Source organism: Sorex araneus, chromosome 8, assembly GCF_027595985.1.
Source record: "Sorex araneus isolate mSorAra2 chromosome 8, mSorAra2.pri, whole genome shotgun sequence".
In the NCBI taxonomy this organism is placed as follows: domain Eukaryota; kingdom Metazoa; phylum Chordata; class Mammalia; order Eulipotyphla; family Soricidae; genus Sorex; species Sorex araneus.
This window is the reverse complement of record NC_073309.1, coordinates 46,934,904-47,005,132: the sequence shown is the minus strand read 5'-3', so window position 1 is coordinate 47,005,132 and position 70,229 is coordinate 46,934,904. Positions and strand designations below refer to the sequence as shown.

The 70,229-nt window shown below is 47.9% G+C and overlaps 3 protein-coding genes and 1 long non-coding RNA gene across 10 annotated transcripts in view; 1 reads left to right on the top strand and 3 right to left on the bottom strand.

Moving 5' to 3' along the window:
* Nucleotides 1-4,782, bottom strand: part of LOC101556500 (zinc finger protein 234-like) — a 7,576-nt gene extending 2,794 nt beyond the window's left edge. The window contains exons 1-3 of one of the 3 annotated variants that reach the window (XM_055146029.1): nucleotides 4,692-4,782; nucleotides 2,777-2,865; nucleotides 967-1,093 (exon numbers count right to left, since the gene is read on the bottom strand). In XM_055146029.1, coding sequence (XP_055002004.1) covers nucleotides 967-1,093; nucleotides 2,777-2,791 — 142 coding nt within the window. In that variant the 5' untranslated portion in view covers nucleotides 2,792-2,865; nucleotides 4,692-4,782. Of the gene's footprint in view, nucleotides 1-966; nucleotides 1,094-2,776; nucleotides 2,866-4,069; nucleotides 4,421-4,469; nucleotides 4,625-4,691 lie in introns of those variants that run through there. The other 2 variants (XM_055146031.1, XM_055146030.1) reach the window with 2 other exon arrangements.
* A 7,092-nt stretch (nucleotides 4,783-11,874) lies between these two features.
* On the bottom strand, nucleotides 11,875-26,744 carry LOC101556226 (zinc finger protein 45). Of its 4 annotated transcripts, XM_055145279.1 has the most exons (7): nucleotides 26,646-26,744; nucleotides 21,516-21,922; nucleotides 19,747-19,827; nucleotides 19,065-19,108; nucleotides 16,999-17,125; nucleotides 15,908-16,003; nucleotides 11,875-14,464 (listed from the first exon to the last, which is right to left on the bottom strand). In XM_055145279.1, exons 4-7 carry the CDS (start codon nucleotides 19,077-19,079, stop codon nucleotides 12,669-12,671), a joined length of 2,034 nt encoding a protein of 677 aa, XP_055001254.1. In that variant the 5' UTR covers nucleotides 19,080-19,108; nucleotides 19,747-19,827; nucleotides 21,516-21,922; nucleotides 26,646-26,744; the 3' UTR covers nucleotides 11,875-12,668. The 4 variants fall into 4 exon arrangements, with proteins under 4 accessions (XP_055001254.1, XP_055001255.1, XP_055001256.1 ...); XM_055145280.1 differs by lacking the exon at nucleotides 19,747-19,827; XM_055145281.1 differs by lacking the exon at nucleotides 21,516-21,922 and having other exon boundaries at nucleotides 26,646-26,663.
* A 226-nt stretch (nucleotides 26,745-26,970) lies between these two features.
* Nucleotides 26,971-65,526, top strand: LYPD5 (LY6/PLAUR domain containing 5). Of its 2 annotated transcripts, XM_055145284.1 has the most exons (5): nucleotides 26,971-27,246; nucleotides 60,797-60,916; nucleotides 61,929-62,105; nucleotides 62,301-62,447; nucleotides 63,456-65,526. In XM_055145284.1, the coding sequence occupies exons 2-5, from the start codon at nucleotides 60,853-60,855 to the stop codon at nucleotides 63,713-63,715; spliced, it is 648 nt and encodes a 215-aa protein (XP_055001259.1). In that variant the 5' UTR covers nucleotides 26,971-27,246; nucleotides 60,797-60,852; the 3' UTR covers nucleotides 63,716-65,526. The 2 variants fall into 2 exon arrangements, with proteins under 2 accessions (XP_055001259.1, XP_004621474.2); XM_004621417.2 differs by lacking the exon at nucleotides 26,971-27,246 and having other exon boundaries at nucleotides 60,358-60,916.
* LOC105943448 (uncharacterized) lies at nucleotides 47,707-51,529 on the bottom strand. The gene is made up of 3 exons (XR_008631223.1): nucleotides 51,407-51,529; nucleotides 49,675-49,761; nucleotides 47,707-47,838 (listed from the first exon to the last, which is right to left on the bottom strand). It is a non-coding gene; the product is annotated as an uncharacterized LOC105943448 (long non-coding RNA).
* Nucleotides 65,527-70,229: the final 4,703 nt, after the last annotated feature.

Here is a 70,229-nt window from a genome sequence, read left to right as displayed (position 1 = left end):
TGAGATGCTGCATAATGTGAAGCTGTTATTTCTAGTGTACTTTAAAATCAGTGTGAACTCTTGGACGGGTGGTTAGGCCATCAACTCTGTCACATGAAATAGGACTCAACAACACACTCAAAACCAACGTAATCAGGTACCAGAGAAATAGTACAGTGGTAGGGTGTTTGCCTTGCATGAGGCCGACTGGGTTAAATGCCCAGCATCCCATGTGGTCCCCCAAGCACCACCAGGAGTAACTCCTGAGTGCAGAGCTAGGAGTAACCTCTAAGCATCATTGGGTGTGATCCAAAAAGGAAAAAAAAAAAAAAAGGAAAACAGAAAGCAGAAAATCCTTATTTCATTTTTCCTTGTCCTGTTTCATGGCCACCCCAGTGATACATGGAGGATAAACCCCCTCACCTGGCTCTGAGCTGAGGGGTCCCTCCTGGGGGTGGTCCTTGGAGAAGGGTGTGGTGCTGGGAATTGAACCTGAGGTTTCTGCACACAAAGTAAGTGCTCCAGCCCATTGAGCCATCTCTCTAGCCCCAGAATCCTTTATTTTGTTTTGTTTTGGGGGGGAGCCACATCTGGCCATGCTCAGGGCTTACTCCTGGCTCTGCGCTCAGGGATCACTCCTGACAGTGCTTGAGGGACCATATGTGGTGCTGGTGATCAAACCCAGGTCAGTGCCCAACCCACTACACTATTGCTCCGGCCTGAGATTCCTCATTTTAAACACTATGTGTGATGCAGTGTACCATCCACTGATGGGACTTCAACAAAACACAAATTTGCCTATCGACAAATCCAAATGCTTCTCTTGTGTCTTTGGGTGGGATCAGATCCCTGAACTCAGGGAAGAGCCCCAAAGGCTAGAATTCCTGAGGATACAAACCTACCCCTGGGGTTGCAGGAATCAAGTGTGTGTGTGTGTGTGTGTGTGTGTGTGTGTGTGTGTTGGGGAGGGGTATGATCGTTCCTTACCCACGGACAGCAAGTTCCGGAAGTTCTCCAGCATCACTTCCCGGTACAGTTTCCGCTGGGTGGGCTCAAGCAGCCCCAGCTCCTCCTCTGTGAAGACTACTACCACATCCTTGAAAGTCACCGCTTCCTGCAACATCAAACACAGGACACTTTCTCCTTACAGTCCCCCTCTGCTAAGAGAGGAGCCCTCGCTTGCAGATCTGTGATGACTGACTGTGACTTTTGGGCAGTCTCGGTTGCTGACACCCTGGCCCTTGTACCTCCTGTCCTGTGTGGTTACATGAAACCTGACACCCCGCCCTTCAGCGGTTCAACAGAATCAGTGTAGAGACAGGGGAGGGGGGGAAATCTGGCCAACAGAGCTTGAGCCTTGAAACAAAGGCTTGGGCCAAATGATAGCACAGTGGGAAGGGCATTTGCCTTGCATGCAGCCTACCCAGGTTTGATTCCCCAGCATTACAAATGGTCCCCCAAGCACGGCCAGGAGTGATTCCTGAGTGCCAAGTCAGGAATAGTCCCTGAGCACTGCCAGGTGTGAAACAAAAAGAAAATGGGGGAAAAAAAAGAAAAAGAAGAAAACAAAAGCTCTGTAGATATCTAAGTTTATAACTGGAAGTTTACAACCAGAAGTCCTTCAGTTGGTAGATGGTAGACTATCACTGTCATCCCATTGCTCATCCATTTGCTCGAGCGGGCACCAGTAATGTCTCCATTGTGAGACTTGTTACTGTTTTTGTCATATCGAATATGCCACGGGTAGCTTGCCAGGCTCTCCTGTGCAGGCAGGATACTCTTGGTAGCTTACCGGTCTCTCCTAGAGTGGCGGAGGAATTGAACCCAGGTCGGCTGCATGCAAGGCAACACCCTACCCGCTGCAAGAGTAATAGCACAGCGGGTAGGCCATTTGCCTTGCACGCAGCCGACCCGGGTTCGATTCCTCCGTCCCTCTCCGAGGTGTATTCGATATGCCAAAAACAGTAACAACAAGTCTCACAATGGAGACGTTACTGGTACCTGCTCGAGCAAATCGATGAGCAACGGGTGACAGTGATGATGACAATGATGAGCAGGTGGATAACACACTGGCAAAAACTGACAGGAGGGTACAATTGATTGACTGATTGACTTGTTTTGGGACCATATCCAAAAGGGCTCAGGCACCATAGTAAAGGAGCCGAGCCGTAGTAAAGCCGGCAGGGCACTTACCTTGCACATGGCTGATGCAGATACAGTACTCGGCACCCCAGAGAGTCCCCAAACCCCAGGAGTGATCCCTAGCACAGAGCCATGTAAGCTCTATGCACCACAAAAACAAATGAATGTGACCCCAAAACAAAAAGAAACAAAAAAGTGCTCAGGAGCTATTCCTGGCTCTGTGCTCAGGAGCGAGCCCTGGCGGTGGTCCTGTGGGGGGAATCACATATGGAGCCATAGTCAGCTGCATACAAGGCAGGTGCCTTGCCCCGTGCGCTCTCTCTGCAGCCCCAGGAGAGAATAATGGAATGTTAAAAAGCCACGATGTGGGGCCAAAGAGACAGTAAGACGGCGATGCTCAGGACTTTGCACATGGCCAACTCGGATTCAATCCCCAGCACCCCATATGGTCCCCCAAGCACCACCAGGAGTAATTCCTGAATACAGATAGAGCCAAGAGTAAGTACTGCCAGGTATGACCAGAGAAAGAAAGAACTGAATGAGGGGCTGGGTAATACAGCAAATAAGGTGCTTGCCTTGCATGCAGCCAACCCTAGTTCAATCTCTGATACCACATATGGTACTTCAAACCCCACCAGGAGTGATCCCCACGCACCTTAAATGCAGTCATTATTCTGTCCTGCTCCTGGAGAAATGGACTCCTGAGGGCTGGTGTGTCCAGAAGCTGATTGGGCCCCACACTGTCTGAAAGACCAGAAAAAGGACACAGGTAGGTGACCAATGAATTGTCTTCCTGTCCCAGGGCGGCTGCCACTGTGTACAGTGGAAAATCAGCCAAATTGTGGCATAAGCTGTTACTGAGTGCAGCATGTACATGCACATACACACACATACGCATGCACACAGATGCACGCACTCACATGCACGCATACACATACATGCATACATGCACACATGGCCAATGGGGTTCGATCCCTGGCACCCCATATGGTTCCCTGAAGTGATGGTGCATGAGGAGTGATCCCTGAGTGCAGAGCCAGTAGGAAGTTCTGAGCATCGCTGGATGGCATCCAAAACCAAAAATAAGGCAAAAAAAAAAAAGAGATATTGGTTTAGTTTGGTTTTGGTTTTAGAGCCACACCCAGCAGTGCTGAAGGCTTAATCCTGCTGCAGTGCTCAGGGATCACTCCTGGCAGTGCTCAGGAGCATTGAGGTGGTGTGGGGAAGTAAAATCAAAGAAAGTGGCCTTAGCCCTGTACTCTCTCTCCAACCCTGAAAATGTTCTAAATGTTCCCCGTAGGTAAATTTTGTTATTAAAAGGAAAAGCATCTTTTTGGTGGAGAATAAAATAAGCGTCTTCTAGCAGGTGAAGAAAACTGGTGTCACCAGAATCAAACCCAGATTTGAGGTGTAAGGGAGCCCTCTCCACATCTGTGGGATCTCCACTAACCATGGAGGTCTGAACTGAACTCTGACCCCTTCCAGGAGAACCTCCTAGGATGGACCTTCTCCAGATCAACTTGCCCAACTTTCTCCTCTTCCTTTTTCTGGGAGAGAGAGAGAAGATCCTGACCAGCGGAGTTTTCCCTCCAAAGGAGTAACTCCTGCTCCGTTTTCAGCTTCTTTCCGTGTTTGCTTCCCCGCCCCCCAACGCCTCAATGTTGTCTCAACGTTGCTAGGAGCCAAAAGGGATAGAACAGAGTTTAAGGTACTACTGCTGTTGCACTCAGCTGAGACCAGGTGCTGCACATGGACCCCTAAGCAACGCAGAGCCAGGAAGAAGGCCCCCCACTACCAAAAATACAAGTATCGGGGGGCAAAGAGGTACAATGCAGAATCTCAAAGTCCTGGGGTTGGAGGAAGTTAAATGGGGGTGGGGATGCTGATAGCTGGCAGCAAATTGGTCCTGGCATTTTCAACAAAGTCATTGCAAGAACAGGTTTTAGACCTAAACATGAGGAACAGCGGTGCACTGCGGCGAGGTGTTCCTTTCGAAGAAGGAAAGGCTGAAGGAAGGACGCAGGGTCTGAACCGCGACCAGTTCTGTCCCGAGAAATCAGGATGAGGTTCTGTCGTCTCTCTGTCCCCCAGACAGAAGGTGGCCTGGGAAAGAGTCCAGCCGGGATCAAAGGGGAGCACCCAGCGGAGGCCCTTCAGCTGCGGCTTGATGGTTTTGGGGGAAGCGAGTCCCCAGTAAAGCTAAACCTCAGCTGGCAGGAGGCCCCCATCCCCTGCGCGGCAGAACTGCCCTTAAGAGAACTGTTCTCCAATTCTCCACCCCACTGCATCAGGCAGGCACGAGGGTCGCCCCGATCTGTCATGGAAAAACAGAAATGTAAGGAATTCACCCGGACGTGTGCGCCAGGCTGGGGGAGTCGGGGGGCACTGGAAGCCCAGGAGATGCCAGACCCGAGCGTTCCAAACGTGAATGGGGCGACAAGGCTCCGCCGAGGGTCCCCCCCAGCTCTCCTGACCCCGCTTCGGCAGCAACGCCCCCCAGAACACAAGCCCTTTTGGGAACTGAGCCCGAGGCTAGTTCAGAAAGGTCGGGAAACTCAGAATCCACTCACCACCGGCAAGGAGCGAGGTAACCGGATCACCTGGAGCAGTTACACCCCCTCCCGAGAACAGCTTCCCAGAACCCCGGCTGCACCGGGAATACACTTCCCACAATCCCTTGCGCCGGTGTTTGTGGGGAAGTGTCGCTAAGGCCCCTGTGGACTACATTTCCCAGAATTCCAGAGAACACAGCCCCGAGCGGAAGCGCCTGTGACGCCTAGATACTGTGGGACTACATTTCCCACAATGCTTCTGGGGGAGCCGTTTTTTTATTGGCGGAGTTCCTGAATTTGGAGAGGGAAGTATTTCCTAGGCACCAATCGCTTAAGTGTATAGGTCTGCAATTGTTACAGTATTGGAAAGTTGAACTGCGAGTTTTAAGAGGAAAAAAAGTTAGGATGAATGAAGTGTAAATGTTCCATGTAGGGGTGAAGGGGAATTGAAAGGAGGAGGGGAAATGTGTTGAGTAATCTATAAGAGAATTAACGGTGACTTTCAAGAATGAGAGGGATGGAATGGTTTTGTGGTGGAAAAGGTGTGCAAAGAAGTTGTTAGCCTCGACTCCTGCTCTAAGGTAGTACAATCAAGACTCGTGCGAAATTACCACATGCAAGTAGTTATAAAGGAGATACAGATGGAGTTAGTAAAAGAAATCACCATATTCTAACACGTAAGAGTTGAACCTGGAAAAGTGGAAATAACAGCAAAATACCAATACTTTCGAGCAGCTCTTGGTAATACATTAATTCAACAAGTATGTATCAATTTTAAAAGGATCTAACTAAAACTAAGTATTTTCATAACCCTTTGATTAAATTCGTACATAAATCCCCCAAGTTAGTATAACTGATAGCCAAAGAAATATTCCAGAATACTCATACCAGTACAATTAAGACCCCAGATTAAGCGAATTGTTTTTTCCTTACTGGGTTTTTTATTGTTGATACGGAGCTGTGAGAGCAGCTCTTGCCCACATGCCTGGCTGTCTTCCCCGGGGGCCCCTCAGAGGGGATGGGCTCCAGCTTCCCTCCCCGCCCCAAGCAGAGCTCCTGGCAGCTGAAGACCACCGGAACCTAGCTACAGCCATGCTCGAGGCCCCTCTCCACACGTTCGGACAGGCCTCACGCATATATTGTAGCCTGCTTCTCCCTCTGGGAGAAATTGGCAAGCTTCTGAGAGTTTCCTGCCCACATGGGAAAGCCTTGCAAGCTTCCCATGGTGTATTCATAACCTAAATCCAGTAACAATCTGTATCTCATTCCCCTGACCCTGAAAGAGCCTCCAGTGCGACATTGCTGGGAAGGCTGAGTCTAGAGAGACTTCTAAGATCTCAGGGAAAGGACGAATGAGAGGTTACCGAGCCCGCTTGAGAAATCGACGATTAATAGGATTTCGTGATTCGTGATGGAAGCTGTACCCATTATGCTTCAGGGATCAGCCCTGGTGGTAGTGGGGGACCATATGCCAGGAATTTAATCCTGCAAAAAAAGTGCTCTACTCATTGAACTGCCTCTCCCAACCCTGTGTTGCCTTGCCTTTATAAGAATTCACTAATTATTGTTTGCATAATGGGCCATGGCCCAACGTCATAGTTTATCATTGTTGTTTTTTCCACATCCAGCAATGCTCAGGAGTTACTCCTGGCTCTGTACTCAGGAATCACTTTTGGTGGTGCTCAAGGGACCATATGGAATGCCAAGAATTGAACCCAAGTTGGCTGTGTACAAAGCAAGTAGCTTATTCCTGTACTATGTCTCTTAGGTAACCTAACTGATCATCATAGGTCTTGCCCACCTCACCTGACCTGACCCAAACCTTCCCCTTCCAATAGAACCACTGGTGTTAACCAAGTTCTATCCCAGGGGGCAAATCACCCATTTCTCATGGCCCACTAATTGTCTCACTTTGGGACATCCTACCAATGTACCAGCATAGATCTTTTTGCTTTATTTGGATGACAGCTGGCTTTGTCCTCAGGGGTCATGGCTGGCAGCACTCAGGGAACCATATGTGGTCCCAGGATTCAAGTCAGTGTCACACCCGCAGCTACAACATTCTAAGCAAGTGCCTTAATCTTTTGTACTATTTCCCCAGCCTCACAGATCCTTTGCCCTCACAGTAACTGACACTTCACAGATCTACTCTTGGCTCCTCTTTCCTGACATGTGATTGTCAATGGCACCTTCATAGGCCTCACAAAAACCTGAATGGTTTCTCCTGGGTACCCAAGTATCATTGACTCTGCCCAACATACATATTCATCAGGCGTTTTTGTTTTGTTTTAGGGTTATACCCAGCAGTGCTCATGTACTATTCTCAGAGTAGTGCTCAGAGGGTAACAGGGGTCACACCAGGCCTTCCACACATATAGCACAATCTTATTCTTTGGGTGATCTCTCTGGATTCCAGTTCAGACCACTTAAGAAAGGACCATTTGGAACTTTTTGTTTCTGTCAACAAAAGAGAGGAAAGTTGTGATCTACTGAGGGTGTGCTAAATCATAAACTAAATAAATGGCATTCCGCACTGCATTAGCCCACTGCATTAGCACTCAACATTTAGCATCCAACTCCATTAATACTCAACATTTAGGGTCCAAGACACCCTGCCAAAATGCAGTTAGAGGGTTTGAACCAACTTTTTGTTTTAGGAACGAACACACCTGGTGATGCTTAGAGCTTATTCCTTAGAGCTTATTCAAGGTATACTCCTGATGGGGCTGAAGGGACCGTATGGGGTGATGAATATTGAATTTGTGCTGGCTGTGTGCAAGTAAATGCAGTGATAACCCACTGTGCAATTGCTCTGGCCCCTTGAGCCCTCCTCTTCCTGATCTATAATAACCAGACAACTTCCTTACCCATTTAACAACATATCCCTAAGTTTTCTATTTTTTCTTCCAGTTCTGGCATAATATGTCGACTGGTACCCAGTCGTAGGTATGATAATAAAACGGGATCCTCTGAGAACTGTGGGCCCATTGTTGTGGAAAAAATCTACACAAATGTTCTGCCAAACCTGCTTCCATTGGAAAGGTTGGCTGATTGGGGCCTAGTCCCACATCTGTCATTGGATACATCTTCCAAAAGGGAAAGACCTTAAGTTGGTTCCCAGCATCTACATTCTCAACAATGGTTCTTCATCACCACGCAGCTTCTAATTTGCCTCACTTTGCCAGATATACTTAGCTCAACTTAAGCAATGACATCACCCAAGAGAAGATTCCAGTGTTGGCTTGTTTGGGAGTCATGCCTTCCCAGTGCTCAGAAGTCACATCTGTCTCGGTGTTCAGGGGATCATACAGCAGCAGGGTCAACCCTGGGACCACAGAATCCAAAGCCTGGGCTCCAAGGACTGGAGAAATGATATAGTGGGTAAGGTATTTGCCTCACATGTGACTGACCTGAGTTCGATCCCCAGCATCCTGTATGTCCCCTGAGCCCACCGTGAGTGATGCCCGAGTTCAGAGCCAGGAGGAACCCCTGAGCATCACTGGGTATGGCCCCAAAACAAACAAAAATACCTGGGCTCCAGCCCCTGGAACTATTTCCCCAACACAAACACAAACTCCATGCTGTGCACTCATCATATATTATCTTTTAGGAACTACACGAGACTTGCTGACTGAAGTAGTTTGAGGTCAGACTTTGCAAGTGGGATCTCTCAAATCTGAGTTCATTTACAAGAGATCCTGGAGGTTGCTGCCTTAGCCAAAGATTGATGGACACAGGGAACTTGAAGGTGTAAGTTAATGCCAGCAAGGGCTGAGCCTTGTCTCTTGCCTGGCCCTGGGGCCACCTTCAAAGGCATGAACCATCTGCACTGCATGGTGCAATACTCTCTCCTTGCCTCATTTGTGTAGGCAGGATTCCCATAAAATGCCTCAAGGGGTCGGGGCAAAGACATAGTATAGCAGGTACAGTATTTGCCTTGCATACAGCCAGCTCAGGTTTAATCCTCAATATCCCATAGGGTCCCCCAAACCCTGAACATGGAGCCAAGAGTAATTCCTGAGCATTGCCAGGTTTGGATCAACCTCTGAACACCCCCCCCCTCCAAAAGCCTTAGTGCTCTTAGGGACCATCCTCTTGATGGCCATTCCTGCCACCAGTTGGACATACCAAAGGGGGACTGTCCAGAGTGGCCACCCAAACCTCACCTCTGGCAGAGAGCTTGGAGTGGGGCTTCTGGTCATGTTACAGAAGAGTTGCTGTGACACTGGCTACCATTGGTAGGAAAAATAAAACTTTTTGTTTGTTTTGGTTTTGGGGCCACACCCAGCAGTGCTCAGGGATTACTCCTATTTCTGCACTCAGAAATTACTTCTGGCAGTGCTCAGGGGACCATATGAGATTGAACCCAGGTCATCCATGTGCAAGGCAAACACCCTCCCTGCTATACTATCACTCTGTTGCCCCTCGCCCACCCTCCCCCTGTCCCGCCCTGCCCAAAGAAAACAAAAATTTGAGACTGGAGCAATAATACAGGGGAATGGTGCTTGCCCTGCATACAGCTGATCTGAATTCAACCCCCAGCACCCAAAGGTTCCCCAAGATGTGCAAGGAGTGATCATTGAGCATCCCCAATGTACACCCACACCCACATTCAAAACAAAACAAAACAAAACAGTGACCTTAAATAAAACAATTCTTGCACACAAAGCATATGTACATCCACTAAATCCTGGCCCAAAACACAGTACCTATGTACGGAACCAAAACAAACTCATGGATGACAAGTGAAATGCATCCAAAATTTAAGCTTCTGCAATACCAAAGTTATTGAAATAAAAACACAAACCAACCACACAGCAGGAATGAAAGAGATACAAAATACGGAACTGATGAGCACATGTATCCACAACAAATAAACTAAAAACCAGCACAATCAACCAGTTCACCCAGAAAATGGTGTATGCAGTCACATACATAAAGATGCTCCATGACACTTGGAAGAAATGCAAATTGAAACAAAGATACCACTATAACCTTTCTGAAGTCTCAAAAATGGGAAGAAAAACAAATGTGCAATGATAATGGAAATGCAAACAGGGTATCCTTTTCTTTTTTGGGGTCACACCCAGAGATGCTTAGGGGTTATTCCTGGCTCTGCATTCAGCAATTATTCCTGGCAGTGCTCAGGGGTCCTATGGGATGCCAGGGATAGAACCTGGTTGGTGACACGCAAGACAAGCGCCCTCCCCACTCTATTGCTCTGGCCCAGGATACCCATTTTAGAAACTGGTCAGATTTGCATAAAGTCTTTTCATATAACCTAACAATCCTATTCCTACATATTCATAAAACAATAAATCCTTACACTGACACATACCCCCATATGCCAACGTTTTACAGCTGCTTTTTTCTTTTGGGAGGGGAGGAATTTTGAAGTCAGACCTGTACAATGCTTGGGCTTTCTCCTCTCTGCACTCAGGGATCATTCCCGATGGGTCTCAGGAGAACCTATCAGGTGCCAGGGATTGAATCTGGGTATATCGTGTGCAATGCCTTCCTGTGTGGAAGCACCCTACCCACAGTACTATCGCTCTGGCCCCTAGCAGCTTCTTTTATGATCACTAAAAGCTGGAAATTCAAATTCCCTTAGAGTAGATACGGGGGAAATGCTATAGAGTAATACACAGCAATGAAAGGAACAACTACCAACATAAATATTAACAGATGAATCCAGGAGTCAGTGAAAGAAGCCAGGTGCTCTGGTGGATAATGTGGGATTCTGTGTATAGGACATTCTGGAAACTACATAGAGATGAAACAGGTCAAGGATGCCGGCCGGGGTGGCTAGGATGCGAGGAGGCTGACTTTGAAAGTGTTACAAAGAAATGTGGGTAGGTTTGGGTAGAACTGTTAAGTGTGATTGATTACAGAGGTAGCAATATGACAGTATTTGCCAAAACAAAAGCCTGAGGGGCCAGGGATGACACTCAAAAGGTGGGGCCCCACATGTAAGAAGCCCCAAGTTGGATCTCCACACTATATGCCCCAAATGTAGTCTTGGAGGCCCTCAAGCTGGGCTGCGGGTACCCCTAATTAAATACCTAAACCAGAACAGAAAATGATACTTAATGAAGAAAATGATACTTAAGTGTCAGGCTTGAGCAGGGCGCTTGCCTGGTTTAATCGCAGGTACTCAATACCCTGAGCACTGCAGGAGTAATCCCTGAGCAGAGAGTAAGCCCTGTCACCGCCAGGTGTTAACACCCAACCCTCCCCTCTCCAGCAAAAATTAAAAAAGCTGATGTCACTGCATATATTCCTTTAAAAAAAGCTTTGAAGGGGCCGGAGCAATAGCACAGCAGGTAGGGCGTTTGCCTTGCACGTGGCCAACCCGGGTTCGATCCCTGGCATCCCATATGGTCCCCCAAGCACTGCCAGGAGCAATTCCTGAGCGCAAAGCCAAGAGTAACCCCTGAACATCGCTGGGTGTGACTGAAAAAGCAAAAAAAAAAAAAAAAAAAAAAAAGCTTTGAAGATTTCCTATAGATGCTTTTTATCTAATTTTTGGGGAGTGGGAGCCTTGGATCACACCCAGGGGTGCTCACGGTTTATTCTTGGCTATGTTCAGGGATCACTCCTGGTAGCGTTCGGGGAACCATCTGTGATGCTGGGGATGCATGCATCGGATGCATACAAGGCCAGAGGCTCTGCACTATCTCTCTGGCCCCTGAAGAATTTGTTTTCGAGCCACATATGGCAGTGTTCAGGGATCACTCCTGGAAAGTTTGGGCACCATATGGGATGCTAGGGATAGAACCTGGGTCAGCCACATGCAAGGTAAGCACCCCACCCACTGTACTATCACTTCAGCCACTGGAAAAAAAGAACTTTTTAAATGTAGGTATTGTATTTTTGTAAGTATTTTTGTCAAGTACTTTCTCTGAATCTGCAGAAATGACCATCTGTATGAGTCTAAAAGTTGGACATGAGCATATATCAAATCACAGGGGAAGAGTGAGCCCACGTGAAGCTCAAGAACAGTCAACCAGGCTGGAGCAATAGCACAGCGGGTACGGCATTTGCCTTGTACGTGGCCAACCCAGGTTCAATCCCCGGCATCCCATATGGTCCCCCAACCACTGCCAGGAGTTAACTCTTGAGTGCAGAGTCAGGAATAACCCCTGAGCATTGCTGGATGTGATCCAAAAAGCAATAAAAAGAATAGACAACCACTCTGCTGTCTAGGAACCAGGTTTGTTGTCACTCAGGTGGGGACTGACAGGAAATATGTATAAAGAAACCATCTGGCTTAACAGAAACCTTGTGTACATTGTCCGGGGGGGGGGGGGTGGCGGGGGGGAGGTGACAGCAAGTGCAAACAGTTGTCAAAATTCATGACGCTGTAAACAAACAGATTTATGCATACTCCTGATGCCTCACATGGCACCGCCGCATCTAAAGTGCAGGTCACAGCCAGGTGAAACGCTCTCTGGACCCTCTAGTGAGCTGCCCCCTGCAGTGGGAGAAACACTAGTTCACAGGAGCGGCAGGGTTGGGGGAAAGGAACTTGCGTCCAATCCACATATCTTCCAAATCTTGCAGAATTCCTTTTGGAAGCACGATGGCAGAGGGTGGTCTGCCCTTTTATTCAACAAAACCTTGAAAGGTAACAAGACACCAGGTGCTGGAAAGGCAGAGCAGATGAGTCAAAACTGTCCCCCCTCACCTTACTTCATGTGTTCTTGTGGAGATTATGGGGTTTTGCTCTTTGTAGGTTTGATTCTCTGCAGGGAGGTCTCCTCCGCCCTAAGTCTCTCCTGTCATGTACCTGCTCGGGGTTATGTTTCTGAACCAAGTCCTGCTGTCTCCATGCTCAGGAGACTTCTCTGCTATGTGGTCCCCATGGCCCACTCTGGCTGAAGCCCTTTCTGACCAAGCCAGTGCTGTCAGGTGTGTGATGAAGAAAACGATGAAGAGGAAGACAGTCCTGATGATCAGACGCATCCGGGCTCTAGCTGAGGTTTGGAAAGCATCTCACTGCGCTTCCTGCCAAAAGGCATTCTCTGAAGGGGCTGCGACTCTGCCACCCTCGTCACTGGCGTGGACGCGCTGATGGATGACGAGGCTCGAGCTCCAACTGAAGCCCTTGCCGCACTCGGCGCACTTGTAGGGCTTCTCCCCTGTGTGGACGCGCTGATGGGCCTGCAGGTACGAGCTCCAACTGAAGCCCTTGCCGCACTCGGGGCACTTGTATGGCTTCTCCCCTGTGTGGACCCTCTGGTGCGCCTGCAGGTAGGACCTCTGTCTGAAGCGCTTGCTGCACACCTCACAGCGGTAGGGTTTCTCGCCCGTGTGCACGCCACGGTGGGCCAGGAAGTTGGAGGCTCGGCAGAAACCCTTCCCGCACTCCTCGCACTGGTACGGCTTCTCGCCTGTGTGGCACCGCTGGTGGGCTTGGAGCTGCGAGCCCACGCTGAAGCCCTTGCCGCACTCGGCGCACTGGTACGGCTTCTCGCCCGTGTGGACCCGCTGGTGTACCTGGAGGCTAGAGAACTGGCTGAAGGCCTTCCCGCACTTCTCGCAGCGGTAGGGCTTCTCCCCGGTGTGGATCCGGCAGTGGACGTTCAGATCCGAGCTCCGGCTGAAGCCCTTCCCGCACGTGTCGCACTTGTAAGGCTTCTCGCCCGTGTGGCCCCGCTGGTGGGCCAGCAGGTTGGACGCCTGGCTGAAGCCCTTCCCGCACTCCTGGCACTGGTAGGGCTTCTCGCCCGTGTGCACGCGGCAGTGGATGTGGAAATCCGAGCTCCGGCTGAAGCCCTTCCCGCACGCGTCGCACTGGTAGGGCTTCTCGCCCGTGTGGCCCCGCTGGTGGTCCAGGAGGTTGGAGGCCCGGCAGAAGCCCTTGCCGCACTCGGCGCACTTGTAGGGCTTCTCGCCCGTGTGGCTCGTCTGGTGGGCCTGCAGGTGGGAGCCCACGCTGAAGCCCCGGCCGCACTCCTCACACTTGTAGGGCTTCTCCCCAGTGTGGACGCGGCAGTGGATGTTGAGGTGGGAGCTGTAGCTGAAGCCCTTGCCGCACACCTGGCATTTGTAGGGCTTCTCGCCCGTGTGGGTGCGCTGGTGTGCCTGCAGCCGGGACAGCCAGCTGAAGCCCTTGCCGCACTCGTCACAGCGGTACGGTTTGCTGCTGCCCCGGCGGGGCCACAGGGGTGTGCCCTGATCGAGTCCACACTCCTGAGCCCAAGGGGGTCTCACGGGGCCGGGCAAGCTTCCCTCCATGTTCCTCCCACATTGCGCGGATCTGTGGGGATGCTCTTCGGGGACAACGTGCTGGTGAGGAGGCGGGCACCACTGAGAGACAATCTGGCACCACATGTCGCCCCTGGGTGACTTCTCCCTGCTGTGGGTTCTGTGATGGGCTTGGAGACTTGACAGCCGACGGAAGGAGCTGGCACATTTCTCACACTTATAGGGTTTCTCGCCCACCGGGGGCGGCTGGTTCTCTTGGCGAGGCGTGCTGGGAACTGGACTGTCCTCCCCGTCCTCCCCCATGGGGGGTCTCTCTGCACGGTGGACTCTGTGGTGCATCTGCAGACAGATATTCGGACGGAAGCCTTTGCCACGTTCCCCATTTTCCAAGAGGGTGCCGCCCTGCTTTTCCAACTGAGAGGCGCCCATGTGAACACGCACTACAGATTCCTGACACTTGGCTAACTCCTTCGCAACCTGGAGCCAGATCTGTGAGCAGGAAAGTTCCCCACGGGGCAGGGACTTTGATGCCTCTTCCTGGAGAGCCTCCAGCTCATTCAGATTCTTGTCTCCTGAAAGAACTAAGAGAATAAAGAGAAGGCATGTGAAGGTTTTGTCATAGGCTAAAACAAAGGCACACACCTCAGGCTTTACTTATTCAGAAAATTTCTTTTGACTACATCACCACATATTGCACCCTCTGATTTACCTGCCTCCAGGAGGCAAGAGGTGGTCTGCCATGCTCCATTCACTGTGTATTAATGAAACCCACTTAGAATCATACTATTTATTTTTTTTGGGGGGGAATGGGGGGAAGGCAGAGGGTGAGCCACATCCAGTAATGTTCAGGGGTTGTTTCTGGCTCTGGGCTCTGGATGGGCTCTTTTCAAGATCTTCTGAGAATTTCTTTTTCCCAATCAAAAGCAGTATTTTCTTAGGAAACTTGCCTACAAAGTGGCTCTCGGGGCCGGAGATAAGGCACAGAGACTAAGGGGCTTGCCCTGTATCTTGCCAAGAGTGACCCTTGGTGGTGCTCAGGGGATCATATACGGTGCTGGGGATCAAACCAGGGTTGGCTGCATGCAAGGCAAGTGCTTTAACCCCTGTACTATCTCTCTAGTCCTAGAATATTACATTTCATAAGCAAGCCAGAAGTTAGAAAGTTCGTGGTCACTTGAATGAAAAAACAAACAAGCAAAACTCCTCAAGTATCTGTGCAAAGATGAAACCACAGGATTCAAGTATTAGCTCCAGGGGCGAATTTGCATGTGCATCGTGCAGCTGGCCCAAGTATGATCCCCACACACTGGAGCAATAGCACAGCAGGTAGGGCATTTGCCTTGCACGCGGCCGACCCGGGTTCGAATCCCAGCGTCCCATATGGTCCCCCGAACACAGCCAGGAGTAATTCCTGAGTGTAGAGCCAGGAGTAACCCCTGTGCATCGCTGGGTGTGACCTCCAAAACAAAAAACAAAAAAAAAAACCAAGTATGATCCCCAATGCCATGTGGTCCTTCAACACCACCAGGAGTCATTCCTGAGTGCAGAGCCAGGAATAAGCCCTGAGTATCACTGGGCATGACCCAAAATGAATAAATAAACAAACAACAAACAAACAAAAAAAAACCTAACTTGGAAATTATCTTTTCAAGATCTTCTGAGAATTTCTTTTTCCCAATCAAGAGCAGATATTTTCTTAGGAAACTTGCCTACAAAGTGGCTCTTAGGGCCAGAGATAACTGACAGTGATTAAGGGGCTTGCCTTGTATCCTGCCAGAGTTCAAATCCTGGAGCACCGCCAGGGGTCACTCCTGAGCACTGAGCCAGGAACAGCCCCTGAGCATGGCTGGGTATATCCCAATCCCACCTCTCCCCTAAAACGGGGGTCAAGTAACAGTGAAAGTGCAACCAAGACAGCTGCAGTAATCTCTGGCCTGGTCCAGTCCGGGCCCAGTCTTGAACCAACAGTAGAGCTGGGGAGATGACCAGGGCACAGGACGTACGCAGAGTCCCAAGGATCTTACCCGAGCTGCCGCCACTATAGGTAACTGTCCTCAGCACCCAGCGCTTTTCTTCTCTCCCCAGCTGGGACAGATCATCTGGTGTGAAGGACTGATGCCCTGAGGAAAGGCAAGGACCAGCAATCCGTTAAAGGGCCAAAGGACTGTGATGCTACTGCGCAGTTCTCAAGACAGCAGCTGCTGAACTTTCAAATATGCATTTAATCCATCGGAGGGCATAAACCCAGGGGGTGTAGTCTTAAATATAAATTAAGGCAGGGGAAAAAATGGCTCTTTTCATCATACCCTATGATAGGTGTGTGGTCTCACCCTGAGACACAAAGGTGGGGTTTTTAAGTTTTCTCTCTCACATTGTTCTTGGCGACAGACCATACGGCTTTTGCCATGATGTGCAATTACTGCCATATGCTCTTGAGCTGCTAATTGGAGATGACCTCAATTTGACGAAGGCCAAAACGCACGGTCAGGCTGCCAGTTTACAGTCCATTCACAAAACACACTCTAGCCAGGGGGAAAGTCTAGAAGGGACCCCTGGACGGCTCAGGGGTAGAATGCCTGCCTTGCAAGTATAAGGCATCAAGTCCCATCCCTGGCACCACCCACACGCTGAGTGCCAACCTGGAGGTAACCCGGGATCACAACCAATTGTGCAATCTCCAGAGTAGTCAACCAAGTGAGTGAAAGAACTGAGACCAAAGCGTGTAAGCGTCACAGCAAGTGAGGACAGCAACCACCCAAATGCATGGAAGAACCCAGTCAAGAGTACCACCCAGGAGTTAGGAGAGCTGGGGCAAAGGTTAGAGCCCCGGCTTTTTATGTGGCCAATCTAAGTTCAATCCCCATAGGGTTCCCTAAGTACCACCAGGAGTGATCTCCCTGAGCATAGAGCCAGGAGTAGCCCTCCCCCCCCCCCCCCCCCCGCAAAGAAAACAAAACAAAAAGAATCTACAAAAGAAAGACAGAATTTAATAGTCCATCTTTGTCTCAGAAGGACTAGAAAATTGAAGTTGGTACAGGAGCTCCAAAGCTGGATTCATTCAAGGCCACCCCCCATACCGGGAGGTGAAGTTCAGTCCCTCAGGGAATGTCCTCACCCAGGGACAGCAGGTTCCAGAAGTTCTCCAGCATCACTTCCCGGTACAGTTTCCACTGGTCTGGCTCCAGCAGCCCCAGCTCCTCCTCTGAGAAGACCACAGCCACATCCTGGAATGTCACCACCTCCTGCAACCCCAAACAAAGGGCATCTCAATTTCCCAACAAAGAACCCTTTGGAAGAAGGGAAACAACTAGGCAGAGCGGAAGGCTGTGCCAGACCAGAATCACCTTGAGGACAACATAAACATTCCAAACAGTAACAAATCAGGTTGCAGATTAAGTGCAGAGGAAAACAACTGTTTCCAATGGATGCTGATTCCCCATGGAATCTTCTCTTAGGATCAGACCCAAGCAGGGCCCCCCTCCCCCCCCCCCCCCCCCCCCCCCCCCCCCGGCAGCATCCAGGATTCTGAAGCTTCAAAGCTAGTATGTAAGAGCAGGCTCTTTTTTTTTTTTTTTTTTTTTTTGCTTTTTGGGTCACACCTGGCTCTGCACAGGGGTTACTCCTGGCTCTGCACTCAGGAATTATCCCTGGCGGTGCTCAGGGGACCATATGGGATGCTGGGAATCGAACCCGGGTCGGTCGCGTGCAAGGCAAACGCCCTACCCGCTGTGCTATCGCTCCAGCCCCAAGAGCAGGCTCTTTTCTCATGACTTCCCTCATTGGTGCATCCCCGAGTAGGAACACATGTGATCCACCTGGCCAGCCAGTGAGGACAATCGTTCTTTTATTTTTTATTTTTTTTTTTTTTGCTTTTTGGGTCACACCTGGCGATGCACAGGGGTTACTCCTGGCTCTGCACTCAGGAATTACCCCTGGCCGTGCTCAGGGGACCATATGGGATGCTGGGATTTGAACCCGGGTCGGCCGCATGCAAGGCAAACGCCCTACCCGCTGTGAATCGTTCTTTTTTATTAGGTGTTTTGTTTTGGTTTTTAGTCAAATGCAGTGATGCTCAGGAATTACTCCTGGCTCTGCACTCAGGAATCACACCTGGAAGCACTCAGTGGACCATATGGGATACCAGGGATCGAACCCAGGTCAGCTGTGTGCAAGGTAAGAGCCCTATCTGCTACACTATCACTCCAGCCCATACTTAGTTTGTTGGGGGTCACACCCAGCAACGCTCAGGGTTTACTTGGGGCTCTGCATTCAGGGAATCACACCTGGCAGGGCTTGGAGGACCTTATGGATATCAGGGAACACGGGGTGCTGGGAATCAAATCTGGGTCACTCAGGTGCAAGTCAAGTGTCCCCCCTGCTATATTACCACTCTAGCCCCAATCCCCAGAAATCTGGCCAGTGGGGGGAAAAAAAACTGATTCTGGTTATGTGTACTTACTGGGTCTCCTATTCGCTTATCATATTTCCATATATGGACTGGTTTCCTCTACTTTTTGGGTTACACCCAGCGATGCTCAGGGGTTACTCCTGGCTCTGAGCTCAGGAATTACTCCTGGTGGTGCTCGGGGGACCATATGGGATGCCAGAGAATGAACTTGGGTCAGCCACATGAAAGGCAAACGCCCTCCCCTCAGAGCTATCGCTCTAGCCCCGGGTTATCTTTTGGTTCTGTAAAATTTCTACTAAGAGCTTTTAGCTTTTGATTTTTGAGCAGATATAAATATTTTCCTCCTTTTCTTTGGTGCTTGGGGGATCCATGTGCTGGGAATCAAGCCAAGGCTCCTCATAAACCCCGGATACTTGTGCTATCTCCCAGGGCCCCCTATTCCTCTTTTATTTTTCTTTTTTTCCCAGACCTGTGCACTCCTGGAGAGATTTGGGAACTCTCAGGGGTGACAGCAATCAAACCCAGGTAAGCCGTATACAAGGCAAGAGCCTTAACCTGCTGTAGTATCTCTCCGACCCTGCCTGCTATTGATTTTTGGCACTGCCTATCAAGTTAGAAAAGGTGACTCCACTGAATGCAAAAGCAGAGCAGCACCTCGTCTTGGGTATGGTTGAGGGGCTCAAGTCACATTGCTCAAGTCCTTCAAAGAGAAACAAGTCACATCAAATTGAGGAGACGACACTTTTAAATTCAGAAAGACAAGACCGACTAACCTTGAATTTGGTCATTTTGTCCTCCTTCTCTGGAAAGGCTGGGTCTGAGGAAGGCACAAGGGGACAGGGAGAAAACAGCCATCAGAATCTTGCCAACACTGTCACGAACTCTGGCTGCTGGACGCGACATAGCCATAGCCTGGGTGCTCCTTCAGCACAGTGGCATGAGTGCAGCATCTATCCTGCCTATCTATGGGAGAGCTGGAGGAATGAAACAGGAGGCAGGAAGCTCTGAGGACGCTGTGAGGGAGCATCATCCCAGAGCAGCAATGCAGCAGCAAAGCAGGTGATACACAGCCTCATCAACAGTCTTTAGGAGTTGTCACCAAGAGCTGATATTCTCTGCTTTCTTTTTGTATATGGGGCCACAACTGGAGGTGCTCAGGGCCTCCTCCTGGCTCTATGCTCAGGGATCACTCCTAGCAATGCTCAGGGAACCATATATAGTGCAAAGGATCAAACGGGACAGCCAGGAGCAAGATAAGTGTCTAAGCCTGGTCAGCCACGGTCAAGGCAAGTATGCAAGCCAGGAGTAACTCCTGATATACTTGCTTTTTGGCCCCTTGTCTTGTATTTTCACACCCGGCAGTGCTCAAGAGTGACCCCCTACAGGTGCTCAGGGGACCATTATACCGTGGTGGGGAATCGAATCAGGGTGGGCCACATGCAAAAGTGCACATACCTGTGTGGAAACTATGGGATGAGTCATGGAACTCTGACTCAGGTCATCAAAACCCTGAGCCTCGTTGTAGGAGGTGAGAACCTACAACGAGATAAAAAAAAAAAAATAAGGACTGTCCTAGGATTACTGTGAGAAATAAATGAGACAATAAGGGGCCGGAGAGATAATTCAGTGGGGAGGGTGTTTGCTTTCATGCAGATAACCCGAGTTCTAACCCCAGCATCCCATATGGTCCCCCAAGTCTGCCAGGAATGATTCCTGAGTGCAGAGTCAGGAATAACTCCTAAGCATCACTGGGCATGAACCAAATACTGGGGAAAAAATAATAAATGAGTCACTTAGGCAATGTCCTGACACTTGAGGAAGCTCTCAATAAATGCTGATTAGAACTGTTTGCTCCCCTTTTACAAAGGAGAAAACTGAGGCTTGGCCGGGAGGCAGAGAACACCTGGTGGCAGTTCTCTACCAGAGCTGGCCTTCTCTATCTTCCTCTCCGGTGCTTCTACCAGTAACGGCAGATGGGAATGCGAGTCTCACAGGAGAGAATAGAGAACTGGAGAACTCGGCAGGAAGGGAACCCAGGGAGACAGTGCAAAACAAGGGGAGCACATGATTCACATGCTGGAGCCCCAGGTCTGATCCCCAGGACCCATGTCCCTGGGCACGGCTTAGAACCACCCCTGAACACTTTGATGGGAGTATTTCCTGCGCAATGCCAGGTGTGATTCCCTCCACCTGCTCTCTGCAAAAAATAAAAAGGATGGTCAAGGAAATAATACAGTGGTGGGTTAGGCACTTGTCCTGCACATGGCCAACCCAAGTTCAATTCCTGGAACCCTATAGCATCCTCTGAGCACTGCCAGAAACGATCCCTGAGTAAAGAGCCAGGAGTAAGTCGTGAGCACTGCCTGGTATGTATACCCCCCACCCCAAAAACAAACAAACAAAACCCAGACAGGACTATAAAGCCAAAGGGTCTGTTTCAGGGAACAGAGAAGAGAGTTATGAAGGGCTGAAGGGTGCAGGCCCTCTGATGTAAGCAGGGATATGTAATCTGGGCATCTCTGACTTGCTAGTACTTTGTTCGTCTTTGTGTCTCAGTGACTGATCTAGAAAGCAGAGAATAATGGCAACAATAACAGCACAGAAATGTCTGGCAGCTTGAATGTCCCCCCAAGAAGTTCTCTCAAGTGGTTGCTGTTCATGGATGAGCAACAGTGTGCCTCTCTCTCAGGGTGGCATGAGGAGCTGATGTGGGGCAAGAATCCAGAGACTATGCAGCCCTGCAGTGAGCACACTTGTGCAGTACATAACCTGCCCAACCTTACAAGGCAGCCTCAATAACAACACTTGGGTAGCTCTTAAATGATACTTATTCCAGAGTGTGTGTGGAAAGTCAGGGAAAACTGCATTGGCTGGGGGTGGGGGTGGGGGGACCCAAGGACACTCCTTGCCCAGCTAGGTGAGTTGGTGGTGCCAGGTACCAAAATCAGGGCCTCAGCCCCTGCACACAAGGCATGTGTTCCAGCCCTGGCCCTAATTGCTTATTAATAATATTATTCATTCCACCTCAAATTAAAAACCCGAGCATGGAAAAACTTTCCAGTCTTATAAGTAATACCCTTTCAGAATTTGTGGTTCCCTCTGTTCCAACTCTCCGCTTATTCACTCTGTTCAGTGAAATATTTTGCAGGGTGATCTTTCCATCAGCTCTATAGGAGAGCCAATAATGGATGGGTAAGTGAGCTGGTGAGGGGAATGGAACTTACTCAGTTTTCTATCTCCAGCACTCGGGCCAATGCCTGTCACACAGGAACTGCTCGGTAGACATTTGGCCAGTCCCAGCAGGTGGCAGCCAGGCAGAAGCGTGAAAGATTAACAGAAGCAGCGTTCTCAAGTTGCCTCAAGTGAGCCATTCCAAGGCCGATCGCAGATGGAAGGATCTGGAGAGGCTGATGGGTTGTTATTCGCATGTTTCCCTTCTTGGTCTTTCAGAGGTTGTCCATGGGCAAGACTGGGGTCATCTTGGCCAGGAAGAGAGGCTCCGGACTTTTAAAAATATCTTCTTAGGAAGGTATGTTCTACTCTTCAAAGTCAGCGTCTATGGGCCAGTGATGGAGTTCAGCGGGGGAGCACTTGCCTTGCACATGTGAGGCCATAGGTTCAATCCTGGGCACTGCCAAAAAAAACCCAAAAAACCCCACAAAGTCACATGTGTACATGGCCTCTTGCTATAAAAATATATGGCAAGTATCCACTGGAATATTCAAAATGACTCATCGTCTGCCTGATGGACACCAGGTTAGTTTATTAATTCCTCCTTAAATATATCAGTGAAGGAATTCAATGATTGCCCAGGCTCAGTTTCAACTGCCCAAAGTCCAAGAATAAGGAAACTGCTAATTACACCATGTATGGCTAAGTAGCAGAGCCAGACAGAAGGGCCTTGGGAAACATGGGGTGAGCCCGGGAGGGGACTCAATAAATTCAGCTTCATGAAGCCCTGGAGGCTGACTGAGAAAGGAACTCAGGAAAAACGGAAAATGGTGAAAAGAGCAGTGAGGATGAATCAGAGGCAAAGGGATAGACAGGGAGGCAGGACTCAAACCAGGACAGGGAGGACAACAATCTACTGCAAAGGCTCAAGGAAGGGAGGGTAAAAAGCTACCTTTGGTAGTAGGAGCAGACTCAGGTTCCAACGGAACAATCTGAGAGGGAAGAAAGAGGCTTGGACAAGCTTCGGCAGCCTGCTGTGTGTCTCATTTCTAGGAAGCGGGAAGTATTAAAAACCTTCTTTCCTGGTGGCCCTTATCACCCCAGATTGCCCCTGAATCACTTTTAAATATTTAGATTCTAAGCAATTCAACCTGGCAGGTTGAGTAACTTAAGTCTCGTGGCCCAAGGCTGTCCAACAGAAACCCAACACAGCTGAGTTACCGTTTGGGCTTTTTCACTTGGGGGTGGGGGTTGGGGCTTTGGGTCACACACGGTAGGGCTTGGGGGCGACTCCTGGCTGTGGGCTTGGGAGGCACTGCGGGTGGTGCTCAAGGGATCCAGTGACATCAGGGCTTAAAGCCAGGCCTCCTATTCTGCAAAGCCCGTGCTCCGACCCCCTTGCACTATCTCCCTGGCCCCATTTCCTCATATTTCAAAGAGAATAATAGCATGATAATGAAAAGATTAAGAGTTGGTGCATGTGCTGTTTACAATAGCCAGAATCTGGAAAAAACCCGAATGCCCTAGAACGGATGACTGGTTGAGGAAACTTTGGTACATCTATACAATGGAATACTCTGCAGCTGTTAGAAAAAAGGAAATCATGAATTTTGCATATAAGTGGATCGGCATGGAAAGTTTCATGCTGAGTGAAATGAGTCAGAAAGAGAGAGACAGACATAGAAAGATTGCACTCATCTGTGGTATATAGAATAACAGAGTGGGAGACTAACACCCAAGAATTGTAGAAATAAGTACCAGGAGGTTGACTCCATGGTTTGGAGGCTGGCCTCACATTCTGGGGAAAGGGCAACTCAGAGAAGGGATCACTAACTATAATGTAGTCGAAGGCCATGCGGGGGGAAGGGTGTTGCAGGCTGAATGAGGGCTAGAGACTGAGCACAGTGGCCACTCAACACCTTTATTCCAAACCACAACAGCTAATTAAAGAGAGAGAGAACAGAAGGGAATGCCCTGCCACAGTGGCAGGGTGGGGGGAGATGGGATTGGGGAGGGTGGGAGGGATGCTGGGTTTACTGGTGGTGGAGAATGGGCACTGGTGAAGGGATGGGTTCCCGAACTTTGTATGAGGGAAGCATGAGCATAAAAGTGTATAAATCTGTAACTGTACCCTCACGGTGATTCACTAATTAAAAATAAATAAATTTAAAAAAAAGAGTTGGTGCATGTAAAGCAGGGGAAATTATTTTTTCATTTAATTTTGCTGCTGGTGAGGTTACAACAGCATTAATGCTTCTGCTTCTGATGTAGAGAGTTACTGCCTCACAGCCACCATCAAAGTACCGAAAACCACCTACCAGGGTCCCTTCCAGTGGCCCCGGACCTCCCGCTTGGCAACCTCAGTTCTGTTATCTAGTCCACGATTTCTTCTCAATGGATACTGACCATCCCCTTCCTTTGTGAGCAGTAGAAATTCTGAACCCCAAGGTGTCCACCAAATGTTAGCTCTTCTCAGACCCGATATACACACAAAAATCCCCATGCAAGAAACAAAAGAGCCAGTAGTCACAATGTTTCAAAGCGAAGTTGCTCTCAACTGTGACAAAAAGGAGCAGAACTGGGCAGGCTTTTCAATGATATGAAGAGGTCAGTGGATTCTGCGGCCTATCAGAAGTGAGAGGGAACAGAGGACTACGGAGAGAAGCGATCTTTCTCCTCTGGCCCGTGGCTGCCGGCATCACACTCGCTGAGTTACTCCTCTCTGCTGACCTCATGGCAGGCACTCTGACAACAGGATGTGAAGCAGAAGTTCCCACAGCCCATGAGGAAAGATAGGAAGCCAAAAGTTGGCTCAGAGAAATAGTATGGGGGTTAAGACACTTGCCTTGTATGGGGCCTGCCCAGATTCAGTGAGCTCCCAAGGGGGACTGCGCAGATATCTCTCTCTCTCTCTGTCTCTCTGTCTGTCTCTGTCTCTGTCTCTCCTCTCTCTCTCTCTCTCTCTCTCTCTCTCTCTCTCTCTCATACAGGAGGTCTGGGTTCAATCCCTGGCACAGCATGGACAGCCAACAATGGGACCGCAAACCAAAACAAAATAAAGCGAAACGCCTCGGCCAAAGTCAAGACTACCCAGGACACATATGACCTAGACTCAAATCCTAGAGATAGACCCGAGGATTTCACACATGCGCGGAAGGTACTCTAGCACTGCGAGCCACAAACCCCAGTGCTCTTCAGAAACACATCCCCTATTTCCACTATTTTTGCTGCAAAACAGGCGGTGAATGCAGTGCTTACCACACAGGCCTCTGGCAGTGCAGCACTTTATTTTTATAAAGCTTTCTGCAACTTAAAATTACTTTTCTTTGTGGGGCCACACCTGGTGGTGCTCAGGACTCTGCTCTGTACTTGTTCTACGTGTTTCCCCAATTATTTAAGCAACAACCAAACACTTCTGTGGCAGAAAACAGGCCTGTGGGGTGGTGGTGGGGGGTGTACCACTGCCAGGAGTCCTGGATTTGTCCCCTCCTTTCTGCAGCCCTTCAATCCCAGAAGGGATGGAAGCTGGAAGAAACAGCTCTTGTGCATGTGCTTGAAAAAACCTCTAAGGGAGAGTGTGTTTGAGTGTGTGTGTGTGTGTGTGTGTGTGTGTGTGTGTGTGAGAAAGAGAGAGAGAGAGACAGAGAGAGAGAGAGAGAGAGAGAGAGAAAAGAAAAGTGCCTGCCATAGAGGCAGGCGATGGGGTGATGGGAGAGAAACTGGGGACACTGGTGCTGGGAAGTGTACACTGGTGGAAGAATGGGTGTTGGAATACTATATGGCTGAAATCTAATCATGAACAACTTTGTAAAAGTCTCTCTCACAGTGACTCAACAAAAAAGTGAAAAAAAAGAAGAAGAAAAAGCCTCTAAGGGTAGAAAAGGCGCAGTGCTGTTTCTCTAAATACTGGTCAGTAAATGTGAGCACAGCCTGCTTTCCTTATTTTTTCTTGGGGGTGGGGGTGGGGGGCTTGGTTTACATCTAGTGGTGTTGGGGAGAGCATGGAGGGGAGGGCATGGGGGGAATCCCCGCTCTGTGCTCATGGGAGCACGTGGTGAAGGAATCAAACTGGGGTCAGCTGCATGCAATGCAAGTACCTTAATACCTAAGCCTACTCTCAGACCCCGAGGGGATAAGAATTAACTAGTTGAAACAGAGGGACAGAAAGGGGGGGCGGGCTAAGGCCTTGGATGCAACTGACTGCAGTCTAATCTCTGGCACCGCATATGGTCCCCTGAGCAATGCAGAGTGAAGAACAACCAACCCCCTAAATAAATAAATAAACAAATAAATAAATAAATAAATAAAACAAGGGCAGCATGTAGTGTACAGGGCCCTTGCCTTGCACGCAGCCAACCGAGATTTAATCCCCAACACTCTATATGGTCCCCTAAACACCGTCAGGAGTGATTCCTAAACACAGACTCAGGAGTAAATGCTGATCACCGCTGGGTGTGCCTCCAACGAAAGCCAAACAAAGAACCCTCTCCCACACAGACAAAAAATGGTGAACAGAGAAATATCTTTGTTTTTGTTTTTTTGGGAGGCTACACCAGGCTATGCTCAGGGTTTGTTTCTGGCTCTGTGCTCAGAGACCACCACTCCTGGGGGGGCCCTGGGATCATATGGAATGCTGAGGATCGAATTCGGGCCACCTGCAAGGCACCCTATCTGCTATTACTGTTCGTACTATTACTCCGGCCCTGAAATACACCTTTCTGATGCATATACTAGCAATAATGTGTACAAGCTAGCTTCTAGCTTGTCACACGCCTAAACGCTTCCACTTTAAAAAGGAGGTTAAAAAAAAAAAATGTACCTTGTCATTAATTCTCAAAAGAAACACGCCAGGGAAACACTCATAGGATCTCCTTTCACTGAAAGGGAAACTGAAACAGGAAGACTTGCCCAGCATCACGCCGGGAGGCAGTGATCAAGGAAGGATGGAGGAGCGGGGGAGCCAGGTTAGCCCACAAACCCTGAGGGTTCCCGTCTGGACCCCCAGCACTCCCCAGCGCCTCCCACGCCAGAGGTTCCGCTGCAGGGACTGTAGAGGAGGTTAGGAAAGCGGCCGCCCGCTGCTTCTGGAGTGCCTTTTCTCCCGGGTCCCAAGGGGCGGCCGGCAGGTCCCACGACCAGGTGGGAAATGTTAAGAGGTCGTCGAGGTCCGCGGCTCAACTCACCTCCGGAGAGAAGCTCAGGCCCCGATTGCAGCACCCTGGAGCGGAAGTTCCACCGTAGGCGCCGCACTCCGAACTTCACCTCCCAGGGGCCCCTCCCGATTTCCGGACTCCACTTCCCAGAAGCGCCCCCGACTTCCGGACTCCACTTCCCAGGAGCGCCTCCCGACTTCCGGACTCGATTTCCCAGGGGCGCCTCCCGACTTCCGGACTCGATTTCCCAGGGGCGCCTCCCGACTTCCGGACTCCACTTCCCAGGGGCGCCTCCCGACTTCCGGACTCCACTTCCCAGAGCCACCCGTCTAACTTCCGGACTCCATTCCCAGGGGCGTCGTGGAACGAGGCGCGCCCCGCCCCACGCGGCACCCGTGCAGGCGCCAGTGCCGCTACACCCTGACCCCCGAATCATCGGAGAGCTGCCGCCCCCTCGTTTTTGTCCTCGCGGATGGAGAGCCCTTGGTGACACCCCCTGGTTCACCCGCGGAGCAGGGCACACGCCCCAGCCCCCCCGGAATCAGCGCACCCCAGTCGCGTCGGGACCCTCCGTAAGGCCCGGCCGCCCCCAGTCGGCAGTTTTCCTTTTGAAAGAGCTGCAAGGAATCTGGTATTTGAGGTTTCCGGCGCTTGTAGAATTCACTTTGCTTTTTTTTTTTTCCTCGTTGTTTACTTTTACAGTTGGCAGAGATTGAAAATGTAAAAAATAAGTGGAAAATGTAAAGGGATGCTCGTGTGAACTAAAGTTAGCGCCGTGAAAGTAAATGTTGAGCTTCCCTGGCCAGGCTGTCACAATTACCGTGGTCTGAACCCACCCTTGACCAAATAACCATTTAAAAAGGAGGTGGGGGTGCTGGAACGATAGTACAGCGGGTAAGGTGCTTGCCTTGCACACAGCAGACCAGGGTTCAATCACCGGCATCCTATATGGTCCCCCAAGCACTGCCAGGAGGAACCCTGAGCATCATCGGGTATGGCCCCTAAATCAAAATAAAAAGGAGCTGGGGGACTGTACAGATAGTATAGGGGTTAAGACGCTTGCCTTGAGGGTGGGTGGGGGTAGAAGGCAACCCGGGTTGAACACTGGCACTACATATGGTCCCCCGAGTCCTACCTGAGCACTGCCCGGTGTGGCTCAGAAAATAAAACATTATTGAAGAACATACTACAAATCTAATTTACATACATCTAATAAATAGGTTCAAGTATTTAAGAATACAAGAATTACAAAAAAATTTTTTTTAAAGTGCAAATTTTAATGTACCAGGAACAAAGCAGAACAGAAACTTTTTCTGGGACTATGGATCAAACTCTGACTCAAACATATAAAGCACACACTTTACCACTGGGCGCCATACTAAAAATACAGAAATTTAGAACTTTATGGTCAGAACAGAATAATGCACCCAATAACTGCTGAGCTGGGGTAGGGGGGGTCCATGTGGTGTGGGGATGGTATGGGAGGCTCCCATAGGCCAAGCATGCACTCCAGCTCTTTAAACCATCTCTCCGCCAGAATATACATCTTTTTTTTTAAAAAAAAAGTTGTGCCACAGAGATAGTACAGGAATTAAGGCACTGCCATGCATGCTGACACCAGTTCAGAGCCGTGGTACCAGGGGGCCAGAGCGATAGTAGAGTTGGTGGGTGCTTGTCTTGTAAACAGCTGAAATGAGCTAGTTCAATCCCCAACACCCTATATGGTCCTCCAAGTCCTGCCAAGAGTCAGGAGTAAACCCTGGCACAGCCTGGTGTGCCTGCCCCCCCACCAAAAAAAATATCCAAACAAAAAATCCCTGGTATAGGTTCCCCAGTACACCAAAGATTACTCCTGAACAGAAGCCCTGAGCATTACTAGGTGTGGTTCCAAGCTCTGGAGGCCAGAGAAATAGTACAGCAGAGAGAGAGAGTACTTGCTTTGCATAGAGACTACTAGGGTCAATCCCTGGCAGACCATAAGGTCCTCTGAGACCCTCCAGGAATGATCTTTGAATACAGAGCCAGGAGTAAGTCCTGAGCATCGCTAGGTGTGACTATACACACACACACACACACACACACACACACACACACAGAGAGAGAGAATAGTGAACGATATTTTTATTAGGTTGGCTTTTGGGAAACGCCATACTCAGCAATGCTCAGGGCTTCCTCATGGCTGGATTTGGGGGACCCTCTGTGGTGCTGGAGATTTGAAGCAGTTTGGCTATCTACAAAGCAAGCACCCTACCCACTGTACTATCTCTGCAGATCCTTTTTTATTCTATTAACATTCTCAGTTCATAGATTTGCATGCTAAACAAGATAACCTTCCTTCCTTTCCCCTTCCTTTTTCCCTTTATTTCCCTCCCCACCTTTTCCTTTCTTCCTTCGCTATGGACTGTTCCTCCTCTTCAGTTTTTGCAAGGGTTTGAGAACTGAGTTTTGTGCAAGGAGGTTTTTATTATAGATTTCATCTTGATTCAGTATTTGTCTAGACTTTCTACTTCCTAATAGTAATGTGAGATTTGTTTCTTGGAATTGATTCACTTCTTCTAGATTCATTATTTTACATAAAAATTTTTCATCAGGGGCTGGAGAGATAGCACAGCAGGTAGGGCGTTTGCCTTGCACGCGGCCGACCCGGGTTCAAATCCCAGCATCCCATATGGTCCCCTGAGCACGGCCAGGGGTAATTCCTGAGTGCAGAGCCAGGAGTAACCCCTGTGCATCGCCAGGTGTGACCCCAAAAGCAAAAAAAAAAAAAAATTCATCAGTTACATAATGATCCCACGTAGTTTAGTGGTATCAGTTGTAATGTCTCATCTTCCACTTTCTATTTTTTAAATTGATTTATTTTGGCTTTTGGGCCACACCTGGCAGTGCTCAAGTTACTTCTGGCTCTGTGCTCAGAATTATTCCTGGTGGGGCTTTGGGGACTAAATGAAGTGCTGGGTAACTAATCTAGGTTGGTTGCATGCAAGGTAAGCACCCTCCCTGCAGTTCTCTCTCTCTCTCTAGCCCCTCCTTGTTCCTTTCTTCTCTTGCTGCCTTGCACTGAAAACTATTGATTTTATGTAGTGGTATGCTCTGATTTCCTTCTTTTATGTCTTGTGAATATACTATAGGTTTTGTCTTGTGGTTGCCACAAAGCTTATTTATAGATTGCAGCAGTTGCTTAACTGCTACCAAGGTTTCCACTACAGAATCAAGAAAAATGTTCCCTCCAGCTTTCTGCCTGTCTGATTGTGGCAGACAAGATTAAATGATTAACTGGAAGAATACAGAATGTGGGAAGACTCTCAACTTACATATAGAGGCTCTCAACTTACACAAAATCACAGAATTCACACTGGCAAGGGCCACATGAATGCAAAGATGTATTCTTCCATTTAATCATTTAATTTTGCATATGTAGAGGGTAGGAGTGATAGTACATTCAGCTGACCCAGATTCAATTCTATCCCTGACACCATCCCTGACACCATATATGATCCCCTGGGCCCCACCAAGGGTGATCCCTGAGTGCAAAGCCATGATTAGGCCCTGAGAACGACCAGGTATGCCCAAAACACACACATACAACTGATAATTGATATAATTGATCGATTGATCGTATGAATGCAAAGATGGTGAGAAAACTTTAAAGCTGCATACTTTACTCAACATCTGATAATTCATATCAACTTGAAGTCATACAAATGAAAACAGTATGGGAAGTCCTTCAAGTCATGCTGGAGTGTAGAATAACACTGGGTTTGTCTTTTCAGCCTTGCTGCAGGGAACTTAGTTTACCTTAAAGCAATGTCCTTTTTGTATGGACACAGGAAGAGAGTTAATATTATGCTTTGTTAACTTGGGAGCTGATTGACCCCAATAATATTTATTCTTGGGCATCTGCTTTCTCAACTCAGTTGCCCTTACTTAGTTCCTAGCACCCCAAAAGCAGGGTTCCAACAAGGGACAGAATGGACCCAGGGCAAGCTGTGAGCTACCCTGGCATCAAAGTGGGCCAGGCCAAAGCGCCACAATACTCAACTATAAGTTGAGAGCATAGTCATAGACAAATGCTGTCATGATCCAAAAGTAACGACGAGACTAAGACCCTGCTGGGGTTAGGAAGACTAACCTGATCTGAGGACTGTGGTCTAGAAAATATAGTGAGATGTCCTCAGGAAGAACTAAACTTTAAGTTTGATATATCTGTTACTGTGCTCATGCAGATTGACATTGCTAGAAATATTAGAAGTAAATTTACTATAACTATTTAGGTGGAGGAAAGAAGAAAGCCACACCCTGGATGGGATCCCACCCTTAAGCGGATTACTAGGAAGTAATCTGGAGTAAACTCCTTAGATGAGATTTTGTTAATCTCCTGGAGGAGTGGTCTTACCCCTCTTTGTTGATTTGTTAATGTTCAACCCACCTTTGTGTCACCACCCTATGTGACTGCTATATAAACTAAGACTATAAGAGAAGTAGAGGGGGAAGACACAGAAGCAGAGCACAAGGAGGAGCCATCCCAATCCAGTCCATACACAGTGGCTCAAGAGCACCAAATGCGAGCAGTGAGAGAGAGAGAGAGAGAGAACGCCACCCTGAGAGTCCTCGAACAACACAACACACACATCGCCCCCTTCCGTGCGCGTGTTTGTATTTTTTACACTGGAGAACTTAAAACACATCAGTCAACTCCTGCTGGAGAGAAGCCCTAGGAATGTAAGGAATGTGGAAAAACCTTTACACTAGTTCTCAACTTTTTTTTTTGCTTTTGGGTCACACCTGGCTCTGCACTCAGGAATTACTCCTGACGGTGCTCAGGAACTATATGGGATCCTGGGAATCAAACCCAGGTCAGCCACGTGCAAGGCAAATGCCATATCTACTGTGATATCACTCCAGCCCCTCGTTCTCAACTAATTTATTATTGACATTTCATACTGGTTTGAAATATATATATGGTTCCTTCACTCTGGACCCATCTCACAATTGAAAAACTTACAAACTCATGTTGCTGTATACTTTTCATAGCATTATGGAATCAAAACCAAAAATACATAAGGTAAAATACACATGAATCAATCCAATTGCTCTTTTATAGATATGTATTGAATATCTTAGAGTTACACGTGTCTTTGGGTATGAGAGATTCAACAGTGAGACATTTTCCCTGGTTTCATTAAACCAATTTGGACCAGAAAAAAAAAATCAATCAACATGTAGAGAAATAATCAACTCAGAAAATTTTATAATGTTTCTGCTCTGAATGCAGGTACAGTATAATTCAACAGTCCCATGAGGTACTCTAATTCCCCCCACACAACACAGTACTCCAAAGGACACAAAATGGAAGGGTCTCAGTGAAGGATCATACTGGAATGCTCCTTCCGGACAGGCCATGGCTGGTACTGCCATGCAGACTATGAATGTTCCTTAAAGAAACTGCCATGTACTCAGTGACTTTGTCAAAAAAGAAGTTAAAACACAGGAAAGAAGCAGAAGATGGCACTAGAAAAGTTACAAGGAGTTCCAATTCAAAACACAACTCCAGTCCAGTAATTTAAAAGGATGGCTAACTGCAATACAAAAACAAAAGTTCAGGGAACCAAAGAGAAAATACAGTGGGTAGCGTGCTTGCCTTGCACACAGCCAACCCGTGTTTGATCCCCGGTATCCCATATTGTCCCCTGAGTGTAGAGCTGTCCTTGGCCCACCAAAAAAGGGGTCCATTTAAAAAGCAATACTATTACACAAATCTGAGTAAAGAAGTAAAAAATATCTTTTTAAGATGTTAAGAAATATTTTTTAAAGTATTTCAACCAATATTTAACCAATGAGATCATGCAGTGCATAAAATATTTGCTAATTTGGGTACACCCACGATTGGGAAGAAGTCAACCAATCTGTCAGTACAACTGATCACAATACAAACTTATATAAATAAAGGAATAAGAATAAATGATTTTTAATAAAATTCAAGAATCCATTTTACTTAGATACAATGAAGCAGTTTTTACCCTTAAATAAAGCATCAGAAGGCAACCACTTAAGAACATGTTGCTGTCATCCATCAATGCCAACTAAGTTGGTGAATGAAATTTTCAAATTGAGGGCTCACTTAGTTATAGCAGCAGTTCTCTTTGTAGTTACATATGTCTAAATTAGTAACATCATGGAAATCAGCATATCTATGGCAGTATTTCAAACACTAGACAAAGCTTAAGAATTTTCTTCACTACAGGTTTTAGGAAAGCTGTTAAAATGCTCTTGGTTGTTCCTCAAAGAGAAACTAATAAATGTTGCTTCAAAGATCACTTAACCAGGGCTGGAGCAATAGCGCAGCAGGTAGGGCACTTGCCTTGCACGCAGCCAACTGGGGTTCGATTCCCAGCATCCCATATGATCCCCTGAGCACCGCCAGGGGTAATTCCTGAGTGCAGAGCCCCTGTGCATTCATTCTCCAGGTGTGACCCAAAAAGCAAAAAAAAAGATCACTTAACCAAAGAATCCTTTTTTATCAAGCACTAATTTTTGAGACTCTAATGCTAGGATAAGATACCATTTCCACATCTATTTATCATACAAAGATGGTAACCAGGAGGAGTGAAACAGTGATTCAAAATGATGACAGGTCATCGACTTCAAGATGCAGACTAAAAAACACAAAACTCCTTTTCAGAGCTCATCATTATGATTTTCTTCACCCAAAGCCATATACACTTAAGAAAAATTATGAGAATATGCAAGGGAGATCTCTCAAAAAGGACTGGAGCACAAGCTCCAGGTTTATCCCTTCACCCTAGTACCTTATGGTTCCCCAACACCAAGCTGGGAAGATCTCATGAGCACTGCCAGGATAGGCCCAAATCAAAAATGAACAATCAGAAAAAAAAAAAGAACAATCAGAATGAAGTATAGGGGCCAGAGAGTACAGGGGGGAGGAAGCTGACCTTGCTTGTAGCCGACCCAGGTTTGACATGCCCCCTCCCCAGAACCGCCAAGAGTGATCCCTGAGCACAGCTGGGCTGGCAGTATGCCAGGCAAGTACCTTAACCACTATATTATCTCTCCAGCCCCCCGCAAATATAGATTTTTGTTCTTTTTAATTGTAGTTTACCTTGAAGTGTGAGTTGTTTTCATTACTGGCTGCTTGTCTGTTGAAATTCATTGCTTCACACCTTTCCCTGCTTCTTCAAATGGTATATTCCCAGCATCTTAACACTGAATTCACATTTCTTTTCAACCTTGATTTCTGATGCAGATTCAGGGAGAGATTCTGAATCTCTCAAGTTCTGTTCTACTAGATTTTATCCAGAGTGGACTACTTGAAATTCAAAATGTATATGAAGTTATTTGTAATCATAAAACAAATGAGTGAGCTGGCAACAGTGTCTTTCACCCGCCACATGTGTTCAGTGGTCATATGCTGCCACCAACAGACTCATGAAGGAGGGAACAGGGCCTCCAGGCTGGTTGGTGATCAGTTGTCGTTTATTCCATTCTCCTCACGCACCTGTTCCAGTCTCACACTGCCCCTCATTCCTGTCTCCTCCTGTCCCCCATGCTCATCATTCTGCGCTCCTTCTTGCTGCCGTGGTCTCACACCAACCTCCAAGCACTGGAGGTAGCCACCATATCTAGGTCCGATAGCACAATCAACATATGAAAGCCCTTCCAGAGTTCCTGCAGCCTGGAAATCCGCTTAAGCGTGAATTTCTACCTAGGGGTGTGTTTCTCCTTTACTTAGTCCAATAACCATTTAAACATTCATCTTAATTCTACTTCTTAATATTAGCTATTTTGTATTGACACAGTAAGAGATACATTAAACTTATAGGGTGGCTCTCCTAGGGACATCTCTCTATAGATGTCAGACTACAGTGCTCAGGCCAGATTAATCTTTCCTAACAGGGTCCTAATCCAGTTACTCTTTGGATCATGACAGAATTTGTCCATGACCATGCTCTAAACTTATAGTTAAGTATTATGGTGCTTGGCCTGGCCCATTTTTTTGTTGTTGTTTTTTGGGTCACACCCAGCGATGCTCAGGGGTTACTCCTGGATCTGCACTCAGTAATCACTCCTGGCAGCGCTCCAGGGACCATTTGGGATGCTAGGAATCGAACCCGGGTTGGCCGCGTGCAAGGCAAATGCCCTACTCGCTGTGCTATTGCTCCAGCCCCCTGGCCCATTTTGATGCCAAAATAGCTCACAGCTTGCCTTGAGTCCATCCTATCCCTTGTCAGGACTCTGCTTTTGGGGTGCTAGGAACTAAGGGTAACTGATACTTAAGTCAAGAAAACAGATGCCCACAGTGAATATTATTCGGAATCAATTAACTCCCAAATTACAAAATCACAGCATTAACTGTCTTCCTGTTCTATACAAAAAGGACATTGCTCTGAAGTAAACTATGCAAAAGAATGTAAGGGAAGGAGAAAAGCAGTATTTCACTTACAAATACAAATCAACAGTCTGACCTGGGTATAAAGGTGACTGACCAGTTGGGGAAGCAGAGCAGAGAGGTTAAAGATAAACACACAGGAATGGGAGTGTCTTGGGAGCACTATGATGGGTGTAACCCAATAAATCTAAGCTCCCTGAGGCCAGGGAGAAAGGACAAACCAATGTCATTGGAAGTGTTTTGTTTCTGAACCACACCCAACAGCGCTCAGGCTTACTCCCGGCTCTGCTCTATGTTTAGGGATCACTCCTGGCAGGTTCAAGGGACCATATTGGCACCATCAAAGAACCAGATCAGCACAGAGATAAACCCGGAGCCGCTGAGCGCGAATCGGACCCTCTGCGCCTAAAGACTTTGATTCCAAAGATGTAACACATTCGGGCATCCGCGATGCACTGGGACACCAAACTGGGCTACAACTCGGTGCTGCTGGGGGTGGATATTTTTTTCCTCCCCACCCTGTCTTCCTGCATGGAAAGCGGCGGGCTGGCGGCACCATGTGGCAGGCGCCATCTTCTGTAACTCCAGACCCACAGGTATTCGGATTTTACTTTGGGGGCTCCCAGGAACTCATGGGAAGGGAGCGTAACCGGCACGCCCTCGGCCCAGATAAACCCGGAGCCGCGGAGCGCGAATCGGACCCTCTGCGCCTAAAGACTTTGAATTCAGAGACTTCTTACAGCAATGCACTGGGACTGTGAGCTGGGCTATGTAATTTCTGGCAGAATTTTCCCTGGACTTTATACAGAAATCCAAAACTGCTGCGTCCGCGCGACTTAACATTTATAATTGTCAGCAATGTGAATCGGTCCCATTTGAACAGGTCTGACTTGGGGGGGAAACTCCAAATAATAACAGTAAGTTTTTGTTGAAAATATTGAAGGTTTTTAATGTAGCAGCCACCTCTGGACTGTGAACTAAGCAAAAGCCCCACGCTGGCCGACGTGGCGTGGCGTACACCATACTATGAGGCGCAGGAAGGGGGATGAGGGGGAGAAAGAAAAAAAAAAAAGGGAAAAGGAAAAAGAAAAAAATAGAGAGAGAGAGAGTTATGTCAACTATAGTGAGTTTTGTGTTGAATTATGGAATGTAATCAAAGTAAAGAAAAAATGAAGTGAAATTCATTAGTTATACAGTAGGGGGTAGGGAGTGGGGGCGGGGGGTATGCTGGGGTTTCTGGTGGTGGACTGTGGGCACCGGTGAGGGGATGGGTGTTTGAATATTGTGTGACTGACATATAAACCTGGGAACTTTGTAACTTTCCACATGGTGATTTAATAAAAATTAAAAAAAAAAAGAACCAGATCAGCACATCCAAAACAAACACACCAGGCACTGTACTATCCCTCTGACCCATCTTTTTATTTTTTTGTTTGTTTTTGTTTTGAGTCATACCTGGTGGTGCTCAGGGTTCACCTCTGGCTCTGTGCTCACTCCTGATGGGCATGGGGGACCACATGAGGTGGCAGGGATTGAACCTAGGTCAGCCACATGCAGGGCAAGAACCCTACCTGCTGCACCATCGCTCCAGCCCCAAGAGATGGAAGTTTTCCTAAATTCCTTTCAATGAAGGGGTATTCCTCTTTTGAGAATTCATCAGTAACATACTAATGACAATGATGAAAAGTTAATACGTACTGAATGTAAATTATATACCAGGTACTCTGGTTTGGATACTAAGGACCTGGCAAACACAGAATCTACCCACTCTCCAACAGCACTACTTAACAGCATCAATACACTAAATCTATCCAATCTAATAATTATTATCATCAATGTTTTATTGAAGGAGGGGCTACACCCAGCAGTGCTCAAGGATTACTTCAGGCTCTGCACTCAGGAATCACTCCTGGCAGTGCTCAGGGGACCATCAGATACCGGGAATTGAATCCAGGTTAGCCACATGCAAAGTAAGTGCCCTAACCACTGTACTATTGCCCCAGTCCTCAATATTAGTATTTTAAACATGATGCCCAGAGATAATAATCATTTTCATGTGTTCCATAGGTAGTAAGGAGGTGGTGAGGTAGAACAATGTCTTGTACTATACTGATAAGGGTTTTCCCATATATTTTTAGAATTAATTTGCTAAGTTCAGCAAAGACTGAAGTGAGGATTTTGATTTTTTCTTCACTTTTAGGCCACACCCAGCACTACGAATAGGTCACTTCAGGTAGTGTTTGGGGTACCCTATGTGGTATTGGGGGTCAAACTGGATCAGCCACATGCAAGCACCTTAATGCCAGTACTATTTCTCTGGACCCTGGGAATTTATATACTCACTGTAAGAATATATTTGACATAAATCATCCTCTCACAGGAACAAAGAAATACTTTCCACACTTGTCCTATCTTATGTAATTGAACCTTGTGCAAATTAAGTAAGCTATTCCTCACAACCATATTGTGGCTTATCTCATGTTTCAGTGCTAATGTTATCTCTAAAACTCTTTATGGAAAAGACAAACTCGTTTTGTTTTGGGACCATAATTGCTGGTGCTCAGGACTTACTCCTGGCTCTGTGCTCACCTGGCAGTGCTGAGGGTTGTAGTGCCAGGCATCAAACCCAGGTTGGCTGCATGCAAGACAAGTGCCTTACCTGCTGTACAGTCTCTGTGGCCCAAACAAGACAAGCATTTTTTTCTTCATTTCCAATTATGCACAAACTGATCAAGTGCTGGAGAGCAAACTCAGGATCTCACATATGCAAGAAAAATTGAGCTATATCTCCAGCCCCACAGACCGATACGTCTGTAATATATAATAATAATACTATGCAATATAAAACTATAAGTTTCCAAGCTAATTTTATGCTTGTTTGTTTGTTTGTTTGTTTGTTTGTTTTTGTGGTGACAGTGATACTGGAGAAGGAATCCAGGGCCTGTGGAAACAAGGCAAGTGTTTCACCATTAAACTATCTCCCCAGCAATTTATGGCACTTTTTTTTTTGGTGGTGCCAGGAATTGGACCCAGTTCTGCATTTCTCTTTTAATGAACAGATATCATCCTGTAGAACCATATATGTCTCAAAGCAACAGTTTGAGCCACTCCTGTCTAATAGCTTTCTTACAATTCAAAGTCAGAGTTTCTCATTCGGATGAATTTTAAGATATTTAAGCCAAATCTCAAGATATTCCTATAAGAGGATAAATCATACTCCTGAAGTCCATAGAATTTCATAGCAGAATGAATTTTCTGATGTGCAAAGCAAGAATCTGAAAAAAGCTTGTCTTTCCTATATTTCTAAGTGTTTTCAAGGAATGTATATTATCTGAAATTTGTTACTTTGTGCCATACCAGTATACATTAATGTTCATTTAAATAATTCAGAAGCTTAAAGCCCTTTCCATATTCCTTATATTCAGAACATTTCTCACTAGTATAAATTTTCTGATACCGAAGGCTTTTGTTTATTCCCTAGTCCTAAGATTTCATAAACATGCACACAAACATTATCTCTTCCATTGTAAAGCATCAGCATTATTAACTGTCTCATTAGAGTAAATTGTCCATATAGAGGCTTTCCTACTTTCATATTCATAGGACTTGTCACTTACTATGACTTCTCTCATGTTGAACAAGGTTTAAATTATGAGTAAAGTCTCCCCAAATTCTTTACACTGGTAAGGTTTCTCATCAGTATGAAATCTTTGGGGAATATGATGCTGACACCCACCACCACAAGTCATCCCACATTCCTTACATTCACAGGCTCTCCCACCAGTATGGACTCTCGTGTTTAACAAGATTTGATCCCCAGCTAAAGGTCTTTCCACATTCCTTACATTCAAAGGGTTTCTCATCAGCATGGATTTTCTGGTGCTGAGTAGGTGACAGCCACGACTAAAGGCCTTCCCACAGTCTCTACATTCATAGGCTTCTTGCCAGTATAGATTCTCTCATGTTGAATCAGACTTGAGCCACAATTAAAGGTCTCCCCACATTCCTTACATTCTTATGTCTTCTCGCCTGTATGAAATATCTGATGCTGAGTAAGCTGATAGCCCCAACAAAAAGTTTTTCCACATACTTTTCATCCATAAGGTTTCTTACCTATATGGATTTTGTAATGCTGAGTAAGTTGATAGCCACGAATAAAGGCTTTCCCACACTCCTTACATTTCTAAGTTTTCTCACCTGTTTGAATTATCTCATGTTTTGCAAGGCTTGAACTCCAAAAAAAAGAAAAAGCAAGCCCTCCCACATTCTTTACATTTGTAAGATTTCTTGCCAGTGTGAATTTTCTGATGCCGAGTAAGGTGATAGCCACGACTAAATGCCTTCCCACAGTCTCTACATTCATAGGCCTTCTCACCAGTATGGATTCTCTCATGTTTAATAAGACTTGATCCCCAGGGGCTGGAGAGATAGCACAGCGGGTAGGGCGTTTGCCTTGCACGCGGCCGACCCGGGTTCAGATCCCAGCATCCCATATGGTCCCCTGAGCATGGCCAGAGGTAATTCCTGAGTGCAGAGCCAGAAGTAACCCCTGTGCATTGCCAGGTGTGACCCAAAAAGCAAAAAAAAAAAAAAAAAAAAAAAAAAAAAAAAAAAAAAAAGACTTGATCCCCAACTAATGGTCTTCCCACATTCCTTACATTCATAGGGTTTATCACCAATATGAAATCTCTGGTGCACAGTGAGTTGATAGGCACGAAAAAGAATTTTCCACCGTCCATACATTCAAACTATCTTTCAACCATATGAGTCCTCTCATGTGGAACAAGTTTTAAGCCATGACTATAAGCCTTCCCACATTCCTTACAGACATAAGGTTTCTCTCTACTATGAATTCTTTGATGTACTTTAAGAGATTTTCTTTTTCTGTAAGTGGGTATTTTTTCATAGTGGATTTGACTGAAGTATCCCTCTTGAGGACCTTATAGTTCCTCAAATTTGCTTTTGTATTTCCAGTTATTTTTGAAAATGGATGCCTTAAGGTCACAGGTTTTACTTCTTTCCTTATCTCCCATTGAAAAAAACTTATTTCAAAAATGTCCTTTTCTGAAAATGTACTTTTTCTTTCATAAGTTCACTTCAAAACCAAAAGAAAACAAGAAAAATAAGAAAAGCATACAGTATATAAGAATAAGCTTTCTCCTGCCTTATGAGCAGAGGGTGAAGGAAGCTGGGATACAGAAGGGATCACTAAGTTAATGATGGAAGAATTGCTTGGGATGGGAGATGTGTGCTGAAAGTAGATAAAGGACCAAACATGAGAACCTCTCAATATCTGTATTGCAAACCATAATGCTCCAAAGTAGAGAGAGATAGAGAGTAAGAAGGTAATTGTCTGCCATAGAGGCAGGAGATGGGGTGGGGTAGGAGGGGAGAAATACTGGGGACATTGATGATGGAAAATGTACACTGGTGGAGGGATCGGTGTTCATTCACACATAAGAATGAACTGGCTGAAAAACCCAGGTTTGCAGGACTAGTGACTCCAGGCTTCACGGAGTCAGGAATGGGTGACTTTCCCCCATCTCCCCACTCTTCTGGTTCCCTGGCAGTCACACCCACGAGCTGTCTCTGGGCACCATTTTTTTTAAATTTATTTTATTGAATCACCATGTGGAAAGTTACAAAGTTGTCAGGCTTATGTCTCAGTTATACAATGCTCAAACACCCTACCCTTCACCAGTGCCCATATTCTACCACCAAAAACCCCAGTATACCTCCCACCCCCCCACCCCCACTCCCACCTGCATAACTGATAAATTTCACTTCATTTTCTCTTTATTTTGATTACATTCCATATTTCAATACAAAACTCACTATTGTTGTTGGAGTTCCCCCCCCAAAAAAAAAACAGCCCTACTGACAAGGAAGCATTTGATAATTAGTTTTCCATTGCTGAGAATGGAGAGATATGAATGGAGAGATATGAAGTCACACAGCCACGGTAGCGGTCTGGGCACCATTTAAGTGCATTAACGGGCATGATTCAGAGATTCACAAATGAATCTCAAAAGAGAGTAGGATGCTGCAGAGATGCCTCAGCCCCAAAATATTTAAAAAATTTTAGAATTCCAGGAGCACTCGGCCACTTTGGAGGCCACATGACATCTCATGCTATTCATAACAAGCAATACAAAATAAATCATTTAGCATCTGCCTATGGGGAAGGCTTGGGTGGTGGTAGGAAAGTTCTAAATAATTTTCGAATTTGGTGGTGGGAAGGTGTAATGGTGTTGAAATTGGTGTTGAAATGTTGAATGTAAACAATTATTGTGAACAACTTCGTGAAAATAAAATTTAAAAATTAAAAAAAAAACTAATGTGGAACTCATGCCTGCTTCAGTCAGCTTATTCAGTGGCTGAACAAATAGCAGTACTCCTATTTATTTTTTAAAAATTGCATAATTTTAGGAGCTGGAGCAATAGTACAGTGGGTAAGGCGTTTGCCTTGCATGCAGCCGACCCGGGTTCAATTCCCAGCATCCCATATGGTCCCCCGAGCACCGCCAGGGGTAATTCCTGAGTGCAGAGCCAGGAGTAACCCCTGTGCATAGCCGGGTGTGACCCAAAAAGCAAAAAAAATAAAATAAAATAAAAATTACATAATTTTATAAAAATTATAAACTTCCCACACAGAACTTTTTCCTGAGTATTTGGTGTTGGGCTAGAAAATAGGTAAAAATACTGCAGAAGACATAGTCACAGGCCAGAGCAATAGCACAGCAGGTAGGGCATTTGCTTTGTACACAGCTGACCTGGGTTTGATCCCCAGCATCCCATACGGTCCCATCCAAGCACCACCAGGAGTAATTCCTGAGTGCAGAGCCAGAGTAACCCCTGAGCATTGCTGGATATGACGCAAACTGTCATCCCATTGCTCATCGATTTGTTTGAGTGGGCACCAGTAACGTCTCTCATTGAGAGACTTATTGTTACTGTTTTTGGCATATCCAATACGCAACGGGTAGCTTGCCAGGCTCTGCGTGTGGGCACGATACTCTTGGTAGCTTGCTGGGCTCTCTGAGAGGGGGCAGAGGAATCGAACACGGGTCGGCCAAAAAAAGAAGACATAGTCACTAAGTTCCTAAGTTAAGTTTCAAAGTTCTCTTGAGAATTTAAACAAGAAATGAAACAAAACCAACTAACATTATAATGTAATCTCCAATCATGTAACACAGTCTTGCAGAGAAGAGGATAATTATCTGTTTCCATTTACCCCCAAAATTTCTGGAACAAATGAGAAAAACTACTTATAATCACCTGCTCCCCCTCCCCCCAAAAGAAGACAGAGAACAAATGATATAGGTATCAGAATCAACAAAGTTGGTTAACAACTATATGCTATAGGATCTGAAAGAAAAGATGGATAGTGAACAGATGGGAACTTTCAGAAGTTCAAATGAAAACTTTAAATGGAACCAAATTTCCTACAAGAAAACTAACTCAGGCATAAGAGAAAAGGAAAAAAAATTTTAAGTCATACCTGTGCACCATATCAATCTCAAACAATTCAACTGGGGGCAAGAAATACTTAAAGAAATACTCAGCAATGGCTGAAAATTTCTCAAAGCTATACTGATACAAATATACTGAGCACACTACAAGCAAAATACATACAAAGAAAAGCAATGGGGCAACAATATAATGAAACAGTTGAAAACCAAAAATAAAAAATAGTAAAAGCAGTCCGAGGAGGGGGACAAACAGTTCTGGAGAAACTAAAGAATGAATTTTTTTTTTGCTTTTTGGGTCACACCTGGCAATGCACAGGGGTTACTCCTGGCTCTGCACTCAGGAATTACCCCTGGCTGTGCTCAGGGGACCATATGGGATGCTGGGATTTGAACCCGGGTCGACCTCGTGCAAGGCAAACGCCCTACCCACTGTGCTATCTCTCCAGCCCCAAGAATGAAAATTAACTTTACATCAGTAACAACGGAAGTTACAACACAATGAAATGATCATTATGGCCTAAAAAGTTTTCAATGCAGATTATGTGTATATGTATTCTTCAAAATAAAGATGAGAGATTTCCAGCCCCAACAATGAAGAAAATATATAGACTTCACTGTCATACTACAAACACCTATAAGATCATAAAATTAGATCTAGACACATGGCTGAAAATATCTCAGAGAAGAGAAACTTGTTTGGAAAACTTTTTATTTATCCTGTCTGCCAGGCAGAAATCTCCAGAGTAGAGTACTGATGTCCAAACAGTGTAAGGAGGATGTCAGTATAAAAAGGTTGTTACATGCTAGGAGTCAAAATATATGCATACAGCCAGGGAGGTGGGTTAAAGGGCTGGAGTAAATTATTTGCATCAGGAACTCCGGGTTCAGCCAGAGCAATAGTACAATGTGTAGGGTATTTGCCTTGCTTGCAGCTGACCCAGAGTTGATCCCCACCACCCTGTATGATTCCCTGAGTACCACTGGTGTGGTCCCAAAACCAAAACCAAAATCAAGCCAAGAAAACACCCAGGCTTATTCCCTAATACTATTATAAACTCCCAAAGCATCAAGCCCCCAAGCACCATCAATAACTAATACCGCCACTACTACCAAAAGTCAGCAGGAGGCTGGAGAGATAGTACAGCAAGTTAGGAACTTGCCTTGCACATAAAAGACCTAGGTTTGATTCCCCAAGCACTGCCAGAAGTGATCCCTGAGCTTTGAGTAAGTCGAAAGTAAGCTTTGAGTACCATCAGGTGTGACCGAAGAACATAAACAAAAGAAACTGGGTGAGGACAAATATCAATGTGTAAGTGATCTGGCATGGGTTGTCATCACTCAAGCAAGATGAGAAGAGTGAACATAATCAAGATAATGGCAATGGGAGAATTAGTTACACATATTCAGAGTGAATGGGGCCAGGGGTGTAGCTCACTGGTAAAGCACTTGTCTTGTATGTCTGAAGTCCAGGGTTGATCCCTAGCACCCAAGAACTGAGTCAAGTATAGCCCTTGAGCACCACCAAGTGTAGCCCCAAAGCAAACAAAACAACAAACAAAAATAAAGGCTGAGCAAGTAAGTGAATATATTAAGGAAAATGAAAGGGTTTTTCAGTAAGATAAGAAGTTAGAGCTATGTGAAGTGAACAAGCTGAAACAAAATCTTTTTTTTTAATTTATTTTATTGAATCACCATGTGGAAAGTTACAAAGTTCTCAGGCTTATGTCTCAGTTATACAATGCTCAAACACCTGTCCTTTCACCAGTGCCCATATTCCACCAACAAAAAAAAAAAAGTATACCTCCCACCCCCTAGGCCCCCAGCCCCCCTCGCATAACTGATAAATTTCACTTCCTTTTCTCTTTACCTTGATTACATATTCCATATTTCAACACAAAACTCACTATTGTTGTTAGAATTTCAACACAGAACTCACTATTCTTGTTGGAGTTTATCCCCCAAGAATACGGCCCTACTGACAAGGAAACATTTGATAATTAGTTTCCACTGATGAGAATGAAGAGATAGGATTTTAGGATTTCTGTATTTTAGTAATTAAATCCAGGGAGATTTAAGTTGGAAATTGCATCATTTCCCTTCCTGGGGCAGCATGGAGCAAAAGCTTAGTTCACCAGCCCTGGCCCGAGACTGCCCAAGTGTCCCGCTGTGAAACAAAATCTTTGAAGGCAACTGTGAACTTAAAACCTGGTATCCTGGTTTTAGTTCCTAAATACCTTTCTCTACTACAAGGAACCAAGGCATTTTGAAGAAATGGTGATTTCAGGACAGGAGCAAGGAAAATACAAAGATGAGCTGAGGGTCAAAAACGTAGTACAGCAGGCAAGGCGTTTGCCTTGCACTTGCCAACCAGCTCTAGCATTCCATATGGTCCCCTGAGCATGGCCAGGAGTAATTCCTGAAATTCCTGAGTGCAGAGCTAGGAGTAATCCCTGAGCAATGCTGGGTGTGACACAAAAAAAACAAACAAAAGATGAGCCAAAACACTGCCGAGTCAGCATCACCCTTACTGTATGAATGCCCCTGCATTGAAGCAAGGTCCTGTGGCTGCTCAACTAGTTCCCTGAAAAAACAATTCCCTGAGATAAGCCCACAATAACGATGAACTCAGATATGTAAAAAGATTTGCCTGGTTAGTGTTGGATATCATTGGTTTGTCCTTTCCCCCTTGCCACTAGGAGCTTAGGTTTATCAGTCACACCCATCAAAGTCACTCCCATTCCTTTGTTTATCTGTAACCATTTCTACCAGTTTATCTGCTCTTCCCTTAATCTGACTCTGCTAATTTGTAAGGTCAGAACTTCCTAGGACACTGAATATTATAACATTGCCTTTCTCTCCTCTTTATGCCTTTTGAATAATTTACTTTAAAGCTATGTCTTTTTTGTATAGACACAAGAAGACAATATTATGTTTTTGTAACTTGGGACTTAATTGGCCTCGAATATTATTCCCTCCCGGGCATCTGCTTTCTCCACTTAAGCCTCAGTTGCCCTCAGTTCCTAGCACCCCAAAAGCAGGGTCCCGACAAGGGACAGGAAGGATCCAGGGCAAGCGGTGAGTTATGTGCTACCCTGGCATTGAGATGGGCCTGGCCAAAGTGCCTAATTCTTAACTATAAGTTAAGAGCTTGATCATAGACAAATGCTGTCATGATCCAAAAGTAATGATGAGACTAGGACCCTGCTAGGGATAGGAAAGACTGTTCTGGCCTGAGCACTGTAGTCTGAGATTGAGATGGCCCCAGGAGAGCAATTCTATAAGCTTTAATGCATCTCTTATTGTGTCCATACAAAATGATTAATATTATGAATTCTTATATGTTTGCTGGCTGAGGAGAAGAGAAACACATTCATAGGACTCTGCCCTGGGGTAGATCCTCCTGCTGAAAGAGAATTAAGTCCTAGGAGAAGCACCCCCTGAGGGAAAGGAACCTTACCCTACTGCTGACCACACCTATGTGTATGCCCCAACCCCCTCATGCGGTGGAGATTTAACTAGGCTGTAAGAGTGGGTTGGGGGCCAGATCCACAGATCGAGAGAGACCGAGAGCCGGGAGAGAGGCAGGGAGAGAGAATGAAATAAACCGATCGAGCAACCAGTTTGGCCTTCTCCCTTCCATCGCCTGCCCTTGACCGACGGCACACACAGCAGTTCCGGGGTACCGAACGTGGGCGGGGAGACAGAGCCGCCCAGAGAGCCCGCAAGTGCGCGCGTCCCCTCGGCAAGCTTTAGTTTTTTACACAGTTAGATTAAGATAGTTAAGCATATAATCAATGAATGTTGTTCTCTTCCTAATGATTGTAGAACTAAAGTAATAAATAATCAATCATGAAGGACAGTTGGGACTCTCAGTCCACAAGGCTGCTAGACAGCACATTCTCCCCAGCTTTTTCTCTTTTTATGTTTTTTGTTTTGGAGCACACCTGATGGTGCTTACTCTTGGCTCTGTGCTCAGGGATCATTTCTGGCAGGCTTGGGGACCCTATGTGGTGCCAGAAATCAAACTCAGATCAACCATGTGCAAGGCAAGTGCCTTACCTACTCCACCATGATTCCAGCCTTTTTCTCTTATTTCTGTCTCACTTTCTTAACCCTCTGTGGTGCCTCTGCTTCGACCCTGATCACCAGGGCTGGTCCCTGGCCGTTATGAAACAAATTCTTCATATTGCATATCCACTTCAGTCATCAAGGAGAAGTCAAATGCACAAAAGTCTAAGTGGGAGATGTGAAGTTCACTGAGGAAGGGGAAAAAATTCAAGCATACAATGAACCTGGTTGTTGTTTTATTTTTTTCTTTAATTGAATCACCATAAAATACAATTACAAAGCTATTCATGATCAGGCTTTATACAACATTTCAACATTCATTCCTCACCAGTGTACATTTTCCACTACCAATATCCTCAGTTTCCCTCTTGCGACCCTACCCGCACCCCCATAACCCATTTCTTTTCTTTCTTTTTTTCTCTTTTTTGCTTTTTTTTTTTTTGATATCTAATAGCCTAGTTCTCCCTCTTGGAGATCCTGACATCTACCAAGTGTCTATTGCCCACTCAGGAGAGGCTGGCAAGCTCCCTATGGCATTCATATTCCAAATACAGTAACAAATATATACATACCTCTTGGAGAGCCTGGCAGGCTACCGAGAGTATCCTGCCCACACGGCAGAGCCTGGCAAGCTATCCGTGACGTATTCAATATGCCAAGAACAGTAATGATAGGTCTCATTCCCTTAGCCTTGAAAGATTTATTTATTCGTTGGGAAAGATGAGTAAGGAGAGGCTGCTAAAATCTCAGGGCTGAGTGTAATAGAGACATTACTGGTGCCTGCTCGAGTAAATCGATGAACGGGATGACAGTGACACAATGATACAGCTTAATTTTTGAGTCACACCCAGCAATGCTCAGTGGTTATTCCTGGGCTCTGCACTCAGGAATTACTACTGGCGGTGCGGGACCATATGGGATGCTGAGAGTTGAACCCAGGTCAGCCGTGTGCAAGGCAAACACCCTACCCGCTGTACTATCGCTCCAGCCCCATGAACCCGTTTCTAATCCAACCTATATCATAATGTTCCTCTGAGAATAGGAGAAGCAAAGCACCTTGTTTCTTCAAAGGTAGCCCTATAATTCTCCATGTTCAAGAAAGCTGATACTGCAGAGAACAAAGTCTAAGTTACTTCAGGCAGATGACCTTACCCAGTGAGACTACATTTCTGTAGTTTTCCAGCTTCACATCCACATACAAGTTCTTTTGAGCTGGCTCAAGGCAGTCCCACTCCTCCTGGGAAAAGTCAATGGCCACATCACAGAAAGCAATTAGGTCCTGAAACCAAAACACACATGGCACTTGTGAAGATACAAAAAGAATTTGGGATACTACAGGGGGTAAGTCACTTGCCTTACATGTGGCTGATCCAGATTCAATCCCTAGTTCCCTAAGCACTGTTAGGAGTAATTCCTAAGTGCAGAGCCAGAAATAAGCCATGAGTACAACTTCATATGGGATTAACACCCTATCCCCCAATCAAAACAAAGAATCTAAATCAACGACCTGTTAGTATTAACGTCTCTCACCATCTCCTTCCTTGTTCAACATTACTTATCAGTTATCATATAAGACAGAGCTATCACTCCGGACCTGTACTTGCTGGCCAACAGCAAGACGAATTTACCTCTTATGAAATCTTAGGGAATCCTCGGGGAGGGGAAAAAAACTCACTGGCCTATGTAATCCTAAAGGCCTTGCAAAACATGCCATCACACATAAACAGAAGCTGACAACCAGCAGTCCCAATTTTCTTACTTCTCTGATCTATGAAGAAGCTCCAAGTCTTCCTGTGTGATCCTGTGACTAGCCCATCACACTCCATACTTAGCATGGGAATGAGAAATTCTGGTAAGAGCAATGCAGCCCTGGTGGAACAAAGGGAGGTGCTAACGAATCATACAAGCCAAGATTGTGTGCCAGGGAACTGTAAGAGCAGAACACCAAAGCTCCTGCAGAGAAGGCAAATTACTGCAACTGTCCTCCGACCATTCAGCTATTTAAGGGCAGTCTCCTGACTTGCTCTTTTTGGGGAGAGGGGGTCATTTGCAGTAGTGCTCAGGATTTACTCCTGATTATATGCTCATGGCACCGTATATAGTACTGGGGATTGGACAGGATAAAGCACCTTTATCCTGTGCTACCTCTCTGGCTTTTTGATTGGCTTCTTTTCCAGCTACCTGCACTCAGCATCTGAGCCTGAAAATGAGAAACCATTGCCTGTCAAATGTTGCTGTCTTCATCCCCCCCACATTCCCCCCTCCTTTCACCCGGCACCCCCATGAAATCTGTATGTGGTTTTGATAGATAAAATTAGGAACTAGCTTACTATATTCTTCTTTGAGTTACATTTTAATAGGAGCTCCATATTTTCTTCAAAAGCCTCTTTCTTCACTACTCTATCACTGCTCTTGATAGCAGACTGAACATATAGGAATTTTTTAATAATGCAGTCAATAAACTGAGTGGCTCTTGGAAGCATACAGGGCTATTTGGCACCATCCTGTACTGGACAGGAGAAACTGAGAAGTAGGTTCAGGGATGGGATTCTGTTAGGTAGAAAGTTTAAAGAAAATGAAGAATTTGGCGCATATGCTGCCTGATCCCATGTGCTGCTTGCGCCCACGTGGCCGAGCACACGCGTCACCCACATCTCCCCTCTTGAGATGTGTACTTTCATGCTTTTATACTTTTGTATCTAAAGTTCAGTTATGTGTAGGGGCTTCCTCCACCCTTGGAGAAGCCCACATTCTCTCTTGAACGTGTTACTCTTACTTCTCTCTCTCTTTCTTATCCCTTCTTCCTATCCTCAAAAGCCCTGAAATAAAATGTTTACTTCAAAAAAATAAAAAAATAATAAAGATAATGGGGGCTGGAGCAATAGCACAGCGGGTAGGGCATTCGCCTTGCACGCGACTGACCTGAATTCGATTCCCAGCATCCCATATGGTCCCCTGAGCACTGCCAGGAGTAATTCCTGAGTGCAGAGCCAGGACTGATCCCTGTGCGTTGCCAGGTGTGACCCAAAAAGCAAAATAAAATAAAATAAAATAAAAAATGAAGAATTCAAGTAAACGAAATATCACAGTATTTAACTGAGATATAGCAACTTACGTCAGTCATGGTTCTAGAATCACAGAAGTAATTAATATGCCATAGAGTTCCTCTACTGGAATGCATAAAAATCTAGAAAAGTCAGACCTGGGGAGGGAAAAAAGAAGTTTTAGACCCATTGTGCCAAAGTGATCCTGTCCTGACATTAAAGCTAACATAAGTTTTACTCTTCTTTCCTGATTCTTTCCTACATCCCACACATTTATGAAATTTAACACATTTAGTTTAAACTCTGATGACAGGGACTTCAGCAATAATACAGAGGATAAGGCGCTTGTCTTGCATAAGGCCAACTTGGGATTTGATTCTTAGCAATCCATATGGTCCCTGAACCTGCCAGGAGTGAACCCTGAGCACTATCAGGTTTTCCCCCACCTCCCCCACCAAAAAAAAAAAACTGATGACAAACCCCAAGAACCTTGAGCAAGGTGCCTGAAGTTGTCTGCTTGTAGGACTACTGCCTTACAATTAAGAATACTCAATTCCACTTAAATCACATACTACAGTTTCTATTGCCACTTCTCAGGGATGAAAGGGGACCATGTGTTTTCTGGGTTTAATTTATATATATATATATGTTATATATATGTGTGTATATATGTCATATATATATATATATATACATATATCACAGTGAGATAAAGTTACAAAGTTGTCCAAGATTGGGTTTCAGTCCTAAAATGTTCCAACACCTGTTCCTTCACCGGTGTACATTTGCCACCACCAATGTCCCCAATTTCCCTCTTTCCACCCCCAACCACTTTTGTTCTCTCTCTCTCTCTCTCTCCCTCTCCCTCTCTCTCTCCCTTTCCCTCCCTTAGTCATTATCCCCTTTGTCCCCTCCCCCCTTAGTCATTATAGTTTTCAGTACAGATACCCTAAGGTTATCATGTGTACCCCTTTACCTACTTTAGCATTCAATTCTTGTCCAGAGCAATCATTTCCAACTGGCATTGTCATAATGGTCCCTTCTCTATCCTAACTGCCCTCTCCCTCTTCACCCCACTGTGACAAGCTTCCATCCTTGGGCCAGTCCTCCTAGCTCTCATTCCAGTTGTCCACTGGTAATAGTCTCATACAATGTTTTATATATCCCACAAATGAGTGAAGCTGGAACTTTCCTCAAGCCTGAGAAAAAGCCATAGGAGCAAAGAAGCTGTACAAAGAACACCTCAGGCAATAGCCTGAGTCCACAAAACTAACTTAATGCTCTCAAAACTGATTCCCGCCCAGCCTGGAGCCAGAGCACGAAGGGGAGGGCGCTTATCTTGCACACGACCAACCTGGGTTTGCTGCTCCTCAATCCACTGCCCACCACCCCCACCCCCCACTAACCCTTTCAGGAGTGATCCTGAGCACAGATCCAGGAGTAAGTTCCGAGCACTGCTAGGTGTGACCCAAAACAAAACGAAAGAGCAAGAGAGCGCGAGAGTGAGCGTTGGTGTCCAACGGAAACAAACGCAGGGCAGCGAAGCGACCAACGGCGTGCTGGTGAGGGGGTACAGAAAAACTCAAAGCATGTACCTCAGGACACCCCAATATAACGCCCTCAGGGCCGTCGCGGCCAGACAGAGCATGAGAGGCTGAACTCTGTCGTTGCGTCGCCGTGACAGCAATTCTCGGGGACACGCGTCTGAAACACGTCCCGGCTAGGAACCCCCCCCCCCAGATCCCTAGTTCTCGCCCCGCCATCAGGAGTCTTCCAGAAACTTCCCCCGGGCAAACCTCGTACCTCAAAGCTACCCCTGCGCTCGAGGGCTGAGCCCCGAGGGAGGAAAGCCGGGACACAGCGTCCGGCGGAGCCCAAGGCCACGGCCCCGTCAGCCCGTCCCGGGCTCAGCCCCGTCGCTGTCACGCCGCCGGTCAGCGTCCTCGGCGGCCGCCCCGCGAGCCCGGCTCGCGCCCTCAGCCGCTCCGGACCCGCCGGGGGCCTCCCACCCTCCGCCACCACTCAACCTCCTCTCGTGACCGACGGGTCGCACAGAGCCCCAGAACCTGGAGACGCCAGAAGGGGACTCCGAGACTGCAGGGAGTTTGGGTCCCGGGGCAGCTGAGAAACTTAACATATTTCCTCAGAAGCCGGGAGAACAGACTTTGAAAATGCTCGCGAGAGGCAAACCCGGAGCGAGAAGAGACCTGGGCCCGGAGACTCCTGGGAAATGTAGTCCACGGCCGCTGAGGTCCGGAAAGCCGGGCGCGGGGCGCGGGGCGGTGGGGGGGCGGGGAGCTGCGGGGATACTCCCAGTATGCCACGCGGCTACGGCTCCGCCTCGCCAGAGCGCCCTTTGCGATGCCCAACTGTGAACGCTAGACTTGGCTGGAAGGACTTGGTCCCCAGTTGGGGCGAACCTACAGGCCCGGTTGTCTTGGGTGGAACTGAGGGTGAATGAAAAGATTCTCAGCAAAGGCTGAGGAACTCATCCTGGGGTTCAGAGTGGGAGGAAATGGGGATGGAAGGTGACAGATTGACACAGATTGAGTGGTAGAGGACAGCCTTCTCACACACATACACACACACACACACACACATCACACACACACATCACACACACACACACACACACACACACACACACACACACACACACACACCAGACATAATCCTAGGTAGAGTTCCTTGGAATGATCCCAACAAACCGGACCAGGAGTTTAGTTGGGTATGACAGAGTCTAACAGTTGGTCAGATGGGCAGGTATTGAATTGGGAGTGAATTTGGGGATTCTGTTTGGTGTCTGGAATACTGTGTTCGTGGTGGTTTTTTGTTTGTATTTTTTGTTTGGGGGCTACAAACAGTAGTGCTCAGGGCCTACTCCTGGCTCTGCCCCCAGGGATCACTCCTGGTGGGGTTTTGGGGGCCATATGTTGCGCTGGGGATCAAACCTGGGTTAGTTACACGCAAGGCAAGAGCACTACTCTTTTTTAAAAAGGGGCAAAAATTTATATATTTAGTTACTTTTTTCTTTTTAAAAAAATTTTTATTAGTGAATCCCTGTAAGGTACAGTTACAAACTTATGAACTTTCGTGTTTGCAGTTCAGTCATACAGTGATCATTTACCCATCCCTCCACCAAAAGCACTATTCTTGTCCCCCCCTCCAAAAAAAAAAATACAAATGATGAGAGACAGAAATGAATGTCCTGAGAAAGCTGTAGAGCTGAGATGACTCACCCTGTCTCCTCCCTCCCCAAATTGTGCACATGCTCCAGCAACACTAAGCTGTGACTACCGACTGTTTCCTGGACATCTTTGTCCCCATAACCCCACAAGCTCATGGGCCAAATGGAGTCAGCAGTGAGGACAGACATATCCAAGATCAGAGACAGACAGACCCAAGATCAGAGAGCTAGAACAGCTCTTCCCCAGCGCCATAAAACCCTTTATTTTTTGTTCTTTTTGTGTCACACTCGGCGATGCACAGGGGTTTCTCCTGGTTTTGCGCTCAGGAATTACTCCTGGCGGTACTCAGGGGACTATATAGGATGCTGGGATTCGAACCCAGGTTGGCCGCATGCAAGGTCGCATGCAAGGCAAATGCCCTACCCGCTGTGCTCCAGCCCCCAAAACCCTTTATTTTTAATAACCCTTTTCTTTATTTGACTGGTGTTGGTTTGGGCAGCCAAGCCCTATAGGGTTTTTCCTGTCTCTGTGCTCAGATTCACTTCTGATGGTGCTGAGAGGACCCTGTGTAGTGCCAGGGCTCAAACCTGGTCAGTGGGAGACAAGACACATTCCTCAACCCCTGTAACTATCTCTCTGGCCCCCAGTTATTTGTATGAGCCACAGACATCACCCAGTATGATTTTTGAATTACAGTTGTCTTTTATTTTCTGTCTGCATAAAAATTTACACCTGCAGCCCCCAAGAGTCCAGCGCTCACGACACCATACCCCCAGTGGGGAATTGAGAAGGGGCAGCAGGACTGAGGAGGCATCCCAAAAGACACCTGAACTACCTGCTCCCCGACTCCTCCAGGGCTACCCGGAGCCTTGCACATGGATTGGGGTGGCAGCCTCATTCTCAGTTCTCGATTGCCCTTATCACTCACACTTGGGGAGAAGGTGCGGCTCTCTCAAGGACATGCAGTGAACGCAGGATGGAACTTGGGTCTCTTAGCCTAGAGTTTGAGTCCCTTCCAATATGGGCCACTTCAATTTGCCTCCCCGAGACTCATCCATTCAGATGGTTCAATACACCCCCCTCTACAGCCCAAGCTGTTCCTCGGGTATCTCTTCTGCTGTTTCTCGTTGAACATCTCTTCCTCAGTGTCTTCTCAACTCCCATATATCAAAGAGCTATCCCCACCCCCACCCCGCCCAACATGCACACCATCTGTGTGTGGCTTCCCAGTGTCCTCCTGGACAGTTGTTCATGTTAGGCACTGCACAAAAGTTCTACGCATAAGCAGGTTATTTTCACAGCAGGACAAACTTGTTACTTTGATAAGGTAAATTTTCCCCTTTTGGGGGAGGGGGGCATGCCCTATGATGACAAGGATATGCTCCTGGCTCTACAATCAGGGATTACTTCTGGTGGGGTTTGAGAGGACTGTATGTGGTGCCAGAAATTGAACCCAGGTCAGCCATATCCCTGAAAGTATAAGTTTTGAAAATTATTCTTGTTCTCTTGCTGACTGCTCCGATTGACAATTGATTGCAACCACACTCCAAGGGATGGCAGTCAAGTCGAACATCTTGTTCCAACAGTGTTGGCAGCAAAAAAAAAAAAAGGAATAAAAAAATTTGATGTCAAAACACAAATATTATTATCTAGATCCTGTAAAATACCCCAGGCTTCTAAACAAGGAGATACTTTTCCCCCAGATATACAGAACATCCTTTTATTTATGTATTTAATTTTCAGTACATCTTTTATTTGGGGGAAGAGGGAGGTTCTCAGGGCTTCCTCCTGGCTCTGTGTTTAGGGTCCACTCCTGGTGGTGCTCAAAGGTCCCTATGCGGTGCCCTGGCTTAAACCAGGTCAGGTCACACAAGGCGAGTTCCTTGCCCACTGCACTAATTCACTTAAACATATTTATTTGCTTATGGATTGGGGGCCATACCTGGCAGTGCTCCGTACTTACTCCTGGCTTTGCACTCAGGGGTAACTCCTGGTTCCCAGGAGACGATATGAGATGCTGGGGATTGAACCCATTTGCAATTGAATCTTCGTGCAAGGCCAGCACCCTACCTGCTTGCCCTCTTGCTCTGGCCCAATATTTTTTTTAACCTTACTGGTGTATTAGCTGTCTATGATGATACCTATTGCTGTTCATAGTTTCTCTGCTATTGACTCTACCAGACCAGAATGATCAGACTCCAATGAAAGCCCACGTGTCTTTTCACTCAATATAAGTCACTGTGCCAGAACTTACACCCAATTACCATTAGTAATCTACAAAGAATGTCGGTGGGCGGAAATGGAAGAGCGTTACACAATAGTCTGCTCATTATAGTATTATAGCAATTGCTTGTTATTGTTTTAAAATGTCATCTCTATAAAAATATTACTCACTTCTAATGTCTTGTTACCTACAGATTGTTTTAAGATGTTAAAATTGGCCTAGGGGTGAGGCTCAGTGGTAAAGCACGTGCCTGGCATGGGAAGGTGAGGGGTCCTTAGGTTCAATTCCCAGCACTGCCAAAAAAAGAGATAAAATAAAATGCTGACTTTTAATAGTAGCCCAATTTAACACGTTTATCAAGGGAGAAAATTGAATTCCTGGGGATAGCTCAGCGGTGGAGAACTTGCCAGGCAGGTGTGAGGTCCAGAGTTTGATCCCTGTCACCGCCCTACATACTAAAGCATCATCCAGCCACACCTCAACCATGAGGTCTCTGGTGAACCCCAGAACCAAATGTGACCCTCCACCCTTGCAAAACCAACCAAAAAAAGGGGAGAAGAAAGAGGGGGGAGGAGAATGGCATTTGGAAAATAGAAACCTGTTATAAAACTATTTCCATCATCAAATTCAATTTTGCAAAGTATTAGGGACCAAGCCAGTGTGTGGAGGGAGGTGATGCTGGATTTTTCTGCAGTAATTATTTCAGCTGAATGGAATTGGGATGGGTTACCTCCCCCCATTCCCCTGTTCTTCCGGGAGCCTGGCAGTCACACCCACAAACTGCCTCTGGCACCATATAAGCTCATTAACTGGCCATAAATAGGCTCATAAATAAATCTCAAAAGAGATCAACAAGCTGCAGAGATGCTCCTCGACCCCAAAGTCAACTTCCAGTTAAAAATTCAACTTGAGCTGTATCACCCCATTCAAAATTTTAGAATTCCTGGACACGGAGCCACAACATCTCATACTTTACACCACTGATATTCCAGGTGTAGCATACCACACTGAATGGGATTTAAAGTAGAAGGCAACCAGGTACCAATCACGATTAAGAAAATATTAGCACCCTAAGCCTCACCTGTAACAAGATGTTAGTAATCTCTTATACAAGGGCTTAATGTCTCCAGGGTGAGATACAACAATCTTCACATACTTTCTTCTAAGGAAATCTTTTTTGATCATTTTTAGCAAGTTATTCATAACAGCAATACAAAATAAATTATTTAGGGCCTGCAATTGGTGCAGGTTGGGTGGTGGCTGGAAAAATTAGAAATAAAGATGGTGGGAAGGTGTAGTAGTAGTGGGATTGGTGTTGGAATATTGAATCTAATAAATCATCATGAACAACGTTATAAAAATGAAATAAAATTTAAAATTTAGGGGCTGGAGCGATAGCACAGCAATAGGGCATTTGCCTTGCATGTGGCCGACCCAGGTTCAATTCCCAGCATCCCATATGGTCCCTCGAGCACCGCCAGGAGTAATTCCTGAGTGCAGTGCCAGGAGTAACATCTAGGCATCTCTGGATGTGACCAAAACAAGAAAAAAATTTTTAATTTATCCTCAAATGTCAAAAATAGAGAGAAAGAAGAGAGAGAGAACAAGAAGAAAGAAAGAAAGAAAGAAAGAAAGAAAGAAAGAAAGAAAGAAAGAAAGAAAGAAAGAAAGAAAGAAAGAAAGAAAGAAAGAAAGAAGGAGGGAAGGAGGGAGGGAAGGAAGGAAGGAAGGAAGGAAGGAAGGAAGGAAGGAAGGAAGGAAGGAAGGAAGGAAGGAAGGAAGGAAGGAAGAGGAAGGAGGGAGGGAGGGAGGGAGGAAGGAGGGAGGGAGGGAGGAAGGAGGGAGGGAGGAGAAAGGAGGGAGGGAGGGAGGGAGGGAGGAAGGAAGGAAGGAAGGAAGGAAGGAAGGAAGGAAGGAAGGAAGGAAGGAAGGAAGGAAGGAAGGAAGGAAGGGAGAGAGGGAGGGAGGGAGGGAGGGAGGAGAGAAAGAGAGAGCAGGCCAGACAGCTAGCTCAAGTAGTAGAGGACATGCCTGGTATGAATGCATCGGAGTCTGGGTTCAACCCCCAGCTCCACGTGCCCCCATCCCAGGTGGGTGTGGGCCCTAGAAACCATCAGCAGGATCATTATCATGATAATGACAAATGAAATCATAAAAAAAGGGAGCCTGGCGGAAGCTGGAATCTGCTGATGCTGACATGGGTTCAGGAATGCAGGACTTGCCCGTGCCTTGGCTGCCATGAATCCCTAGGGGAACACCCACAGACCAGAGCGCTCGCGCCCCCCCACCGCCCCCCAGGCTTGGATCTGACTCAGTCCAACTCTGTCCCCTGAGGTGCTCAGAGGACCTGGGCATTTCCCCTGCCAGTTGGACTCTGTCTGCTTGGGAGGTAGAGGGAAGCATTGGAAAGAGTTCAAATGTCTGGTTGGCATGGGGGGGGGGGGGCGCAGGGGGCTGATGTCAAGGCCTTGTGAGCAGGTACCCCAGGAACTGAGACTGCTGGAGTAACCTTGGACACATCATCTGGAGAGTCCCCCAGGTTCCTCAGTACTACTTGGGGGACCCCAAAACTAGGCTTGGGGAAGGGGCAGGGATTTGGCAAGAGGAGGATTGGGGATGCTGTACCTGTGAGATTCCAGGTCCGCTGCTGTGAGTGTCCAAAGTGTCCAGTGGCTGTTAGCAAGCAAAATGTATCCATTTCCCCAGGGAGAGTTAACTTTGTTGTTGTGGTTGTGGTTGTTGTTTGAGGGCCACACCCACCGATGTTCAGGCTTACTCCTGGCTCGGGAATCACTCCTGGGGGTACCCGGGAGGACCCTATGGGATGCCAGGGATCGAACTCGGGTCGGCCACATGCAAGACAAGCACCCTTCCTGCAATACTATCACCAGGCCCCAGCCCAGGAGAGTTTCTTCGAGATGATGGACTGCTTCCCAGCCAACTGGGGGCAGCAACTAGGTCTTTGCTCATGGTCCTACCTGCTCCTCTCAGAGTCTGACCCCAAAGCTGAGGCGACAGAGGTGAGTGGACACAGATCCAAGGTCCTTGTCCAGGTTACAGCAACTGTGGGGGTATCCAGCCCATTGTTCTCATAGGTCTGAGTCCAAATGTCCACGGGCTCTGTCCTGGTCAACGGGCAACACTGTGTCCCTCATGTTCCCAAGAGGGAACATAACCTCTCCATCTATTCTCTATCCTCGTATTAAAAACACATTCATAGGGGCTTGAGCGATAGTACAGTGGAAAGGGCATTTGCTTTACATGCAGCTGACACGGGTTCGATCCTTGGCATCGTATATGGTCCCCTGAGGCTGCCAGGAGTAATTTCTGAGCACAGAGCCAACCTGAACACTGCTGGATGTGGCAAAAAAAATAAATACATTCTTTAGCCAGAGAGAGAGAGTACAGCGGGCAAGGTGCTACCTTGCATGTGTCTGAACTGAGTGTGATCCCTGGTACATAGGGTCCCCCAAGCCCAGGACTGACTTCTAAGTGCAGAGCCAGGAGTGATCCCTAAGCACTGCTGGGTGTGACCCCAAAGCAAAAACAAGGTAGAAATAGAGAGATGGTGCAGTTAAGGTACTTGCCTTCCATGTGACCAACCCCCATTCAATTCCTGTCACTGCATAGGGCACCACAAGTCCTGCCAGGAGTGATTCCTGAACAGAACCAGGAGTAATCCCTGAACATGGTCAAGTGTGGCACACACACACACACACACACACACACACACACAGACTCACACACATTCACACACATACACAGATACACACACACATACACTCACACACATTCACATACATACACACATACACACACACTCATACACACACACACACACACACACAAATTCCTTCATTTAAGAACCTAAATGACACCCTAAGCTGATCTAGGCTACCCTGTTGACTTCTGGGTCTGTGCATGCCGATATCATCTAGATGGGATTCTCTCTATCTTTCTTATTTGATATTTTTATTTGGGGCACTTATCAGGGAGAGCTGGGGCCACCGGGGCTTCTCCTGAGTGTATTGGAGATCCATGTGATTGTGCCAGCTGCCCCTTCCAGCCCATGGAGCCCAGGGTCCCTGACCTGTGCCTGTCTTTGTGCATCCCATGGACACAGTCTCTGGTGTCACTGTCCATGTGACACCCAGGCTCTGAGTCCCACACTCCTGTGGACAGGATCTCTGTGTGTCGCTGCCCATGTCCCTGTGTTTGTGTCTCTCTCTGAGTTCATATTCCCATGGACACGGTCTCTGGGTGTCACTATCCATGTCCCTGTGTCCCTATCTCTGCGTCTCACACTCCTGTGGACATGGTCTCTGGGTGTCACTGTCCATATTCCTGTGTCTCTGTCCCTGAGTCTGCACGTTCACTAATTCATTAATTAATCATTCATTCATCCAACTTCATAAACATCCCCCCCCAGGGCCTCTGCAGGGCTCAGTGGGGGAGGCAGGCTAAGCAGGGGACTCGTGTGGGGGAGACAGGGGGGTGGATGATGGGGGTCAGAGGCTTGGAGGAGAAGTCATGCTTGACTTGGGGGGCCCAGAGATGGACCCTCGGATTAGAGGCTGTGCATCCTGGTACCTAGGGCTGTGGGTTCCGAGGAGGAAGGGAAGGGAAATCCAGAGGCCTTGTCAGGAGTCTGCAGAACACAGATGCTCAAAATTCATGCAAATGCTGAAGCCAATTCTCTGACACCCTCTTCCCTGTTCCCTGGGAATCCAGACCCGGGATTCCTCGTGACTATCTAGGTGGAGACCAGAGGAGTGCAGGGCGGGGTGGAGGAGCCCCGGCCAGGCCGGGCTGCTCAGATGCCAGGGCACTGCCTCCTGGGACAGCCAGCCGGGCAGCAACGCCAGCAGGAGCAGCTCCACCGCCCGCCATGGGTGCTCCCTCTGCCGCCCTGCTCTGCCTCTGCCTCTGGGGGACTGTGCTCCACCTCACCCCTGCACACGCTGCCGAGTCCCCGGGTAAGAAGGCCTGGGCTTGAGGGAGGAGACTGAGGTCTGAACTCCTGGATCTTAGGGAAAAGGCTGGGGGTCTGGACTCAGGTCTGAGGGAGGAGGCTGGGGGTCTGGACTCCAAGGTCTGAGGGAGGAGGGTGGGGCCTGTATTCCTGGGTCTGAGGGATTGAGGGGGTGGGACCTGGACTCCTGGGTCTGAGAGATGAGGGACCAGGGGTCTGAGGGAGGACGCTGGGGGTCTGAGAGAGGAGGGCCAGGGGTCTGAGGGAGGAGGCTGAGGGCCTGAGGGAGGAGGCTGGGGGTCTGAGAGAGGAGGCTGAGGGCCTGAGGGAGGAGGCTGGGGGTCTGAGGGGGGAGGCTGAGGGCCTGAGGGGAAGGGCCAGCTTTGTTGTTTGGACCTTAAGTTTGTGCATCTGTGCATCTCTTTGGGGGCCTGCCATGTATTTTTAATAGAGGATTACACATTGCACTACCTCCACTGGTGCTTTCGCTCAAAAACCTCTTCATGCTACTAAACGTGATGGGTTTCCTTGGGATGAAGGACAGGCAGAGCAGGTGTGAATCACTTCCTCCCTTATGTAAATCTTAGAGGGCTTCTTGGAGGGAGTAGATCTAGAACAGATTATTTTATTAAAAACAAGCAAGCAAACAAACAAACAGAAACTACCAACCAGACAGGCAGTGCAGATTTTAGAGCGGTGGACAGCCATGGGCAGTGTGGGCAAACAGGTGCTCCTGCGGAGTGTGTGACCAGGCTTTGCGGGTTGAAGCACCCCTGCCCCTCTCACCTCACCCCTGCTCCTCCCCTCAGCCCAGAAATGTTACAGCTTCGAACATATCTACTCTGGCCCTTTTGACCTCAGTGGCATGGAGCTCCACCACGTTTCCTGTCCCCGCGGATGCTCGGAGGCGGTCTTGTCCCTGGACACCGGTGAGGGCAAGGGTTGGTGAGAAAAGAAGCGTGTGTCTGGGGTCAGACAGAGAGGGTGGGGAGCAGTGCTGGCCTGGCAGGCAGAGGGTCCCCTGAGATGGTCAGGAGTGATCCTTGAGCACAGCTGGGTGCAGGAAGGAAAGGAAGAAAAGAAGAAAAGAAAGAAAGAAAGAAAGAAAAGAAAGAAAGAAAGAAAGAAAGAAAGAAAGAAAGAAAGAAAGAAAGAAAGAAAGAAAGAAAGAAAGAAAGAAAGGAAGGAAGGAAGGAAGGAAGGAAGGAAGGAAGAAGAAAGAAAGAAAGAAAGAAAGAAAGAAAGAAAGAAAGAAAGAAAGAAAGAAAGGGGAGAGAGGGAGGGAGAGAGAGAGAGAGAGAGAGAGAGAGAGAGAAGAGAGAGAGCTGGAGCAGGTAGGGTCGGTACAGCAGGTAGGGCATTTGCCTTGCATGCAGCTGACCAGTTCAATCCCCGGCATCCCATTGGTTCCCTGAGCACTAGGAGGAGTTCCTGAGTGCAGAACCAGGATTAACACCTGAGCATCGCTCAGGGTGTGACTGCTCTCCCCCCCCCAAAAAAAAAAGGGAGAGAGAGAAAGAAAAAGAGAGGAAGAGGGAGGGAGGGAGGGAGGGAGGGAGGGAGGGAGGGAGGGAGGGAAGGAGGAAGGGGTTAGCCAAGGGTTGGGGGTATGAAATAGTATAAAGGTGGAAAGAGCTAGGTCGGAGGAGGAACAGGAAGAGGGAAAGGGATGGAGGCCTGAGGAGATGACAGTAAAGAGCTGGTAGAATTGCTGGAGGGGAGAGGTCAGGAGGGACAGAAAGCAGGAGGGAAGGATCAGGTGCAGGGGGAAGAGGAGGTGGTGAGAAGGGAAGGTTGAAGGGAGGAGGGGCTGGGAATGGGGAGAATCCTAAAGGGAAGGGAAGGAGGAGGGATAGGGGTGGGGGGCAGCCAGAGTGTGGGGCGGGACGGGAGAAAACTGTGGCATAACAACACCCGCCCCCTCTCCTTGCCCTGCCCCAGGGTACCGCGCCTCAGTGACCATGGTGCAGAAGGGCTGCTGGACAGGTCCAGTGACCGGCGTGATGCAGAGCAACGACTTGGCGCTGCCGCCTGACTACTCAGGGGTGCTTGGCTGTGGGACCGACTTGTGCAACAACAGACTTTTGTCCCATGATGACATCCCCAACCTGAGTCCAGGTGTGTCACAGGACACGGTTGGTGGGGGGGCGGGGAGCGGGCGGGGGCAGTGGATGCAGTCAGGGATGTGAAGCTCCTCCTGTCCCCAGGAGCAGGCATGTCCTCAGCGGAGCGACCCCTAGTGGTCACCTGTGCATTGTGCAACCTGCACAACTGTCCCAGGCTGGTGAATATGTGTCGCCTCTCTCTTGCCAGCCCCCAATCCCCCAACGCTCAGTGGCACCGAGTGCTACGCCTGTGTGGGGACCCACCCCGAAGACTGTGCCCTGGAAAAGTCCAGAAAAGTCCAGTGTCACCAGGATCAGAGTGCCTGCTTCCAGGGCAACGGCCGAATGAACATTGGTGAGAGGCTGGGAAGGTGGGAGGATCTGGCAAAGGGGGCGCAGGCAGGGTGGGCCGGTGGGGAGCCGGTGCCAGACAGACCTGACAGGGAGTCATGGTCCAACTTTGAAGGAGGACACAGCACTAAGGAAAGAAGAGGCACGGGGGGGGGGGGCAGAGCGATACACAGCAGCCAGTGCAGTTGCTTTCCATGTGGCTGACCTGGATTCGATCCCTGGTACCCCAAATGGTTTTACAAGTGCCACCCCGCTTAAAAAAATGAAAGATGGGGCTGGAGCGATAGCACAGCGGGTAGGGCGTTTGCCTTGCACGTGGCCGACCCGGGTTCAAATCCCAGCATCCCATATGGTCCCCTGAGCACTGCCAGGAGTAATTCCTGAGTGCAGAGCCAGGAATAACCCCTGTGCATCGCCAGGTGTGACCCAAAAAGCTAAAAAAAAAAAAAAAAAAGGAAAGAGGAGGCATAACTGGTCTGAAGGAGGAGGCATGATTCTGAGATGGCTCAAGATTGAAAGAGGAGACATAACCTTGATCTGGAAGGAAAAAGCACGATCTGAGGGAGAAGGAATGGCTTTGGTCTGAAGGAGGAAGCATGACCCTGGTGTGAGAGAGGAGGCATACTGCTGGTCTGAGGGAAGAGGGATTGTCTGAGGGAGGAGGGTGGCACTGGTCTGAGGGAGGAGGGAAGGCACTGGCCTGAGGGGAGAGGGGATACACTGGTCTGAGGGTCTGAAGGAGAAGGGGAGGTACTGGTCTGAGGGAAAAGGGCACCAGTCTGAGGGAGGAGGGGAGGCACTAACCTGAGGGAAGAAGGGAAGCACTGGTCTGAGGGAGAAGAGGAGGTACTGCCCTGAGGGAAGTGGGTGGCACTGGTCTGAGGGAGGAGGGCACTGGTCTGAGGGAGGAGGGAGGCACTGATCTGAGGAGTGGAAGGCAGTCTGAGGACAGAGGTGGGTGTTGGAGGTAGCTGTGTCCCTGGGTTCTGACCCTCCTTCATGTCCCCCCTAGGCAATTTCTCAGTGCCCGTGTACATCAGGACCTGCCACAGGCCCTCCTGCACCGTTAGAGGCACCAGCAGCCCCTGGACAAACATCGATCTCCAGGGCGCCTGCTGTGAGGGTCAGCTGTGCAACCGCGACGCCGTCAGCGAGGCCTTCGAGCCCAAGCCCGCGGCGGGCAGTGCCCCTCGGCGGGCACCCCACGCCCCCGCGCTGGTCCTGGCGGTCTTGCTGGCCTGCGCGCCCGGACGCGCCCGCGCCCTCTTCTAGACCCTCGGGACCCGGAGGCGGGGCGCGGGGCGCAAGCACCCTCCTCCCCGCTCCGGCCCGGGCCCTGCGGCTCCCCGGGGCCGGACGCCAGGCCCGGTGCCCGCTCCCCTGCCCTCCAGCTGCCCCGCCCGGACCTGTCCTGCAGGAGACACCGCAGGCCTCTCGCATGCCAGGGCGGGGCGCGCAGCCGCAGCCTGACCGGCGGGACGAGTCGCCCACACTAGCTCCTCCGTCGGCGCACGCCAGGCCTGGGACCCCGCCCACCCTGGCAGCGGGGTTTGCTGACCCCCAGCCCCAGCCCTCGGCCCCGGCAGCGCTGACCGGGACTTTGTGCGCATCTGACGATGGCCACCAGGGGGCAGTGTTGGGCCCCGCTGCGAGGCTCCCTTGCCCAGCCGCGCTGCCTTCCTCTCTCTCCGCACCTGTTTCCTCACAGGTGCAGGGTGGAGGGAAAAAGCAAAACACCCGCCGGAACCACAGTGGTTGTGGCCCGGGTTGAATGAGATAAACATCGAGAACCTGAGTCAGCCGCAGGAGGGGCCAGGAGAGTGCAGGAGTCTGCAGATCTCGTGGCGGGAGAGCCCAGAAAGGTCTGAGCAAAACCCTCCACGCAAACAAGGGCACGAGTGGGTGTCGGTTGATTTGGCAGGAATCCCCTTGAACCCAGCAACATTCTCCACTCTGACCAGGGATGATCTGGGAAGACTTCCTGGAGGAAGTCACCCTTCAGCAAAGAGGAGTTGGCAGAAGGAAAAACATGCTGGGTGAACAGGCTCAGAGTCAAGAGTCTCGGAGAACTCATGCATTTTGCCTGGTTTGGGGGTGCAGAAGCGACCTGTCCTCGTTAGAAAGTCATCCTGGGTCCCCCCACCCCAGCCAGCTAGCCCTAGGCAGCCCCAAAGGTCCCCCATAATCAATCATGCCGGTGAGCAAACTGCTCCTCACTCTTCTAGAACCTTCTCTAGAGAGGGGCTGGAGAAAGTACAGTGAGTAGGGTACTCACCTTTTATGCAGCTGACCCGGGTTTGATCCCCGGCATCTCTGACCTCTGCCAGCAGTGGTTCCTGAGTGCAAAGCCAGGAGTAAGCCCTTCATATCACCAGGTGTGCCCCCACCCCCCAAAAAAGAACCTCATTTGGAGAGGCAGAATAGATGACCCTATCTCTGCAGCTTCCCAACACCCACAAATCATTTTTGCACAAAGCATGTCGTTCTTCACACCCAGTGTGTCCCAGTGGGTTGGTGCTGAGGAGGCCGACAATGTTCTCTTGGTTTGCTTCCAAGACTCAATAAACCTCAGCAAATAGTTTTGGCATCTGTTGACTCTTCCCCAGGGTGGGCGACCTCAGTATGCTGAGCGCAGAAGGGTGCACAAGCCTGAGTGAGATTATTGGTGCATCGGTGGGGAGATACACTGTATGTGTTCTGGGCCACACCTGGGGGGTGTTCAGGGCTTACTCCTGGCTCTGTGCTCAGGAATTACTCCTGCGATGCTTGGGAGACCTTATGGGACATCGGAGATTGAACCTGGGTCTGCTGCATGCAAGGCAAGCACCTTCCCCTCTGTCCTATTATGCCAGCCCTAGAAGTAAAGCACAATTATTTTATGTGGGTCTCCCTGAACAAGCCCCCAGAGCCAAACACTTCACACTTTCCAACCTCAGAAGCCAAGGTGCAGATTTCCTTCTTGGAGCATTTCTACCTGCTCTCAGCCATCAGAGGAGTGAAGGTATAGCCTGTCCTCTGGGGAAGCTGCTTGGCAGATTCCAAGGATCTCGGTAGTAAGAATGGGCCCTGGGCAGCAACCGCCATGCCTGTCCAGGTGAGGGATGTGAGGGGGGGTGGGGCACAGAGGGTGGGAGAAGAAGAGAGGGGTCACTGTGATAGAGAGACTTGACATACTGGTGTGAGAGGAAGAAGACTCAAAGATGGGGAATGGACCAATAGTACAGCAGGAACGGCAATTGCCTTGCACGCAGGGCACTTGGGTTCAATCCCCAACATCCCTGATGGTCCCCAAGCACCACCAGGAGTGATTCTTAAGTGCAGAGCCAGGAGTAACCCCTGAGCATCACAAGGTGTGTCCCAAAAAGCCAAAAAGAAAGAAAAGATGCAAAGATGAATGGGGGGGGGGCAACACATGCCTAGCATATAGCATACGTGAGGCCCTGGGTTCAATCCCTGGTACTGCAGGGTCTCCTGAGTCCCTCCATGAGTGGCCTGAAGGCCCCCAGCACTACTGGGTCTGAGCAGAGCCTGCAGCCCCACGTGGTCAGGCCTGTGTCCCAGGGAGAGGTTCTTAATCCCTAAGCTCTGATAGAGGTTGCACTTATTTTTTTTTTTTTTTGCTTTTTGGGTCACACCCAGCGATGCTCAGGGGTTACTCCTGGCTTTGCACTCAGGAATTACTCCTGGCGGTGCTTGGGGGACCATATGGGATGCCGGGGATTGAACCCGGGTCGGCCGCATGCAAAGCAAACGCCCTACCCACTGTGCTATCGCTCCGGCCCCCTTATTTTTTTTTTAAATAATAAAATGAAATAAAGACTTGAAGGTTTGGGCATGGGAAAGAAGTAGTAAGTGGTTGTTGCACTAACGAAAGAGGAGGAGAAAGAGCTGCACACTTCCTGGTGGCTGGTGAGAACGATGAGTTCAAGGAAACTGAGTCAAAGTAAAGACATCCAGACTGGCGGGGTTGGGGGAGGCAGGAGGGACACCGGGGACATTGGTGGTGGGAAATGTACACTGGTGGAGGGATGGCTGATGGAACATTGTGTGACTGCAACCTGCTCATGAACAGCATTGTGACTGTGTATCTTGCTGTGATTTAATAAAAAAAAAAATAAAGACACTCAGATTTGCACAGGGGACAATTCCACCCCAGTCCTGAGCTGCACCCCTCAGGGCTGTTCAGGAGAGCACCGGATCATGCAGGTTAAGGGTTCACTTCTCCCCACCTCAGAAGCCCAGCAAGGAGCCCAGGTTATTCCTTCTCACCCCCTGGCTGCAATATCCGAGGTTCCCCCCACCCCTTGCCCCACCCCTGGCCACCAGGCGAGTGGTGAGTTCATTTGCAAGAGTGACTCAGGAATTCAAGTTGGTTATTGAATTCTTGAGGTTACTGAACCTCAGTTTTTCTTCAGGTTACTGATCAACCCCAGCGGGAACTGCCAGGAAGGAATCAGCCATGGGGAATGAAATGAGTGAGAGGGGCAAAGGGGTTCTGCCCTTGCCCACATACCGGCATATAGGGGTGCACTGGATCAGCAGGTCAGCGGTTTCATGAACCCCTTTTGTACTGTTGTTGCTGTTATTGTCATTTTTTTGTTTGGGGGGTTTACACCTTAGGTGAACCCCTGGCTTTGTGCTCAGGGGTCACTCCTGGAGGGGCTCAGGCGACCATACCTAGACTGACCTAGGATCAAACCTAGGTCAGCTATGTGCAAAGCAAGCACCTTCCCCTCTATTATTGCTTTGGCCTCCAGCTTCATTTTATTTCTTTTATTTTTTTCTTAACTATTGAGTCAAGGCAGAAATGATAGTGTAGTGGGAGGGCACTTGGCTTGCACTTCCCGGGTTCTATCACAGCATCCCATATCATCCCCCAAGCCCACCAGGAGTGATCTCGGAGCACAGGGCCAGGAGTAAGCCCTGACTATCGCTAGGTGTGGTAAAAAGGAAAAATTAAGCTGTTGAGCCACACTCTTTTTTTTTTTGACCCACTGAGAAAACCAAAGAAATCTACTCTTACCGCCAAAGTGCCAATGTGCCTCCCACATACATATCGTCCATTGGCACCTTTTAGTCACTCTCTAGCCTTTGATGACTGTGAGTTCACAAAACTTGGATGCAGTGATGCATGGTTCGGTGGCCGAGAGCTGCAGCCCATCCTCTCCAGATTCCCCCCAGCAGAGAAACAAAGAGACAGGGGACCACAGACTGATGGTGAAAAATGGCCTGTTTAATGCAGAGCTGCTAGCGTACTTATAGAACATCTGAAGGGGTCAAGGGTATAGGACTGCATGTCTCTGTGATTGATCATTTACAGAAGCAAAACATTCCAGCAGAGGCAATTCTCTGGGGGAGATTAACTCAGGAGACACTCTGTCTCCCAGGAACATTTATATTGCTTTTCTCTTTCCCTCTAGTTGTTATATAAAACAATTGTCAAACAATTAATCAAATAATTAAGTCTACTTCTTACCAATACTTGCAGTTGTTTGATAAACATAGTAAGAGATAGAGATCCCAACACTTAGTTCTCTGGGCTCTTAGTTCTTTGAGAGCAAACAAAGCTTTTACCATAAATCCCAGACTAAGTACTCAGACTAGTTCAGCTTGTCTTTCCCCATGGGGGTCCTGTCTCTAAAGCCATAACAGCTTGCATCAAGACCATGTATTTGGGAGCTGGAGCAATAGCACAGTGGTTAAGGTGTTTGCCTTGCACGTGGCTGACCCGGGTTCGATTCTCAGCATCCCATATGGTCCCCCGAGCACCGCCAGGAGTAATTCCTGAGATGCAGAGCCAGGAGTGACCCCTGAGCATCGCCGGGTGTGACCCAAAAAGCAAAAAAAAAAAAGACCATTCATTTATGCTTTCTAGACTGTCCCATCCCATTTCAATGCTGGGGTAATTTTGCCACTCACCCCGGGTTCTTCCCAGGCCCATGGAGGGACCGACCTCCCTTCAGCAACTGAACCCTGAGTCAATTAATTATAATGGATGCCCAGGAGTAGATATATTTCAGAGTCAATCAACTCCCCAATATTAGGAGCATAGCACTAGCAGTCTTTCAGTATTTAAGCAAGGAAGATTGCTCTGTAGTAAAATATAAAAAGGCCATATAGGAAATAGAAAAGCAGGTACTGTCACTGTCACTGTCATCCCGTTGCTCATTGGTTTGCTCAAGCGGGCACCAGTAAAGTCTCCATTGTGAGATTTGTTGTTACTGTTTTTGGCATATCAAATACGCCACAGGGAGCTTGCCAGGCTCTGCTGTGTGGGCCAGATACTCTCAGTAGCTTGCCGGGCTCTCTGAGAGGGATGTAGGAATCAAACCTGGGTCATCCGCATGCAAGGCAAGTGCCCTCCCCGCTGTGCTATCGCTCCAACCCAGAAAATCAGGTAATTCACTACAAATATAAAGTCCAGAATCACCAGAAAGTTTTGGCTTATTAGCAACCAGAAATGACTTGGGGAACTGTGACAATGAGGGGAAGAACACAAAGGAAAGGTTAAAGATAAACTCTGGGCATTAGGGGTGCTCACAAGATCACTGTAAGTTTCTCTGGGAGGAGGAAAGGGACAATTCACTGACAAAGCCTTAAACACTTAGGATTAATATCTAACAGGGACCATTCTCCCGATGCCAGAGCCTCAGCATTTATTAGCATTGGAACTTGCCTAACACACAGACTTTTAAATTTATTTTTAAATTTTCTTTCTCTTATCTTTCTTCTTTCTTTCCTTCCTCACTTTCTTTTCCTCCTTCCCTCTCTTTCGTTTCCTCTCTCTCCTTCCTTCCTTTTCTCTTCTTTCTCTTTCTTGATTTCCCTCTCACTCCATCCTTCTTTTCCCCCCATTTGTTCAAAGATAGAGGTTCTGAGATGGGGTAAGAATGCAGTTCATCATTAGAGCACCTGCCCTGCACATCTGAGGCCCTGGGTTCAATTCTGCCACTGGGAAAAAAGTAGATAGTAGATATTTTGGTGATAAAGTTCAGAGCATACACTGTCTGTACTATGAATCAGGAATCAGTAGTGGTACTGGAGATAGTCACTGGTTAAAGGGGTGATCACACACCTCTATTTGCAGACAGAGCTGCCTCCATCGGTACACGCAACATTCCTGAGCTTTTGCTCATGCGCCACAGGTCTGAGACAAAAGAGCAGTGATTAAAACATAACATATAATCAAATGATATCATGTTTGGGATTTGCACAAAGATGGAGGGAGTGAGGAAGTGTGTGGAGGCGAAAGGAGAAGCAGTAGACCATAATTGGAGAGCTCTGTAATGGATACTTAGAGTCTCCCCTCACCCCTACATGCTTGAAGTTTTCCGTCATGAGACAGGGTACGAATCACTGCTGAACTCACAGTGACCCGCACTTCCCCCATTGGGAATGCAGTGTCTGCCCTTGCTGGGTATTCCAGAGTACCCCCAAGCTGGGGTCTCATACACACACACACACACACACACACACACACACACACACACACACACACACACACACACACACACACCCCGCTTTCCCCAGAGTCTTCCTGGGCGCGGGAGCCTTGATCAGGACCAAGGACAGCTCCAGAGCCTCGGCCTGGAACCGGCTGAGAGGCTGGAGGGACAGATTGCAGCCCAGCGCCAGAGCAGGTTCTGAGTAAGAGCGTCCTCCAGCCAGAGCGTCCCTGCCTCTTACGTGCCGGGCTCCACTCTGATTATGGTTTCAGACCTTCAGGCAAATAGAAAAATGGGACTGGCGGCCAGATAGTCAGGGCAGCAGGTTGTGTGCAGGTGTT

What these genes read in the sequence shown, in the direction of transcription:
- LOC101556226 (XM_055145279.1), bottom strand. An exon ending in CTGGAACCTGCTGTCCCTGG is followed by an intron (nt 16,004 to 16,998) that starts GTGAGGACATTC and finishes GCCTTTCCTCAG; the next exon opens with GGCATCAGTCCTTCACACCA. An exon ending in CTATAGTGGCGGCAGCTCGG is followed by an intron (nt 14,465 to 15,907) that starts GTAAGATCCTTG and finishes TTATTCTCTTAG; the next exon opens with TTCTTTCAGGAGACAAGAAT.
- LYPD5 (XM_055145284.1), top strand. Translation starts at nt 60,853, where the DNA reads ATGGAGCTCCACCACGTTTCCTGTCCCCGCGGATGCTCGGAGGCGGTC. An exon ending in GGTCTTGTCCCTGGACACCG is followed by an intron (nt 60,917 to 61,928) that starts GTGAGGGCAAGG and finishes GCCCTGCCCCAG; the next exon opens with GGTACCGCGCCTCAGTGACC. An exon ending in CAACGGCCGAATGAACATTG is followed by an intron (nt 62,448 to 63,455) that starts GTGAGAGGCTGG and finishes TGTCCCCCCTAG; the next exon opens with GCAATTTCTCAGTGCCCGTG.